Below are 72,089 nucleotides of genomic sequence, written 5' to 3' on the forward strand. Positions count from 1 at the left end.
TCACTCATATTCTCTAGTATGACTGGACTTAACACTCCTTTTTGCTTAATAGACCCCCCCACCCAAAAAAAAAAAAAAAATAGATGTAAAAGGCTCTTTATTCTACCGACACAGAGGGCTTTAAGATTTTTCTTTTTATTTACCAATTATGAAAGAGAAGAGTAGAGTACAAGAGCCCTAGTGAGAAGCAGCAAAGGGGATTCTGACCTTTAAACACCTCCTCTTCATCAACCCCACCTCCCACCTTCCTCCCCTCTCCCTCAACCCCCCTCAACCCCCCTCTCCCACCTTCCTCCCCTCTCCCTCAACCCCCCTCTCCCACCTTCCTCCCCTCTCCCTCATCCCCCTCTCCCTCCTCCCTGGTGCCAGTCACTGGCATCAGACGCGGAGGATCTCCAGGCAGTTGTTGTAGCAGATTGATATCCAGTCTGGCTGTGTGGAGGCCCACTGCACGTTGTTGATCTCCCCCTCTGCTGTGTATGCCAGGATTGGGTCCTCGATGGCACGGGGCATCTGCTGGATATCCCAGATCAGGGCTTGGTGGTCATCCGCTGCAAAGAGGGAAAACACTCAACAACCGTGTTCTGGGAGCTTCTTTTGAGCTCTTCTATCACTCTGTCTAACTGACCTCAAAATGCATTTTCTTCCAATATTAAACTCATACAGTCTCAGTATAACACATACTCTTTCATTACTGAGGTACTTCAATAACTTATTATACTACTATTATTGTGCCAGCATTGCCCACCTATTGAATTCAGCCTAACTCAAAGATCAACACAGTTAAGATGTTATTGAGCTCCCAGCAGACTCACAGATGTTGTGAAGGACATCTTTGTGTTACCTGCAGTACAGATGTGACAGGAGGAGTGAGGAGCCCAGGCGATGCCGTTGACACATGCTCGGTGATTGTTTAACCTGGCGACAGGTGTGCAGGGGACTCGTACGTCCAGTATCACCACCTGCAACACAAACAGGACCCGTCACACCCAGCGCAGAGGCAAAATCTCCAGCAGCAACAACTACAGTAGGGAAGCAATCCACAAACCTGCAGCATTCATCCCATTTAGTTACAGGTTACATTCCTTATTTCTTTTAAACTATATAAATTGTGTAGGTTGCTACCAGAGAAGTTAAACACGGTACAGCTATAACTGGTTTTGTGGGGTGTTGGGGGTGCCTTTTTCATTTGTTTAGCTTCTTTACCTATAATAGTATGAAAGGCAATTTCTAGACATTTTATAATAGGTATACGCTTATTTCTATATAGTTCCACTTTCTAAAGTATCCATGGCTAAACTATGAAAGAATACAATAAACACTGCATAGTTAAAATTGGAACACTGCAGCTTCAGCTGGGCTGGATGCAACAGTCTGTATCCAGATCATTAAAGCCAGTCACCTCCATGCCATCCATGGCCATTGTGGCCAGGTAGTTGGGGTCCTGCTTGTTCCAGCAGAGCCGCAGCAGGGGGTGGTGCTGGGGGTCCTCATAGATAATGGTACTGTGCTCCAGGTGCCGCAGGTCAAACATCCTCACTGAGCCATCAGCCCCCACTGAGGCAAACATGTCCCGCCCGCCACCCGCCCGGCTGAACGCAATGTCATACACCTGGGGAGAAAGTGGGGAGTGCGAGTACAGGGGGAGGAGGAGGAGGAGGAGGAGAAGATTTGAGGTCTACTCATGGAACATATGTGAGCATAACCATCATGTAACATATGGAACCGAGAGACGCTGAATGCTGGCCAATGCTACAGGGGCCATATACACCAATACTGCAGGAACACACACTGCGGGTGCTTTAAGACTATTGGAATGGGAATACAATGAACTACATAAACAGTGTTTGTCTTTTATGGTTAATTGTCTGAGCCACATCCATGCACTCCAGCGACAGTGCTGTGAATTGCTCTATAGAGCCAATGGTTTAAAGGCCAAGGTGAGGAGAAGTGTGCTGGGCAGCGTGAGCCCTACCTCCTTGTCATGAGCGATCAGCTGTGTCTTGACGTGCCCCGATACCAGATTGACTCTCCCCAGCACCTGCCCAGTCTCCAGGCCCCAGATAGTGCAGGTTGTGTCTATGCTGGAAGTGCCTGCAGCAAGGGAAAAGAAAAGCAGGGAAATGGAATACATAGATAACTTGAACTGAGGCAATACATACACTTGTTGCAGACAGTTTTGTCAATGTTCAGAATAAGATTTGCCAAACTACAAATTTCTGAACTTCTGCCACTGATATTTTGTAGTGAGTTCCACAGCAGAAGATGCACAAATACAGCAAATCAAAAACATTTTCAAAAGGTTAAGATTTGTTCACTCCCTTTCCATGAAAGGTTTCTGTCACAGTTCCACTTATTACCAACCTGCACGACAGCATCAGGGGGATAGGAATGGGTAAAGGATCATGCAAGAGCCAAAGGCTCATCAATCTGAATATTTTTTTTCATGAAGGAAAGCAGGAGCAGGCTGTCTGCTTACCCAGTAGGTTGGGGTCCACCTCATTCCAGTCAAAGGAGGTGAGTGGGGCGCAGAAATCAGAGTTCTTGTTGTTGTTTAACAGGCACTCCAGGCGGGTGTCTGTGTCACTCACCTGGGGGGTGGGGAAAGAAGTCATTGAGGGACCAGAGAACAAGCAATGTTGGGGAAACTTAAAGAAGAAAAGCTGTAAAGACAGTAATCAAATGAACAGCAATGAGCCGTATTTAGCTGCTGGCTAAATCATGTGAATTATGAGAAATGTGTTTCTGTAGACAAATGTTTTCACCTTCTTCATTGCAGTGATTACAGACTAGCATGCTTATGAGAAGGCCATCATGACTACCAGCAGCTCACAGTCCAGCCTACTGACACAGGGAAGGAATTTTCAGATTCAGTAACGGACAGACAGTGAGTGTGTGCTTTATCCACTCTGCCAACCCCTCACACCCCTCAGTGCTTCTGTACTCACCCTCCAGATGCGGAGGTAGTCTCCACTGGTGGCCAGCAGGTCTGGATAGACCCCCTTGGTGTCAGGAATCCACATGAGTTTGGTGGTGGGGTAGGGGTGGTCAAAGGTGTTCCTGCAGACAAACTCGGAGCTCTCCTCCTCCAGACCGACCAGCTGCACCTGAAAGTAGAGAAAAACAAATACAAGCCGATCAGAGAGTCAGTGGAACAGTAATCAATACAAGCCGATCAGAGAGCCAGTGGAACAGCAATCAATACAAGCCGGTCAGAGCGCCAGTGGAACAGCAATCAATACAAGCCGATCAGAGAGCCAGTGGAACAGCAATCAATACAAGCCGGTCAGAGCCAGTGGAACAGCAATCAATACAAGCCGGTCAGAGAGCCAGTGGAACAGCAATCAATACAAGCCGGTCAGAGCCAGTGGAACAGCAATCAATACAAGCCGGTCAGAGCCAGTGGAACAGAACCATCTCAATGGAAGCAGTAGTTCCAAACCCTTCTGCAACACTGAGCCACACATATTCTACCATGGAGTGTTTTTATAGACAAAAAGAAATAATTTTTAAAAAAATTGGTTAAAAAAACAAAACAAAACAAAAAAACAGGAGACACATATGTTTTTGTATTGGTACACACATCAAACTTTTGTTTTATGATAAACAGACATAATACATTTTCTGACACCCACATGAATAAAACATATATATTTTTCTTTTTTACCAAATCTGTCATTTTGACTTGATTTCCACCCCTCTATTTTATACTGTTCACTATCTAAAAGCAAGCTGCTTTAACCTTAGATGGACCTAATCTCAATTATAGCTTGGTTCCATATTGAGAACAGTATGAAATATTGTACTAATGGAAAGGTTTTGACAAATTACTACTTTTGAGTCCTGTGGGTATAGGGGTGTGCAGAAACTCCTAGTTGCAATTGCATTTAAGTATTTATCGTCAGGTATTCAATACATATATTCATAAATGTGTTGTTTTCAAAACAAGAACAGCTGTCCTCCCCTCACCTTTACAACCGAGTACCAATCAATGACAGTTAACTTCCACACTGACTGTTTCCGTGACGATGATGTGCTGCTGTATAACTTTTCATCGTCAGTTTACAGCCTCGGCACGTCGGTAAGAATGCACAGTTAAAAGAGGAACAGCTGGGCTGGATGCAACAGTCTGTATCCAGATCATTAAAGCCAGTCACCTCCATGGAAAGGAAATATAATATTCCAAACGGCTGTTAAAACACTCAGTGCAGAAACTGTCCAAAGTTGTGCAGTTATGTATAGTTGTGCAGTTATCTATCTATCTATCTATCTATACTTGTGCAGTTATATATCTATATACAGCTCTGGAAAAAATTAAGAGACCACTGCAAAATTATCAGTTTCTCTGGTTTTACTATTTATAGGTATGTGTTTGGGTAAAATGAACATTTTTGTTTTATTCTATAAACTATTGACAACATTTCTCCCAAATTCCAAATAAAAATATTGTCATTTAGAGCATTTATTTGCAGAAAATGACAACTGGTCAAAATAACAAAAAAGATGCAGTTTTGTCAGACCTCGAATAATGCAAAGAACATAAGTTCATATTCATTTTTAAACAACACAATACTAATGTTTTAACTTAGGAAGAGTTCAGAAATCAATATTTGGTGGAATAACCCTGATTTTCAAGCACAGCTTTCATGCGTCTTGGCATGCTCTCCACCAGTCTTTCACATTGATGTTGGGTGACTTTATGCCACTCCTGGCGCAAAAATTCAAGCAGCTCGGCTTTGTTTGATGGCTTGTGACCATCCATCTTCCTCTTGATCACATTCCAGAGGTTTTCAATGGGGCTCAGGTCTGGAGATTGGGCTGACCATGACAGGGTCTTGATCTGGTGGTCCTCCATCCACACCTTGATTGACCTGGCTGTGTGGCATGGAGCATTGTCCTGCTGGAAAAACCAATCCTCAGAGTTGGGGAACATTGTCAGAGCAGAAGGAAGCAAGTTTTCTTCCAGGACAACCTTGTACTTGGCTTGATTCATGCGTCCTTCACAAAGACAAATCTGCCCGATTCCAGCCTTGCTGAAGCACCCCAAGATGAGTCCAATTTTCAGCTTTGCCCAACACCTGGTCGTCTAATGGTTAGATGGAGACCTGGAGAGGCCTACAAGCCACAGTGTCTCGCACCCACTGTGAAATGTGGTGGAGGATCGGTGATGATCTGGGGGTGCTTCAGCAAGGCTAGAATCGGGCAGCTTTGGCATGAATCAAGCCAAGTACAAGGTTGTCCTGGAAGAAAACTTGCTTCCTTCTGCTCTGACAATGTTCCCCAACTCTGAGGATTGGTTTTTCCTGCAGGACAATGCTCCATGCCACACAGCCAGGTCAATCAAGGTGTGGATGGAGGACCACCAGATCAAGACCCTGTCATGGCCAGCCCAATCTCCAGACCTGAGCCCCATTGAAAACCTCTGGAATGTGATCAAGAGGAAGATGGATGGTCACAAGCCATCAAACAAAGCCGAGCTGCTTGAATTTTTGCGCCAGGAGTGGCATAAAGTCACCCAACATCAATGTGAAAGACTGGTGGAGAGCATGCCAAGACGCATGAAAGCTGTGCTTGAAAATCAGGGTTATTCCACCAAATATTGATTTCTGAACTCTTCCTAAGTTAAAACATTAGTATTGTGTTGTTTAAAAATGAATATGAACTTATTTTCTTTGCATTATTCGAGGTCTGACAACACTGCATCTTTTTTGTTATTTTGACCAGTTGTAATTTTCTGCAAATAAATGCTCTAAATGACAATATTTTTATTTGGAATTTGGGAGAAATGTTGTCAATAGTTTATAGAATAAAACAAAAATGTTCATTTTACCCAAACACATACCTATAAATAGTAAAACCAGAGAAACTGATAATTTTGCAGTGGTCTCTTAATTTTTTCCAGCGCTGTATATACAGTGCCTTGCGAAAGTATTCGGCCCCCTTGAACTTTGCGACCTTTTGCCACATTTCAGGCTTCAAACATAAAGATATGAAACTGTAATTTTTTGTGAAGAATCAACAACAAGTGGGACACAATCATGAAGTGGAACGAAATTTATTGGATATTTCAAACTTTTTTAACAAATAAAAAACTGAAAAATTGGGCGTGCAAAATTATTCAGCCCCTTTACTTTCAGTGCAGCAAACTCTCTCCAGAAGTTCAGTGAGGATCTCTGAATGATCCAATGTTGACCTAAATGACTAATGATGATAAATAGAATCCACCATTGTGTAATCAAGTCTCCGTATAAATGCACCTGCACTGTGATAGTCTCAGAGGTCCGTTTAAAGCGCAGAGAGCATCATGAAGAACAAGGAACACACCAGGCAGGTCCGAGATACTGTTGTGGAGAAGTTTAAAGCCGGATTTGGATACAAAAAGATTTCCCAAGCTTTAAACATCCCAAGGAGCACTGTGCAAGCGATAATATTGAAATGGAAGGAGTATCAGACCACTGCAAATCTACCAAGACCTGGCCGTCCCTCTAAACTTTCAGCTCATACAAGGAGAAGACTGATCAGAGATGCAGCCAAGAGGCCCATGATCACTCTGGATGAACTGCAGAGATCTACAGCTGAGGTGGGAGACTCTGTCCATAGGACAACAATCAGTCGTATACTGCACAAATCTGGCCTTTATGGAAGAGTGGCAAGAAGAAAGCCATTTCTTAAAGATATCCATAAAAAGTGTCATTTACAGTTTGCCACAAGCCACCTGGAAGACACACCAAACATGTGGAAGAAGGTGCTCTGGTCAGATGAAACCAAAATCGAACTTTTTGGCAACAATGCAAAACGTTATGTTTGGCGTAAAAGCAACACAGCTCATCACCCTGAACACACCATCCCCACTGTCAAACATGGTGGTGGCAGCATCATGGTTTGGGCCTGCTTTTCTTCAGCAGGGACAGGGAAGATGGTTAAAATTGATGGGAAGATGGATGGAGCCAAATACAGGACCATTCTGGAAGAAAACCTGATGGAGTCTGCAAAAGACCTGAGACTGGGACGGAGATTTGTCTTCCAACAAGACAATGATCCAAAGCATAAAGCAAAATCTACAATGGAATGGTTCACAAATAAACATATCCAGGTGTTAGAATGGCCAAGTCAAAGTCCAGACCTGAATCCAATCGAGAATCTGTGGAAAGAACTGAAAACTGCTGTTCACAAATGCTCTCCATCCAACCTCACTGAGCTCGAGCTGTTTTGCAAGGAGGAATGGGCAAAAATTTCAGTCTCTCGATGTGCAAAACTGATAGAGACATACCCCAAGCGACTTACAGCTGTAATCGCAGCAAAAGGTGGCGCTACAAAGTATTAACTTAAGGGGGCTGAATAATTTTGCACGCCCAATTTTTCAGTTTTTTATTTGTTAAAAAAGTTTGAAATATCCAATAAATTTCGTTCCACTTCATGATTGTGTCCCACTTGTTGTTGATTCTTCACAAAAAATTACAGTTTCATATCTTTATGTTTGAAGCCTGAAATGTGGCAAAAGGTCGCAAAGTTCAAGGGGGCCGAATACTTTCGCAAGGCACTGTATATCAGTACTGTGCAAAAGTTTTAGGCAGGTGTGAAAAAATGCTGTAAAGTAAGAATGCTTTCAAAAATAGACATGTTAATAGATTATATTTATCAATTAACTAAATGCAAAGTGAGTGAACAGAAGAAAAATCTAAATCAAATCCATATTTGGTGTGACCACCCTTTGCCTTCAAAACAGCATCAATTCTTCTAGGTACACTTGCACAAAGTCAGGGATTTTGTAGGCATATAGTCAGGTGTATGATTAAACAATTATACCAAACAGGTGCGTAATGATCATCAATTCAATATGTAGGTTGAAACACAATCATTAACTGAAACAGAAACAGCTGTGTAGGAGGAATAAAACTGGGTGAGGAACAGCCAAACTCAGCTAACAAGGTGAGGTTGCTGAAGACAGTTTACTGTCAAAAGTCATACACCATGGCAAGACTGAGCACAGCAACAAGACACAAGGTATTTATACTGCATCAGCAAGGTCTCTCCCAGGCAGAAATTTCAAGGCAGACAGGGGTTTCCAGATGTGCTGTCCAAGCTCTTTTGAAGAAGCACAAAGAAACGGGCAACGTTGAGGACCGTAGACGCAGTGGTCGGCCAAGGAAACTTACTGCAGCAGATGAAAGACACATCATGCTTACTTCCCTTCGCAATCGGAAGATGTCCAGCAGTGCCATCAGCTCAGAATTGGCAGAAAACAGTGGGACCCTGGTACACCCATCTACTGTCCGGAGAAGTCTGGTCAGAAGTGGCCTTCATGGAAGACTTGCGGCCAAAAAGCCATACCTCCGACGTGGAAACAAGGCCAAGCGACTCAACTATGCACGAAAACACAGGAACTGGGGTGCAGAAAAATGGCAGCAGGTGCTCTGGACTGATGAGTCAAAATTTGAAATATCTGGCTGTAGCAGAAGGCAGTTTGTTCGCCGAAGGGCTAGAAAGCGGTACACGAATGAGTGTCTGCAGGCAACAGTGAAGCATGGTGGAGGTTCCTTGCAAGTTTGGGGCTGCATTTCTGCAAATGGAGTTGGGGATTTGGTCAGAATTAATGGTCTCCTCAATGCTGAGAAGTACAGGCAGATACTTATCCATCATGCAATACCATCAGGGAGGCATCTGATTGGCCCCAAATTTATTCTGCAGCATGACAACGACCCCAAACATACAGCGAAAGTCATTAAGAACTATCTTCAGCGTAAAGAAGAACAAGGAGTCCTGGAAGTGATGGTACGGCCCCCACAGAGCCCTGATCTCAACATCATCGAGTCTGTCTGGGATTAAATGAAGAGAAAGAAGCAACTGAGGCTGCCTAAATCCACAGAAGAACTGTGGTTAGTTCTCCAAGATGTTTGGGCAAACCTACCTGCCGAGTTCCTTCAAAAACTGTGTGCAAGTGTACCTAGAAGAATTGATGCTGTTTTGAAGGCAAAGGGTGGTCACACCAAATATTGATTTGATGTAGATTTTTCTTCTGTTCACTCACTTTGCATTTTGTTAATTGATAAATATAAACTATTAACATGTCTATTTTTGAAAGCATTCTTACTTTACAGCATTTTTTCACACCTGCCTAAAACTTTTGCACAGTACTGTATATATATACACACTACCGGTCAAAAGTTTTAGAACACCCCCATTTTTCCAGTTTTTATTGAAATTTAAGCAGTTCAAGTCCAGTGAATAACCTGAAATGGTACAAAGATAAGCGGTAAACTGCCAGAGGTTAAAAAAAAAGTTTAGGTTACCAAAAACTGAAAAATAATGTACATTTCAGAGTTATACAAAAAGGCCTTTTTCAGGGAACAAGTAATGGGTTAACAACTTACAGCTGTTCTGCAGCAATGGAAGTAAATTAACCCTTGAAAGTTGATGCTAACAATTCCTACAGGTGTCCCAACTTTTGTTGATTACTTACAAACCCTCTGTCTGTATAAAAGCAGTGTTGGAACAGACTGTGTTACTACACCCTCTTAAGCATTATTTGGACAGTATTGTACTGCAGGAAGTAGTATATTGCTCTCATAATGGAGAGAAAAAGGCAATTAACAAGGGAAGACAGACAGACCATTATAACCCTTAGAAGTGTAGGTCTTTCCTTTAGAGAAATTGCAAAGAAAGCCAAGGTGTCAGAGAGTACAGTTTCCTACACCATCAAAAGGCACTTGGAAACTGGAGGAAACTCTGACAGGAAGAGGTCTGGCAGACCCAAAGCCACAACAGAATCAGAAGACAAGTTTCTGAGAGTCAACAGCTTGCGTGATAGGCGGCTCACAGGACAACAGCTTCAAGCACAGCTTAACACTGGCCGAAGTAAGCAAGTCTCAGTTTCAACTGTGAAGAGAAGACTTCGAGCTGCAGGTTTGACAGGTCGAGTGGCAGTAAGAAAGCCATTGCTAAGATGGCAAAATAAGAAAAAGAGGCTTGCCTGGGCCATGAAGCACCGCCAGTGGACTACTGAAGACTGGAAGAAGGTCTTATGGACCGATGAATCAAAATTTGAAATCTTCGGTTCATCACGCAGGGTTTTTGTACGCCTTCGAGTAGGCGAAAGAATGGTTCCTCGGTGTGTGACACCAACTGTCAAACATGGAGGAGGAAGCGTGATGGTCTGGGGCTCTTTTGCTGGATCCAGAGTCGGCGACTTGCACAGAGTGAGTGGCACCCTGAACCAAAACTGCTACCACAGCATTTTGCAGCGCCATGCATTACCCTCTGGTATACGCCTAGTTGGTCAGGGGTTCATCCTACAGCAAGATACTGACCCAAAACATACCTCCAGGCTATGTCAGAACTACCTTAGAAGAAAAGAACAAAACAGTAGGCTTCAAATCATGGAATGGCCAGCACAGTCTCCAGACTTAAACCCCATCGAGCTGGTTTGGGATGAACTGGACAGAAGGGTGAAAGCAAAGCAACCTACAAGTGCAACACATTTGTGGGAACTTCTGCAACAGTGTTGGGAAGAACTTTCCGAACAATATTTGATTTCCATTGTAGAAAGAATGCCACAAGTGTGTTCGGCTGTTATATCTGCAAAAGGTGGCTACTTTTAGTCAAAAATTTAGATTAAATTTTGTTAAACAAAACGATTCCATGATTTCTTTTTTTATCTCCAATTGTTTATTTGTTCTATGCTTTAATTTCAGAGTACACTGAGACACTAAACTGCGTAAATTTCAATAAAAACTGGAAAAATTGAGGTGTTCTAAAACTTTTGACCGGTAGTGTATGTATATTATTTATTTTATTTCTTAGCAGATGCCCTTATCCAGGGCGACTTACAATTGTTACAAGCTATCACATTATTTCTACATACAATTACCCATTTATACAGTTGGGTTTTTACTGGAGCAATCTAGATAAAGTACCTTGCTCAAGGGTACAGCAGCAGTGTCCCCCACTGGGGATTGAACCCACAACCCTCTGGTCAAGAGTCCAGAGCCCTAACCACTACTCCACACTGCTGCCAAATATATATATAGTTACATTCGGTGCCGTTTACATGCATTTCCTTTGTGTATTTCTGACTGTAATATGTACTATTCTTGGTGCAAGTAACAAGTCACATCTGTATATATCTTTCACTGTGTTTCTCGATACCCAGTAGCACACTTTATTAATATGAGGGTATGCGGGTGCCAGTGATTCCTTTTCATTGTTCAGAATATTGACATGCTCATTTTGCAAACGTAGATCCCAGCCACACTTTAATCTATGCTGCACTTAGATCAGAAATTTATTTGCTTTGATTTCCGTTGCACAATATTACTTTGCATTTTTGTCATGCAAATAAGTAAATGAATAAATACAACTACCAATGTGCTTTTCTATATGAAGCAGCAGGATGCCTCATCTCAGGCAGTAGCTCGGGTATGGTACAGTGGTATGATGTGTGTTTCTATATGAAGCAGCAGGATGCCTCATCTCAGGCAGTAGCTCGGGTATGGTACAGTGGTATGATGTGTGTTTCTATATGAAGCTGGATGCGATCCACCCACCTTGTTGTTATATTCCTCCACGAAGCTTCCCAGGGCTAGTCGAAAACGTTTATCCGGCCGTACGCTCCAGTTCATTGCGTACACCGTCCAAGGAGCCTCGTATTTATAGATCTCCTTTCGCTTGCCGTGGAGAGACATGGTGGTAGGACTGCAGTAGCTAAACGTATCCAAGGAACCTCAAAGAAAACGGTCAAAACCCGCCCGAGCCCTGAGCCACACAGTATCACCGAGTCTGTGTGAGCCCCCCTTTCTGTGAATCGGGACACGAAAACAAAACAAGCGCGGTCGAGATAGCTTCCTGTCGACGCAAAGAAAATGAAAACGGACCGGTTTGTTTCTCGGCAGGACTACGAGAATGACCTTTGGGTTATTGTAATAATATTATTGACGATGAAAGCCAGCCTGATCGCGGTCCCCCGGTAATAGCCACGACTCCCCTTAATGAGAAACCCTCTCGCCTGGCTTCACAAAGAAACACAGCGACGACACTCCTCGGTCTCGACTGGGTTTTCCCGAGCGTTAGGTTTCTGTTAAATTACTCCTTCGGTTTGGGAATTTAATGTAAAATCCGTTTTAATTAAAAATAAAAACAGAATCCCGGAAACCCATTCGACACAAAACAAGACCGAACTCAACATGGACAGGAACCCAAACCGCAGGCTGTGTCGAGCCTAAGCATTGGAAGAGGCAAGTGTCAATCAGAAAAGAGTGCTGGGTATAATATGCGCACGCGATTTGGCAGAAGGCGGGTCAGTGACGCTCATGTCGGGCAGTCTCGCATCAAACAAAGGTAATTGATTCGTTGAGACTCTCAGTTAAAAATATTCTGTTACCGGAGAAAGGGCGGCACATGAGGTCGAGTATGATTTATGGAAATCATACTCGACAAAAAAAATATTTGATGAAATTAATCACAATGGATAGGGGTTGAATTACAGATTGAAAGTCTGTTGTTATTGATACTCTGGAAAGAGACTGCTGTTCAAAAACGAAGAGTTTTATTATAGCGCCAACTAAGGAACATGTACGAGCTACCTGGAAGAAAAAATAAATGAAATAATATTTGACCAATAAATCACACCAAGTAATCAGAAGTAACTTACATAATACCGAATGACATAAGGAATTTACATTATGTACCGTTCTGTACTGCACGTTTACAAATATCCAGTAGATGGCAGTAAACAGTATTCATAAACAGAGAAACGTGTACGTCATGAATAATTAATTGACGTCGTAATCTGACGCAACCTCCGCTCTGAGATTCTGCTCCCGGTGCGAAGGGCAGTGTAGTAATTCGGATTCGGTTAAACCTTTCACCTCACAAACAAAACCAACAGCAAGGTCCGTAGCAAACAGGTAAGGAGGTGTTTTATAACTGATAACTCTCATTTAAAACACCGGTTTGCATTCAAACAAGCCAGTCAGAGGGTAACTGAAGTAGAAGTGGACGACACTACAGCCAGGAAGGGTTTAATGAAACACAGTGCGCTACTGTAACTCTAACTGGCAGTTTGTATTGCATGAGTAAGTCGGCGTTTTAAATTGTATTTGTACACCATGTTTCGTAAAGTTTATCTACAGCAGGTCCTAAGAATATAATTTGATTCTAAGTAATATAAAATGTACAGTGTGTTTTGTAATATTAATGATAACGATAATGCGATTAGAGAGTAAAATGGGTGCTTGTGTTTGTGTATTTAGATATTAGCACTAGTATGATATATATATTGAAGGAGTGCTGATGTTTACTTTCCAATTCATCAAAGAAACGGTGTGTACGCCTCATTTGCACATTGCCTTTATTCAATCATGTACTTAGAGAAATGAAAGAATCTGAGGGTTGGATTTTGCTGAGGGAAGCTTGACTCAGCGTGTAGGCGTCCCTTTACTGCGCAAGCGCAATGTTTGTGTGCGCATGCGTGTGTCGCTTAACTCCCCAACCCCCAAACTGTATCGGGGGAGGCGTGTCTCACTGCGCAGCATGTCGACGTATAATAACCCTATAGGGACAGGCTTACTCCACATTGCTGGAGTTAAAGATCGTGTTTAACCCACAAGGTGGGCGGGTGTAGTATGCTGTATTTATAAGAAACTAAGTTTTTGCTTCTGCCCTGTATATTGTGAGAGATTTAAAAGGTAATTTCAAACAAAGCATAGATTGCACAAGGTAGTAAAATGAGACGAGAGTTCATTTAAAAAAATAATCTGTAGATCAATCAATCAATCAATATTTATTTTATATAGCACCTTTCATAGTGGACCACCATCACAAAGCACTTTACAAGATAGTGAGGATATTCACAGCCTGTTACAGGTTTGAGAAAGGCGGCCATGAGATCACAATAGGATTAAAGGAGTGGTTTTAAGAGAGACAGATTTGAGGATCAGGTCAATTAAATCAACGTTACATCTGTCAGGGGGAGTGTTGATGGGGATTTACACTCATTTCCACCCCGTCCATACCAGTTACAGGTAGTTCTCCTCGGGTGTGTTCACTGAATGGGAGCGCACTGTTTCACATTGTGAGGAGGCACCACCATCCCTTTGTCAACCAGGGTTAAGAAAGATTCACTAGCATTGCACAATCCGGATGCGTTGGAAATAACTATAATGTAGATTCACTAGCATTGCACAATCTGGATGCGTTGGAAATAACTAAGGAACAATAGACTGAATTCAGATTGAGGGAAAAAGCACTTAGCAAATTATAAACCAAGCATGTGTTCAACAGCATGTGTTCAATAATAACTCTAGTCTGCATGGACTTTATATTGTGCTAAGAACTCTAGTCTGTGGTGACTTTATACAGTGTAGCTTCTGCCTTATGCCCTCACAGATTCAATAATGGACTTGTTTGGTATTTCCCCATGTTGGTCTGTCCTGTAACTTGTCATTAGGAGGGTTCAGCACTTGTGGTAACCTCAGAATTTCCCTGCAGCCAAAAATACGTGGCAGTGCAGGTCCAAATTGAAAATCAAACCCTCTCTCTAATCCGGGTGTCTCTCAGTAAATGAATGTTGTTCGATGTGACTCTTCTCATTTTACTGAGTTCTCGTGCAGCTTTGGGGGAATGCATGTTCTCATTCAGTCCAGTCTCACCAGTCCATTTCAATTAATTGTGGGTGAAGTTCCTTCACTTGGATCATTGTTTTCATTGATGTGTAAGCAGTGGCATAGCAGTGGGACAGACTGACTCTGTTTCTCTGTCAGCTGCCATGCGGAGCTTGTTCCTGTTCCCGCTGCTCGTGCTCCTGCTCTCCGGCGCCTCTGCGCGCTTCGATGACTTTGACGAAGGTGATGACCTGGTGGAGTTCGACGATAATGACTTTGCCGAGTTCGAGGATGTGAGCGAGGACCCGCCAACCGAGCCGCCGGCACGAACCGTCACCACAGAGGATGATGAGGACGAAGCCACTGTAGAGGTGGAGGACAACCAGGAGGACTTTGAGGACTCTGAGACACCGGTGAGGGGGGGGTGGGGGGGGGAGGCTGAAGGGGGGACCATCAGTATCAGTCAATGGTGAGAATGACTGATTTTTAAACGTTTTTGATGATTAATTTTTTACAATGATTTTACCTCTGTCTGTCTGTTCTGCTTTCCAGGATGAAGACATCTATAAGTACGATGCAGAGGAGTTTGAAGGTTTTGAGAAATCAAACCCTTCATTCAATGACCCCATCAACATCCTCACGGTGGGTACTCCCAGCACTCCTCCAGATATTCAGAAGCCTGTTTGACCAAACATTTTAAATGATTGTTCCTGCTTTAATTTCACTACACGCCTTGTCATGTTTTAGATTAACTTTTCAAGGGACGTCCTCATTACAAGTCGTCTTCATGTTAGTTCTTAAGCGCTGTCTTTGCTGGACAGTCTCCCTTTCAAAGGAAACCCTTAACTCTGCCCTTCCTGCCCCACAAGACAAGCCCACCATGTGTTTGCAGAGTACTGGGCTGTACAAAGAGGTAGAGATGCACAGTCTGATTATTCAAATTGAGCTCGCCTCAGCAAGCCGGCGAGGGTCAGTACTGTTTATTGGGCTTGTTTACTATTCCAGTTGAAACAATTGAAGAAACAGCCGTACAAAGACACTCAGATATACTGACATAATAAGAGCCGCGGCAGAAACCCTTTGGATGACACTGTGTGTCTGTGTGCCAGGTGGGTGACGCTGTGTGTCTGTGTGCCAGGTGGGTGACGCTGTGTGTCTGTGTGCCAGGTGGGTGACGCTGTGTGTCTGTGTGCCAGGTGGGTGACGCTGTGTGTCTGTGTGCCAGGTGGGTGACGCTGTGTGTCTGTGTGCCAGGTGGGTGACGCTGTGTGTCTGTGTGCCAGGTGGGTGACGCTGTGTGTCTGTGTGCCAGGTGGGTGACGCTGTGTGTCTGTGTGCCAGGTGGGTGACGCTGTGTGTCTGTGTGCCAGGTGGGTGACGCTGTGTGTCTGTGTGCCAGGTGGGTGACGCTGTGTGTCTGTGTGCCAGGTGGGTGACGCTGTGTATCTGTGTGCCAGGTGGGTGACGCTGTGTGTCTGTGTGCCAGGTGGGTGATGCTGTGTGTCTGTGTGCCAGGTGGGTGATGCTGTGTATCTGTGTACCAGGTGGGTGATGCTGCGTGTCTGTGCTCCTGGTGGGTGACACTGCTGTGTTTGACTGGCTGTGTGTCTGTGTTCCAGGTGCCCTCTCATCTGCAGAACACCTGGGAGAGCTACTACATGGAGATCCTGATGGTGACCGGGCTGCTGGCTTACATCATGAACTACATCATTGGCAAGAACAAGAACAGCCGGCTGGCCCAGGCCTGGTACAACTCGCACAAGGAGCTGCTGGAGAGCAACTTCGCTCTCGTGGGTGAGGAAGAGCTGCTTCTGCATGGGGCAGGGCTAACGCTGCAGGGGCTGGGCAGGGAAACGGAGCAGGGCAGGGCATGTGTGGAATTAAATACCTGTCAAAAATGCTTGTGTGCCTAAAAGAAACGTGTAAAATACATTTGTACAGTCGTAAAAAAGATTGTGTAGTCTAAAATAAATTAATTGTAATACAAATACATTAATTGTAATAACCACCAATTAACTAGATACAAATATAATACATTTTGTTTGAATACACACTGAGGAAGGCAACTAGCTGCAACACATCTGTTCTTGTGTGTCTGCTGTTTTTTTTAAAATAAATAAATAAATAAATAAATGAAATGAAGAAATAAATAAAATTATCTTTTTAAATCATGTAGTGTAAGGTATGAGATTTCAGTATGCAGGGTATGAGGTTTCAGTATGCAGGGTATGAGGTTTCAGTATGCAGGGTATGAGGTTTCAGTATGCAGGGTATGAGGTTTCAGTATGCAGGGTATGAGGTGTCAAGCGGTGCCTCATACATAGTGTTCCGCGTTTCTGGTTTATTCTGCATTTTACCGAAAAATTACAGGATTTTGCTGCTTTATTACCGATTTGTTCAAAAACTAAATTGAAATACTTACACAAACGTAATATTTGTAGAGGATGAAGAATGGGGAGAAAATGTAAATCACTTTATGAATATTCAAAAGAAAACAAGTGTTTTGAAGTATGCAAAAATAGCAGAAGTGGGTCAGATGAGGCAGAGGATGCATTGCGCTGCAAATACTGCTGCATTGAGGTACGTGTTCACGCTGACAATAAAAGAAAATACTGAAAAATACATGACACATTAAACTAAAACAAGAAAGTGAACTGAGAGACCAACAATCCATTTCTGCAGCTTTTACACACGCTTTAATAAAAGAGAGCGCAGAATGACTGTTTGAGTTTGTCAGAGCTCTGTGCTGGACAGCCACTGTTTTTACAAAATGACTCAATTACTTTTTTGTTTGACTACTTTTGTAACATTTAACAGTTCTGATGCTTAAAACACCTATATTTACATACAACGGGCCATAAAAGTAATAATAAACTATTAAAATGCGTCAATTTTGCTCGGATAGAAATTCAAAGAAACGATAATAGTTTAATGATAAAAGATTCAGAGATTTTTATTTCATTTTTAAGGTAGTCATATTTGAAATTAATTGATTGAGTAACTAATGATGATGAGGATTAATACGAATTTGCATATTATTATTATTAGTAGTAGTAGTATACTGTACTGACTTTTGAATATGCTAACTTTGATATGGTTACTGTAGGCTGTATTTGAAATGAGAAGTTCAGAAAAACGAGAACACAACTACATATACTGCATGCATGCTTCATAAATATGGTGTACAGCCAGGGTTTTTTTTTTTTTTAAAGTTCTTAAGCCACCTGGCGGTTCTGCAGGGTTTTTTTTCATAAATGTGCATGATTTAAAAAAGAGTTTCTATGGCAACTGACAGGTAACCCGCGGTGCACTGCAGTATCACATACTATGCCTATTGCAGTAGCTAGGAAGCTTTCCATGGAGCCCCCTGTTTAGAGATGTTCTGGAGTCAGGCTGCGGGGATGGAGGTGCAGTGGGGAGGGGACCTGTTCAGCACTACAGTAACAGTGTGTGCATCTGTGTTGCAGGGGACGATGGGACGAGCAAGGAAGCGCTAAGCACCGGGAAGCTGAACCAGGAGAATGAGCACATCTACAACCTGTGGTGCTCCGGGCGGGTGTGCTGTGAGGGCATGCTCCTCCAGCTCAAGGTATCACATCTACAACCTGTGCTGTGAGGCATGCTCCTCCAGCTCAAGGTATCACATCTACAACCTGTGGTGCTGTGAGGCATGCTCCTCCAGCTCAAGGTATCACATCTACAACCTGTGGTGCTGTGAGGGCTTGCTCCTGCAGCTCAAGGTATCACATCTACAACCTGTGGTGCTCCGGGCGGGTGTGCTGTGAGGGCATGCTCCTCCAGCTCAAGGTATCACATCTACAACCTGTGCTGTGAGGCATGCTCCTCCAGCTCAAGGTATCACATCTACAACCTGTGGTGCTGTGAGGCATGCTCCTCCAGCTCAAGGTATCACATCTACAACCTGTGGTGCTGTGAGGGCTTGCTCCTGCAGCTCAAGGTATCACATCTACAACCTGTGGTGCTGTGAGGCATGCTCCTCCAGCTCAAGGTATCACATCTACAACCTGTGGTGCTGTGAGGCATGCTCCTCCAGCTCAAGATATCACATCTACAACCTATGCTGTGAGGCATGCTCCTCCAGCTCAAGGTATCACATCCACAACCTGTGGTGCTGTGAGGCATGTTCCTCCAGCTCAAGGTATCACATCTACAACCTGTGCTGTGAGGCATGCTCCTCCAGCTCAAGGTATCACATCTACAACCTGTGGTGCTGTGAGGCATGCTCCTCCAGCTCAAGGTATCACATCTACAACCTGTGCTGTGAGGCATGCTCCTCCAGCTCAAGGTATCACATCTACAACCTGTGCTGTGAGGCATGCTTCTCCGGTTCAAGGTATCACATCTACAACCTGTGGTGCTGTGAGGCATGCTCCTCCAGCTCAAGGTATCACATCTACAACCTGTGGTGCTGTGAGGCATGCTCCTCCAGCTCAAGGTATCACATCTACAACCTGTGGTGCTGTGAGGCATGCTCCTCCAGCTCAAGGTATCACATCTACAACCTGTGCTGTGAGGCATGCTCCTCCAGCTCAAGGTATCACATCTACAACCTGTGGTGCTGTGAGGCATGCTCCTCCAGCTCAAGGTATCACATCTACAACCTGTGCTGTGAGGGCATGCTCCTCCAGCTCAAGGTATCACATCTACAACCTGTGCTGTGAGGCATGCTTCTCCAGCTCAAGGTATCACATCTACAACCTGTGCTGTGAGGCATGCTTCTCCGGTTCAAGGTATCACATCTACAACCTGTGGTGCTGTGAGGCATGCTCCTCCAGCTCAAGGTATCACATCTACAACCTGTGCTGTGAGGCATGCTCCTCCAGCTCAAGGTATCACATCTACAACCTGTGGTGCTGTGAGGCATGCTCCTCCAGCTCAAGGTATCACATCTACAACCTGTGCTGTGAGGCATGCTCCTCCAGCTCAAGGTATCACATCTACAACCTGTGGTGCTGTGAGGCATGCTTCTCCAGCTCAAGGTATCACATCTACAACCTGTGGTGCTGTGAGGCATGCTCCTCCAGCTCAAGGTATCACATCTACAACCTGTGCTGTGAGGCATGCTTCTCCAGCTCACTGCTTTGCCAGGGCAGGACCCTCAAATCTCACAGCAGACCTGACTGGTTAAGAATCCATTCTTCCTAGGCATGAGCAATGCTATCACAGCAGGCTATATGTTTTATACCTTTCTTATACCTTTGCTGGAATCTAGAGAATTGAAAGCCCAGAGGAGATGAAGTGGAGGATTAAAAATGAAGCAGTAATATGGAGGAAAGAAACTGAAACTGTGATATCGGCATGTATGATAAATGAAGTACATTCAGAGTTGGATCAGGAAAGCATTAGGTGTGTGTTCAGTGTACAGTATTACCACATTGAATTTCCTCTCTGAACTGTGTGTTGCAGTTTCTGAAGCGCCAGGACTTGTTGAATGTACTTGCCAGAATGATGAAGCCAGCGTGTGACCAAGTGGTACGTACCTCTCACTGGAATTGATTATCTATTATTGATATTGATTGGTTTCACAGACCCTAGTGTAAGAACAATTGCTAAAATGTAGCTGGCTTAATTAGAAAAGGAAAGGGCAAGTCCCAGTGAAGGTGTGATTGCCCACTATTTCAATCACAAATATACAAGCTCGGACGCAGTACATGTTAAAATATACAAAACCCAAATATGAGTCAGACTAGTCTTTTTATGTTTTTTTTTTATTAGGAGCAAAAATAAAAGATGGTTAAATGAATTAATAACAAGGAGATAATAACAACAAAGCAAGTTTCTTTTACAGAAAGTCCAAAACTGTACGGTAGAGCCTCTTCTTCCTTTCTAGGGAGATTTCCAGTAGTTTTCCACAGAAACGTGGCATCAGTACCCCTGCTCACTAGACATCACACCATGGGTCTCGTCGCCTCGCATGTCCCTTACATGGTTATTTATTACTACTTTGTACCATTTAAATCCTTTGTATTCTACTGAGGAGCTTTGGAACCTCAAGGCTATACATTAACTCAAAGTTCTCAGATTCCAGTTTCACATACACAGTTGAAATATTGCTGGTTACCTTGTCTTAAATGACGAGATGGTTTCATAAATTAATGTTAATTTGTCAGTGAGATGTTACTACACTGGTGAGGACTAATCTTGGAATAGACAATGTAAATTTAGGTAAATGTCCCAAACATAGTGTTAGTCGTGGTCAGTGAAACAGCACATGGTTAAGGTTGCACAATGCGGTTCAAATTAACTGTCATTTTTCTTTCTTTTCCAAGCAAATCAAAGTAACACTGAATGATGAAGATATGGACACGTTTGTGTTCGCTGTTGGCACGAAGAAGGCAATGGCCCGGATGCAGAAGGAGATGCAGGACCTGGTAGGTGGAGTGAGGGAGGGACAGAAGACGCTTTCCCAGAAACCTCTGTGTGTGTGTGTTTGTGTGTGTGTGTGTGTTATAAATGTACATATCCTCTGCATCAGCCAGTCCTCACCTGACATGCTGCACAATCTGAAGTTGTAATTTTTACATCTTTTATTGCACCATATATATATATATATATATATATATATATATATATATAGTAACACGATTGCCACTCACACGGGTTCGTGCCCCTTTAAAAATACGACCCAGCACACAGAAATGGATTTTCTTGCGCGGTTGCGCCAATTTTTTAATAAAGACAAAAATAAAACAAACACAAAATAAACACCTAGCTCCTCTTGGAGCGCTAACTATACAGGTTATTCCCTGACTAACTTGCAGGACGGCTAAGCCGTTTACCTGACACCACAAACTGAAACACACTGGTTTGACACCGCACTTACTTTTTCTCTGGCTACTCGGAGACAGAGCACCTCTTCTGCCTCCTTCTACTCAGCAGCCCCCAGCAGAAAGTCAATTTTCGCCCTCTTCCACGGGCGAACTCGAGGGTGGATCGGTCCACATCCCGGCTCAGCCAGGTAGGGACCACACACCGGCGACGAGGGACCCCACCGGTTTGTCAGGGGCGACCGGAACGACAACCGGAGCACTGGAGGCTGCAGTAGCGGGCAGAGGTCTGCAGCTGGGACCCAGTGCAGCGACGTCCGGTCAGCAAGGGGGAGCGAAGTAGTGACCAGGGGGAGCGTATGTGACGTCTGGGAGCAGCACAGCGACGTCTTAATGTCCGGGAGGAGCGGAGCAGGGGACCAGGTGGAGAACTGTGCCCGATCCTGCCGACTCCTGGGCTCCAGGTCAAGTGAAGGGAGGTCCAGGCTAACCGACAGGGTGTCCAGGAGCAAGGGGTGAGGGACTGAACGCAGCGACGCCGGACTGGACCGTAGGGGTGGTGGTCGGGGCTGTGGTGGAGGTACGCTTGTCACCTCCTCCCTAGGCTCCGGAAGCGGCAGCTCCTCCCCTCTGGGCTCTGGCAGCGGCAGCTCCTCCCCTCTGGGCTCTGGCAGCGGCAGCTCCTCCCCTCTGGGCTCTGGCAGCGGCAGCTCCTCCCCTCTGGGCTCTGGCAGCGGCAGCTCCTCCCCTCTGGGCTCTGGCAGCGGCAGCTCCTCCCCTCTGGGCTCTGGCAGCGGCAGCTCCTCCCCTCTGGGCTCTGGCAGCGGCAGCTCCTCCCCTCTGGGCTCTGGCAGCGGCAGCTCCTCCCCTCTGGGCTCTGGCAGCGGCAGCTCCTCCCCTCTGGGCTCTGGCAGCGGCAGCTCCTCCCCTCTGGGCTCTGGCAGCGGCAGCTCCTCCCCTCTGGGCTCTGGCAGCGGCAGCTCCTCCCCTCTGGGCTCCGGCAGCGGCAGCTCCTCCCCTCTGGCTCGGGAGATTGCGGAGCTGCGCTAGCCTGCTCCCATCTCTGGAGCAACAGCTCCAACTCTGTTGGCTCCCTTTTCTTCAGTGGTGCCAACCCCCACTCGCTCATCTGTCTCTCCATTCTCGCAGTCTGCTCTCTTTGAGCAGCAGTATTGCGATTGATTCGCGCAAATAACTCCTCGATGCTCTCCATTTCTCGGGTCGTAGGGGCGCCCACACACTCTGCCACCATATGTAACACGATTGCCACTCACACGGGTTCGTGCCCCTTTAAAAATACGACCCAGCACACAGAAATGGATTTTCTTGCGCGGTTGCGCCAATTTTTTAATAAAGACAAAAATAAAACAAACACAAAATAAACACCTAGCTCCTCTTGGAGCGCTAACTATACAGGTTATTCCCTGACTAACTTGCAGGACGGCTAAGCCGTTTACCTGACACCACAAACTGAAACACACTGGTTTGACACCGCACTTACTTTTTCTCTGGCTACTCGGAGACAGAGCACCTCTTCTGCCTCCTTCTACTCAGCAGCCCCCAGCAGACTGCCTGCTCTCCTTTTAAATCCCCTAATAAAGCCCAGGTGTGGATAATCATTAATAATAAAACAATTAACAAATCAATTAGAAAATTAAATAAAACAATAAAGCAATACAAAACGGTGCATTCTCACATGTTTCTTTTTTTTTTTTTCTTTGCAGGGAGGTTTTAACCCCCTCCCTGCCGTCTCTCACAACCCGCTATATTACAATATATATATATATATATATATATATATATATATATATATATATATATATATATATATATATATATATATATATATATATATATATGTATATATATGTATGTACACACAGTTAGTCAAAAGTTTACATAACCCAATGGAAATGTATAATTTCTAGAAATTTCACAAAAACAAGAATTTTAGGAAAAATCTTTTGTAGCAAAAGTTTTGCTTTTGTGGATGAGGGAAAAAAGTTACAAGAAATAATCTACAATTATTTATTTCAGCAATTTGTTTGCAAAACTCCAAAAATGCTGATTCAAAAGTATTCATACCCTTTGATACTATGATAGTATTGTCTACAAGGTGCTAGAAATTTCAATATGATAATGCAGAACCTAATTCTAGAAAATGCTGGATTGTAGGTGAACATTCTTAGAGAGTATAAAAGGGTTAGGCATAGGGTGATTGCTGTCATTACCAATAAGTCAATATGGGAGAGTAAAGAGCTATCTGAAGACCTTAGGCAGAAAATTATTTATTGTCATAAAGCTGGAGGAGGATACAAGAAGATTTCCAAGCATTTGAGTATCCCAATTTCAACTATTGTTTCTATTATCAAGAAGTACAAGACTCCGGTACTGTCACAACGCTCCCTCGGTCTGGAAGAAAGAAGGTTCTTTCACCAAGAACTAGTAGAAGAATTGTGAGGAAGGTTAATAACAATCCGAGATTGACTGCCAAAGATATTCAAAGTGAATTGACTGCAAGTGGGACTGGGGTTTCCATTTCAACCACAGGTTGAGTATTGCATGGTGAAAGCCACTCTTAGGAAAACGTCGCAAAGACAATCGCTTAAAGTTTCCAGAACAGATTTTGAATGAGTTCTGGTCAAATGTTGGTCACGCTAATAGTCGTTATGTTTGGAGGAAGTCTGGTGAGACGTACAAAGAAAAGAACACCATACCTACTGTCAAGTATGGAGGTGATATCCTTCTAGGGGGCTGTTTTTCCTCTAATCGCACAGGAAATTTAGTTCCAATACACGGTAAAATGGATTACATAGCATACCAAAAGATATTGGCCAATCATCTGAAACCCTCCGCTACAAAACTTGGTTTAAAGCGCAACTGGACGTTCTATAAATGTATTTGCTTACAATTGTAAGTCGCCCTGGATAAGGGCGTCTGCTAAGAAATAAATAAATAAATAATAATAATAATAATAATATAACAACAATCAAAAGCACACATCAAAATCTACTTCAGAATGGTCAAAGAACAAAATCAAGGTTCTGGCCTAGTCAAAGTCCCAATCTAAATCCGATTGAGAATCTGGTATGAGTTGAAGAAGGCTGTGCACCAGAGAAGTCCTTGGAATTTGAATGAAATGGAACCATTTTGAATTGAAGAATGGTCAAAAATCACTAAAGAATCATGCCAAAAGGTCATTGCCAAATATTCTGATCATTTAAAAGAGGTTATTATTGCTAAAGGTGCCTCAACTAGCAATGAATACTTTTTGAATTAGCGTTTTTGGAATTTTGCAAAAAAAATGCTGAAATAAATATTTGTAGATCTATTTCTTGTAACATGTTTTCCTCATCCACAAATGCAAAACTTGCTGCAATAGAGTTTTCCTATATTGTTTCGAAAAATTTCTAGAAATTATAAATTTCCACTGGGGTATGTAAACTTTTGATTACAACTGTGTGTGTATATATATATATATATATATATATATATATATATATATATATATATATATATATAATATATATATATATATATATATATATATATATATATATATATATATCTCAGTACTGTGCAAAAGTTTTAGGCAGGTGTGAAAAAATGCTGTCAAAAATAGGCATGTTAGACATGTTAATAGATTATATTTATCAATTAACAAATTGCAAAGTGAGTGAACAGAAGAAAAATCTAAATCAAATCCATATTTGGTGTGACCACCCTTTGCCTTCAAAACAGCATCAATTCTTCTAGGTAAGTAGTGTGTTTGATTTTACAGAGTAAGTAGTGTGTTTGATATGATTTGCGTATGAAACTTTAAACATGAAATGGAAATAAATCGGTGAAGCATGGTGAGAGTGGTCTCCTGTAACAGCCACCCCTAATCCGTGTCCCTGTCTGGCTGTTCTCTCCCCAGAGTGAGTTCTGCAGTGACAAGCCCAAATCAGGGGCGAAGTATGGGCTTCCAGAGTCTCTAGCGATCTTGTCTGAGTTGGGAGAGGCAACTGAAGGAGTTATGGACAACAAGGTGAGGCTAAAACACAGTGAAGGGGGGCACAAACAGCTAATATAATACAATCACAGTTTATCTGTTCTTCACCAGATAACAAACGCATCTTTTATCTTTCAGATGGTGCATTTCCTCACCAACCATGCCGACAAAATCGAGTCCATCCATTTCTCAGACCAATTCTCTGGTCCAAAAATTATGCAAGAGTACGTGAGTTTGCTCTCTCTCCTCAGCTCAGTATATTGCCAGACCGGTTTCAGACTGTGGCTCCTGCAGAGATTGTGGGTGCTGTATCTCAGGGTCCAGAACTTTCACTTTTGTGACTGCACATCCCTGACAGTGGAGGCACTTGCTCTTAATGTCACACACACTTATCTGGTGTACTGGTCACCCGATTGCAGCGCTCTTGGTCACCTGCTTGTGAATGAGTTCTGGTTTGTGTTTTGGATTTTGAGTGCTCAGTTAAACAGAACCCGTGTTTTATATAGTTTGATCAGCAACACCTGTTGAACAGCTTGGCACTGTTACTTCTTGGATAGCAGTAAACATGGAGCTCACAATGCAGTCCCCTCCACATCCTGAAGGGGTGGTGTTTGATCTTGTGCACAATGCAGTACCCTCCACATCCTGAAGGGGTGGTGTTTGATCTTGTGCACAATGCAGTACCCTCCACATCCTGAAGGGGTGGTGTTTGTTCTTGTGCACAATGCAGTACCCTCCACATCCTGAAGGGGTGGTGTTTGATCTTGTGCACAATGCAGTACCCTCCACATCCTGAAGGGGTGGTGTTTGATCTTGTGCACAATGCAGTACCCTCCACATCCTGAAGGGGTGGTGTTTGATCTTGTGCACAATGCAGTACCCTCCACATCCTGAAGGGGTGGTGTTTGATCTTGTGCACAATGCAGTACCCTCCACATCCTGAAGGGTGGTGTTTGATCTTGTGCACAATGAAGTACCCTCCACATCCTGAAGGGTGGTGTTTGATCTTGTGCACAATGCAGCCCCCTCCACAACCTTTTTTTCTCTCGGCTCCTGTTGGTTTCAAGGGTTAAAGCATGGTGTGCTAACTGCTTTTGTACTTGATTTTCTTTTTTCTTTTCTCATTTTCAAAGGGAGGGTCAGCCTTTAAAGCTGCCAGAAACTAAGAAGACCCTTTTGTTTACATTTAATGGTAAGACATTGATCGATCGATCGATTGATTAGTGAAGCTCATATTTCATATCTATTGGGATCACTGTATACAGGATATGTGTTTTACACAACATTTTTACAGATATGTAGTTATTTGTGTTATTGATGATTTCACAGTCTAGGGAAGACCTATCTGTCTGTCTGTCTGTTGCACATATCATGTGAAGTGCTGATTACATTGTGAAGAAACTTGGTTTGGACATTGTTAAGCATAAGTGATAAGGGGGAGGGGGGACGGGACATCTGGATTAAAATGGCCTAATGCTAATGGTACTCATTTTGTATTTACTGTTGCAGGAGTGTATGTCTTTGACAGTTGGTTTTATTCTACCATTTTTTGCAAACCTTTGCATGGGTTACATGGATATCATTGGGGGTGGGCAGTTATTATTTGCATTAGATTTTCATTCAGATATGATAGACTTCTTGTCAAAAGTTTATGTAAAATGTGTATCGATTTACTAGGCTTTTATATAAATGTGTCTGTTGGAAGCCCTGACTCCGTCCAGCTGCTTACCCCTGTGTGTGTGTGTGTGTGTGTGTGTGTGTGTGTGTGTGTGCTGCTTCAGTGCCAGGGATGGGAAACACGTCTCCCAAGGACATGGAGGCCTTGCTGCCCCTGATGAACATGGTCATCTTCAGCATCGACAAGGTCAAGAAGCTGCACCTCAACAGAGAGGTAAGACTTGCAGGCTCAGACACACTGCAGTAAACAGCCTCCTCGCAACCTGCCTTGATTTGTACTTCACACTTTAGTCTCTAACCAAGCATTCTGTTGGTCTTTTAAAACTGATTTTAGAGACTCAGGACAGCAATTTAAATAGTGTGTAGTAGATGGCAGATGGAAAGTGTGTCTGGGGTGTTGTCACATCTGGTTGTGGGCTGGTTGGGACCTGGGAGAATGCTCTGTGGTGGAAGAGCTGGCCAGATGAGGCTGACTGTCCCTCTTAATTTGGTCCAGGGAAAGCAGAAGGCTGAGAAGAACAGGGCTCGAGTGGAGGAGAACTTCCTGAAGCAAACCCACGGTCAGAGACAAGAGGCAGCACAGTCCCGCCGTGAAGAGAAGAAGAGAGCTGAGAAAGAGAGGATCATGAGCGAGGAGGACCCTGAGCGACAACGCCGCCTAGAGGTAGGGGGACTCCTTGCATTGAGGGGGTCGAACAGGGTAAAATGCTTGAGTGGAAAGGAGCAGGACCATGACTTTCTGTGAAAGCTGGAGTGTACATAAGTTATGATAAATCCTGTGCCTACTTCCTTCTGTCAGTAGGGGCACTGTGCTGTCCTGAGACCTGATATCTTTTTTTTATTTTCAGTGGAAAAAATGTACATTTTCTTAAAAAAAAAAAAAAAAACACAATCAATAACTTTTTGTAATAATCAGCTATTAAATGATCACTCTGATTTTAGTTTAGTTTTGGGTTCTTATAATCTGTTGCTGGGGACACACATCCCCACTTACTGGGCATTGAGATGACACTTGATAAGGACATTCTTCATAGCAGATGTTACTAAGTGTGTCTGAACCTGCGGGAATATAGAAACATCTGTTTGTATGTCCATCTTACATTTGTCCATCTGCATGTCTTTCTGTTCTGCAGGAGGCAGCGCAGCGCCGGGAACAGAAGAAGATTGAAAAGAAACAGATGAAGATGAAGCAGATTAAAGTGAAGGCCATGTAGCCCGAGCCAGCTGCACGTTGCAGCCCTCTTTGTGTCCCTGGGTCCCTGGGACTGCCTCCACTCCCATTGAGACGTCACTAGAGCTTCTGCAACTGGCCTCACTAACCCTGCTTTACTCTACTGTTTCAGAAGTTTAGAATGGAGTCCTGGGACAACTCCACCACAGGGTATGCTTCTCTCTGTCTCTTTCTGTCTGTGTCACTCAGTATCACACTTCAGTGTCTGTACATCGCAGGTAATGTTTTTTCACAGATAAGAGTGGGATTATTTTGATAAACTGGGGAGGGTTGGTATAAGATTTCCAAAGCTTTATTTCTGTTTTATTTTTTATTTGTTATTATGCCCTCTGGACAAGATGTGTATATATAACTATGGTGGTTCTCACACAATAGTGACCTTTGGTTTTATATAACCCACATGTTAAGCTATTTGTGTACCTGCTTAAAACTTAAATAAAACACTTGAGTATGTTTGTACATGTGTGCATGTATACTGATTTCAGGGGAGGTATGTGCTAATAATTACAGTAGAATTGGAAGCTGCTGTTTATGCATTGTGATTTAGCTGCCTGTTCATTTCTATCTTGGCTGGTTTGAGGCTGTGCATTTTAAATACACAAGCTTGATTAGTTCCTGGATGATGGATAGTTGCATTCTGTATAGACAGTACAAAGGGCAGTGAAGAATGTAAGCCATTACAACATTTATGATTTTTGCTGCCTAATTTATACAGAAGTTAATGAACACGAGTGTGTGTGTGGAAGTGGAAGCGCTGTGTGGCATTCCTGGGATTCTCTTCCAGAGGGGCAGGCTCTCGGCTTCATATGCTCTTTCTGTGTTGCAGCCAAAAAGATGATTTGGAATGAAATGTTAATGAATCTGTAGTCACATTGGAAATGCAAAACCTATAACTGATTAAAGCAATTGTAATAGTTGGAATTTTAATTAAAGTTTTTTTTTTTCTGAATAGATTGCCGTTTGTTGTGATTTTAAGCAGACACTACAAATAAACCCTCACGATACTCCTGCACATTGCACATGGATTCTCTAGAACAACAAAAACAAAAACAGTCCAAAACATACCTCCATTGCACAAAGTATCCAGAATCAAAAAAGTTCTGACCAGAATGCATGGATTGCAGGGCACCTTAATCCTGAACAGACATCCACTAGCCAGTCCCGGGCCTCCCTGGATTGTTTTAGGTTTGAGCACTTTGTAAGTGAGAAGGAAATATAAATACAGTCTTGTAGGTTATTTAGTTTGAAGCACAGGAACTGGCCACTGACACTAAACCTGTAGTGCATACAGTGTCTCTCCACACTGGAAATGGCTGATACTCTATACTTTGCAGCTCTTTACATTCCCCACTCTTCTCTTCACAAGGTAGAGAGACACTCAGGGATGCTCACACAAGGTGATACAATTGACAGTAAATCACAAAAGAGGATTATACCTGCCAGTGGAATGAGCGAGACGGGTGCAATTAAGAAACCCAGTTTGCTCTGCACTAACAGCATCTGCAAAAGCATAACAGAGGGCAGTGAATAAGGGATGCTGAGAGACAAGGGGTGACAGTAAATGGGAATCAAAAAGTTATATTAGGAAATAAAGTTTGAGAATAAATGCAATACCTGATTCTGGGGCCCCTACCAGGGCAGGGCTACCAGACCACTATACAGTATTTGAAACAATTCCAAGATGTGTAGAATAACAGTCAATTGTGGTTATAAGAAATAAACACACTGTTTATTAGGTATATGAAAGCTTGTGTTGCATACTGCATCTGGTTATTTTGAGTAAATGAACAAACAACTGGTTTTAAACTTTGAACAAAGGAAGTTTGTTTATTGCAGCTTTCAACTCACTTTAAAACAGCGTCTGTCGCAAATCTCCCCCACCTTGAATCTTAGCAATAATAAGCATGATGATAACTCCACACTACCCGATAACTGGCAAACACAGGTACATTGATTGCACTCATGATTTGTGTAATAGTTATGCATACAACATAACAGCATCCATACAAATAAGACATGCGTATCTGCTTATAAAACACACTACAAAATCTACCATGTCATCGTGTATGATTTATTATTATTATTATTATTATTATTATGCATTTATTTGATGTATTTAGGATTTCCAAGCATCAAAATGCAATGATTAAGAAAGTTTCTGCTTTGTGAATCATGCAGATTCATTGTAGGCCCACGTTCTGTCAAGTGACAAACAATGTTACAAGTCCAGTCAGAACAGATTTCCAGTATTATTATTTATTTCTTAGCAGACGCCCTTATCCAGGGCGACTTACAATTGTTACAATATATCACATTATTTTTTACATACAATTACCCATTTATACAGTTGGGTTGTTTACTGGAGCAATCTAGGTAAAGTACCTTGCTCAAGGGTACAGCAGCAGCGTCCCCCAGCTGGGATTGAACCCACGACCCTCCAGTCAAGAGTCCAGAACCCTAACCACTACTCCACACTGCTGCCCTGTACTTCTCCACAGTACTTCTGTTCCAGCTAAATGAATTCCATTTTGTCATAATCAGTAGTAGTACTAGTGCTCATTCCTACCTGTAGGTCGCGCCATGTTCCCATGTTCTGTGCGTGTGGCTTTGAATGTTCATGTTCTTTAATAGTACGTGAAAGGCACCTTGGAAATCGGCGTGCAACCGCTGCTGCATCATTCTGTGGAAATCCCATTTGCATAATCTGCTTCGGACCTCTTTTTACAATTTCACCTTTTTACAATTTTACATCGTTAATCATTGCTAATATGATCTGGCCAAAGCGCTGGGTCATTAGATAACATGCTGATGTCTGCAGTGCTAGCCACAGCATGATGTGAGAGGGTCCTCCTCGGTTTCAACATGATCTGCAGGTATTTCAGCTCGTGGTCCGATAACATTCTCAGTAGCTGCAGCCAATGACATACTACTACTAGCACTAGAAGAGGGGTTAATCTTCTGTGATGTATTTGTAAGGGTCTTTTAATAGACCCTGTTATTAGAAATAGTGTATTAGCAGTAGTACTAGAAAAAAAAAATAATAATAATAACTATGTGCCCAGCAAGTACATAAAGGGGAATTATCCGACTACAACATTTTAATTTCAAACAACAAAAGCGAACTCGCTCTGGATAAAATTGTCATGCTAGAAAGAAAACAGTGGGTTCAGTAGGGATACGACAGGGCAGAGAAGCAAGGGCAACAATATAAAGTTAAACTCTTTATTTAAAAAACAAATCTGTACAAAATATACATTAAAAGAAAAATCCAAACACATCATGTCCTTGTATCGGTCCGCAATCCCAGATGTCCTGTGGAGGAGTAATCATATACAAATATATACAGCTCTGGAAAAAATTAAGAGACCACTGCAAAATTATCAGTTTCTCTGGTTTTACTATTTATAGGTATGTGTTTGGGTAAAATGAACATTTTTGTTTTAGTCTATAAACTACTGACAACATTTCTTCCAAATTCCAAATAAAAATATTGTCATTTAGAGCATTTATTTGCAGAAAATGACAACTGGTCAAAATAACAAAAAAGATGCAGTGTTGTCAGACCTCGAATAATGCAAAGAAAATAAGTTCATATTCATTTTTAAACAACACAATACTAATGTTTTAACTTAGGAAGAGTTCAGAAATCAATATTTGGTGGAATAACCCTGATTTTCAAGCACAGCTTTCATGCGTCTTGGCATGCTCTCCACCAGTCTTTCACATTGATGTTGGGTGACTTTATGCCACTCCTGGCGCAAAAATTCAAGCAGCTCGGCTTTGTTTGATGGCTTGTGACTATCCATCTTCCTCTTGATCACATTCCAGAGGTTTTCAATGGGGCTCAGGTCTGGAGATTGGGCTGGCCATGACAGGGTCTTGATCTGGTGGTCCTCCATCCACACCTTGATTGACCTGGCTGTGTGGCATGGAGCATTGTCCTGCTGGAAAAACCAATCCTCAGAGTTGGGGAACATTGTCAGAGCAGAAGGAAGCAAGTTTTCTTCCAGGACAACCTTGTACTTGGCTTGATTCATGCGTCCTTCGCAAAGACAAATCTGCCAGATTCCAGCCTTGCTGAAGCACCCCCAGATGAGTCCAATTTTCAGCTTTGCCCAACACCTGGTCGTCTAATGGTTAGACGGAGACCTGGAGAGGCCTACAAGCCACAGTGTCTCGCACCCACTGTGAAATGTGGTGGAGGATCGGTGATGATCTGGGGGTGCTTCAGCAAGGCTGGAATCGGGCAGCTTTGGCATGAATCAAGCCAAGTACAAGGTTGTCCTGGAAGAAAACTTGCTTCCTTCTGCTCTGACAATGTTCCCCAACTCTGAGGATTGGTTTTTCCAGCAGGACAATGCTCCATGCCACACAGTCAGGTCAATCAAGGTGTGGATGGAGGACCACCAGATCAAGACCCTGTCATGGCCAGCCCAATCTCCAGACCTGAGCCCCATTGAAAACCTCTGGAATGTGATCAAGAGGAAGATGGATGGTCACAAGCCATCAAACAAAGCCGAGCTGCTTGAATTTTTGCGCCAGGAGTGGCATAAAGTCACCCAACATCAATGTGAAAGACTGGTGGAGAGCATGCCAAGACGCATGAGTGCTTGAAAATCAGGGTTATTCCACCAAATATTGATTTCTGAACTCTTCCTAAGTTAAAACATTAGTATTGTGTTGTTTAAAAATGAATATGAACTTATGTTCTTTGCATTATTCGAGGTCTGACAAAACTGCATCTTTTTTGTTATTTTGACCAGTTGTCATTTTCTGCAAATAAATGCTCTAAATCACAATATTTTTATTTGGAATTTGGGAGAAATGTTGTCAATAGTTTATAGAATAAAACAAAAATGTTCATTTTACCCAAACACATACCTATAAATAGTAAAACCAGAGAAACTGATAATTTTGCAGTGGTCTCTTAATTTTTTCCAGAGCTGTATATCAAAACACGTACTGAATATCATTCTGCAACAAGTGAAAAACAAACAAAAAAAATGATATGCAGCGCAACTACATAAAAAATGCTCGTAGAAACATGGTTTTATTGCATGTAGGTTTTACTTGTCGTATTTACTAGTCTAGTTATGATGCAGCTGTATGAGAACAGTGAAAAAAAAAAAACTACTTGTCTGCAATCAAGTCGGTCTCCATCTCTGCTCAGTCGACTGTGCTGGGAAACCTCCCACAGCTGTCCTAGCTCCGTCTACGCAGACCATGACGTCAGGCGCAGACTCCTGACTGAAACGCAGACTTTTCAGGAGTAACGCGAACGCAGCCACCAGCACTCATCGCCGTTTACAACGTTTATCATGAATAGTTCTCCAATACAAATGCATGACAGCTGCGTCCTTTTACGAGGCTGGTGAGTTGACTGTGGTGAACCCCGCTCTGACTGCGTCGTGTGTCCGAGTTCCTGGTAAGTGACCTTCGCACAGTCTACTGGGAATTGTAGTTCAGTGCGGTAATGTCGTGGCGCTGTTATGGGCAGTCGCTGTAATGGCCGGCGCGGTAATGGCCCCGGCGGTGATATTACCGCGCTCTTGGACTCATTGTTATGTCATGTAACCCTGCAGGATGAATCTACTGAATAATCATTTAAAACATTGAAAAATATCAAATTGAAAGCCACAGTTTGCCTTGCCAGACGGCTTTGACAGATTATTTGAGATATACTATAACGTTCCCCAGTGTTCTAAAAACAAGGACACCAATTCCAAGATGCGACTGTAAACAAATTGATTTTTAGTGCATTGCTATAGGAAGAGAATGAAATACAGCCAGAAAACGCTTGGTCCTTAAAGGGTTTAACAAACGGATGGTTGCTTGAGGCCACCCTAGAAAAGTGGTTGTTATTTGATTTTTTATATATTTAATTGAAAGCCACAGCTTGCCTTGCCAGACGGCTTTGACAGATTATGTAAGAAACACCCTGCTTTGCATTCTTACAACAGTCATCATTTGTATGTTACACTTGGTGGACAGTAAGGTTATTTTGTTTTGACAGCGTTCCTCAATTTTTCTGACATCTCCCGGTGCTCCATGTGGTGCACTTGTTTTGTGTGTGGTACTTGTATGACAGGATGCTGCAGTTGTAAGTTGGAGGCTCCCCGGGACCCTTGCTTTGTGCAACTGGCCCCTTTGATTTCCAGGGCAAGCTGTGTTCTTTGCGTTCCATCCTGAAATGTGTTTTTTTTTTTTTTTTTTTTTTTTTATGTGATTGCTGCATGGAGGACGAGGTGGCCGAGTGGCAAAGGCGATGTCATATATATATATATATATATATATATATATATATATATATATATATATATATATATATATATAATTATAAATCAAAAGATAGATAGAATGAATGAAACCAGAAAGGGCTGGGTGATGGAAGAGTGTTTTTAATAAACAACAAAGTGATTTCATGGAAGGCATGGTAAAGAAATACCACCTGGAGATGCCGGAGTTAAAAAAATATTTTTTAGAAATATATCAAAATATAGAGAAAAAAAAAAAAAAGCCCCCTTTATATATATATATATATATATATATATATATATATATATATATATATATATATATATATATATAGGGGTCAGCAGTGTGGAGTAGTGGTTAGGGCTCTGGACTCCTGACCAGAGGGTTGTGGGCTCAATCCCAGGTGGGGGACACTGCTGCTGTACCCTTGAGCAGGTACTTTACCTAGATTACTCCAGTAAAATGTGTATGTGTGAAGGGTGAAATCCGGTGCTCTGGTGAATCTAGACTCGCCCGGGCCAATCTAGTCTCAGCATGGGGGCAAATCCCAAATACACAATGTTTTGTCGGCATCCGCCCACGTCCATCAGGCAAAACTGAATTGGCCCGGAAGTTTAAAAAGTCGATTGGGCGAAACCCTTTTTTTGCCCGGGCAAATCTAGTCTCGCCCAACCCCTCGAAATCGATACTGGGCGAATCTATTATACTATGGTTTTGTATTTTGTACCTTGTACACCTGGGTGTTTTATCGGTCTTAACCACACTTAAGTATTTAAATCGTGTGTGGATCTGTAAGGGACAGACACACTCACTCTAACCTTTGGTGTGGGTTTATTTCTGTGTGTTTGAGTTTGCTGTGATGTATAGATGTTGTTTATCTTGTTTGCTATTAGCAGTTAGTTGATTTGACTACTTGTGGTTCATTGAGCCACTTTGTTGTGGTTTGTGTATTGTTACTTATTATGATTTACGATTACACTGAGATTTAAGTTCATTAATGATTTATTGTTTATTGAGTTATTTTCTTACCCTGCAAGGGTCTGTAGTGGGTGTGTCTGCCCCTTCTCTTACCCATTGCACAGAGAATTATTATCGTAACTTAATTAGTCTATTCTATTGGTATGGTTCTAAGATCGCTAACTGCCCAGTTTTAATTAATTGTGTATCAATAAGCCATTTGCCCTAAGTTGCTGTTCCTGGTGTCTTTGTGATGTGACTTCACACACTCTCCTCCTTTATACTAAAAAGATATCAAAAACTACTATCCCCCCGGTTAAACACAGGTGGTGTCGGCGGCGGCGTGCTATCGTAGAATTAATCCATGCCATGAATAAGAAGGGCATTACACTGATGCCCTGCTAACCAGCCCAGTTCCGGGTGCCAAAGAGAGCCTTTCGCCTGACTGAGGAGATCCATGCGCAGTGGAATCTCCCAGGGCTGGTCATGTAATACAGGGTTGAAAACCAGATTCTCCTGGGCCACTTGGGGGCCACTAGGAGAACTGACGCTTCCTCTAACCAGACCTTTTCGATAAAGGCCCGGGAGCAGCGGTATAGGCGGGAAAGCGTACAGTAGGGAGTACCATAGGGGGCAATGTGTTGTCTCTGCCGAGGCAAAGAGATCGACCTGCGCCTTCCCGAACCGTTCCCAAATGCGCTCCACTATCTGAGGGTGGAGTTGCCACTCTGATGGATGCGGGCCGTTCCTGGAATGTGCATCGCCCGTAGGGACAGCAAGTTCCTCTGAGCCCATGTCAATAGCCTGAAGGCCATGCGATGCAACCCCGGGGACCATAGGCCACCCTGGTGGTTGACATACGCCACCACTGTCGTGTTGTCCGTCCGGATCAACACATGTGTACCGCTCAGCACTGGGAGAAAGTGGTGGAGCAAGGTACCGCTTGCAGCTCCAGCATGTTTATGTGCAGGGATGTCCAGCGGTCCGGCCAGGATCCGTGTACTCCTCTGCCTTCCCAAACCCTCCCCCAACCCAAGTTGGAGGCGTCTGTCGTCACCACTTGGCGGTTCAACACTACTCCCATTCGCACACCTTCGCGCAGGTGAGAGGTCATCCTCCACCAGGGTAGGGCTGCAGAGCATGTATGAGACACAGTCAGCCGACGGTGTCTGTCGCATTTGGTGTTGAGGTGGAACGCATTGAGCCACGCTTGTAGCGGGCGCATGTGTAGCAGACCCAGCTGAATGGTCGATATGGCTGTGGCCATCAGACCCAATAGTTTCTGGCACAATAGGAGGGTGACCTGCAATCCCTGTTGAAACAGGGAGAGGCAACCCTGGATAGCTGCAACTCTGTCGCCTGACAGGTATGCGCGCATCGTATTGGAGTCCAGCCGGAGCCCCAAGTACATCGTGTGTAAGCCGACTCTTTGCATCGTTGATGTTGAGGCCCAGCCTCACCAGAGGCTCTGTCACGACCGCCGTGTGAGCCACTGCTCCCTCTCGTGACTGGGAACAGATCAACCAGTTGTCGAGATCTCCTGCAGCCATAGGGGAGCCAGGATAGTGTCCACACACTTTGAAAATGTACGTGTTAGACAGGCGAGTTGCCTGTGCCTCTGCTGCATACGCCCGCTTGAGATGTGTTTCCGTCACCTTGCATTGAGGGTTCGGGCACGCTGGTTCTCTAGCCAACCCACCCACTGGCGGGGCCTTAACCAGGGCTGCGATAGTGGAGTCTTGACTGCTAGGCCAAGCTTTTCAGCGCCTTCTAGAGAGGCAAACGGTGCGGCCTGCTTTAGCACGCTAGGACCTAAGGCCGGACTATCCCAGGAGGAGCGTAAGATGTGTGTATGTGACAACAACCGTTGTCGAGCGAACCGTGTGTGTGTACCAGGTCTTGGAGCGCTAACTAAAACAACGGAGGATCTAACTATCAAGCAGGGACAGCTACTTGCCCCACTGTAACAAAGTTACAATGCAGCCTCGCAGGGTTACACAGACTGGCAACAAATAAATCACAGATACAAAGTTTCCCCGTCTCATAGAATGCTGCTTACTTTCTTACTTTCACTCTTGCAGTTGACTTCCATGATAACCACATGTCAGCTACCTGAACTCCTATACTCAATGAGGCAAACCCACTAACAACCTTTATACTAGAGGGTCATTCATTAATTGATTCATTATTTGATCAAACACACCTGTTTGGCAATTTACTAGTTTGGGAGAGCGATGGAGAGAAAAGAACGTAAGTATGCACAGCATTGACACCCAGTGGTTGAAATTAAGAATTCCATATATATATATATATAAACATTGTTAGCATTTTAATAAATAGTTGGAAATTCATTATGCATTTAACAGTATAACTTATGTTGATTGTTGATATAAAAAGTTTCAATAGTAAAGATAAGACCAGTTCCTCCTCAGTATAAAGAACAACCACTTGATGGCGCTATTATTTTCTGGTGTATAATAATGTAATGACATCAGATTGACAGTCCCAGTAGTGTGCTCGTCACGCATGTCTTACATACCTGACCAGTGTAGAGTAAAACTAACAACAACACTGCTCTTTTATTTTTACTTGATATTGCTGCAGTTAGTGTACAAAAGGAACCCTGTGCACCCACAAACAATAGTGAACATATTCATATTTATTACATTTTATAGGGTCGGGTTTGCACGTTTTATTTGATAGACAAATCTGTCACGTGCCGTCCACATTTTAAGCTTCCATTGTTTGTTGTTTCTTCCTGTCTATTGTGATATATACTATGGCAAGAGTGCATGGCAATGTGTAGTGAAAGCATGGTAAAGCTGCGTGTGAAAAGCATGGCAAACTGCACTTCGTTGTGATGAACTTGTGTATGGGGTTCTTTTAAAATCCTAGTTGCCCAAGGACTGTATCTGCTAAAAGCAAAGCTTAACAGAAGCATGGACACTGAAAATGTATAAACTGGCCTGGAGGTTTTTGGCATTGGCTTATCAACTACTGTTTATAATGAGTTGTTTTTTTTTGCCAAATGATGAGGTTTAGTTACACTATCTTTTTGCAATAAAAGCATTAACCTTTTTCTAACAAGAACATTAAGTAGTACAGTACTCCGCCAAGTTAGTCATTCGTAATATGCATGTCTCATGGTCTTATAGGATACAATATACCACACAGCTCCTCATTGTACTTAGTAGTTTCCAATAAATAGTACATGTACATCCTCATTCCTGAATGTGCAGGAGTTTACAGAACAAACTTCAATCTATAAAAGAGGTCCAGACATTTCTTACAGATGTAAATGTATGGACTGTGTACATTAACATCAGTGGGAGGCTGTTTTTCTATTGATCACAATCAATAAGAACATAAGAAAGTTTACAAACGAGAGGAGGCCATTCAGCCCATCTTGCTCGTTTGGTTGTTAGTAGCTTATTGATCCCAGAATCTCATCAAGCAGCTTCTTGAAGGATCCCAGGGTGTTAGCTTTAACAACATTACTGGGGAGTTGGTTCCAGACCCTCACAATTCTCTGTGTAAAAAAGTGCCTCCTATTTTCTGTTCTGAATGCCCCTTTATCTAATCTCCATTTGTGACCCCTGGTCCTTGTTTCTTTTTTCAGGTCAAAGAAGTCACCTGGGTCGACATTGTCTATACCTTTTAGGATTTTGAATGTTTGAATCAGATCGCCGCGTAGTCTTCTTTGTTCAAGACTGAATAGATTCAATTCTTTTAGCCTGTCTGCATACAACATGCCTTTTAAACCCGGGATAATTCTGGTTGCTCTTCTTTGCACTCTGCCTAGAGCAGCAATATCCTTTTTTTAACGAGGTGACCAGAACTGAACACAATATTCGAGGTGAGTTTTAACATTACTTCCCTTGATTTAAATTCAACACTTCTCAAAATATATCCAAGCATCTTGTTGGCCTTTTTTATAGCTTCCCCACATTCTAGATGAAGACATTTCTGAGTCAACATAAACTCCTAGGTTTTTTTCATAGTTCCCTTCTTCAATTTCAGTATCTCCCATATGATATGTATAATGCACATTTTTTTGCCTGCATGCAATACTTTACACCTTTCTCTATTAAATGTCATTTGCCGTGTGTCTGCCCAGTTCTGAATGCTGTCTAGATCATTTTGAATGACCTTTGTTGCTGCAGCAGTGTTTTCCACTCCTCCTATTTTTGTGTCGTCTGCAAATTTAACAAGTTTGCTTACTATACCAGAATCTAAATCATTAATGTAGATTAGGAATAGCAGATGATTAACTATACATTGTAAAATTTCAAATTAAATTACTGTATGCTTGAAATTGTTTTTTTGTTTTTTTTACTGTTAACAGCATTGGTGGTAAATTCCACCCGAATTCCTCTGAACTGCCTTATTGAGTCTGTGTAATATTAGCAGGTACCTTGGCTTGGCACTTACTTTTACCTTCACAATCAGGAGCTGTCTTTCTTGACTAGAACAACAGATTTTTCTTCCCAAGGTCCCTGCCCTCTGCTTTCCAGGAGCCAGGCTTGTTACAATGTCAGGAAATATTAAGTGACTGATGGTGTAATAGCCTAAAGGGCTTATATGAATTATTCCCACTAGATAACGCCAGAGCAGCAAGGTCCAATCAGACATTTCACGAATGGATAAGCACTGCACCAGAGCAGGCATTGCTCTCAGTTTTGATCAGTGAAAAATTGTTAGAATTGAACAGTGTATTATTTTTTTTCCTTTGATATTTGCATTGAAAACAGTGCCACCAGGTGGCCAAGTACCAGTGCAGCCCGTTTCACAAAGCAGTAATAAAGCTGAGCTGTTATACAGTCACAACCATGAAGCCACTTATTTGAGTTCTTAACTTATTAATATAACCTGATTATCCCATTGTACGTACTGCAAATACAATATGTATTTTTTTTTTCCCTTTTTTTTTTTTTTTTAATTTAGTCGTTGCTAATCAGTTTTTATTATTTTCTCCCCAATTTGAAATGCCCAATTATTTTTAGGCTCAGCTCACCGCTACCACCCCTGCGCTGACTCGGGAGGGGCGAAGATGAACACACGCTGTCCTCCGAAGCGTGTGCTGTCAGCCGTCCGCTTCTTTACACTCTGCAGACTCACCGTGCAGCCGCCTCAGAGCTACAGCATCGGAGGACAACGCAGCTCTGGGCAGCTTACAGGCAAGCCCGCAGGCGCCCGGCCAGATTACAGGGGTCGCTGGTGCGCGGTGAGCCGAGGACACCCTGGCCAACCTAACCCTCCCTCCCCCCGGACGACACTTGGCCGATTGAGCGCCGCCCCCTCGGAGCTCCTGTCCACGTTAGGCTGTGGAATAGCCTGGACTTGAACCGGCGACGTCCAGGCTATAGAGCGCATCCTGCACTCTAGCGAGTGCTTTTACTGGATGCGCCACTCGGGAGCCCCAGACAATATGTATTTTTAAAGTAGTGTTCTGAAAACCAAGTGAATCTGTCATCCAAGGTGAACAGCCAACCCTTGCTTAAGTCATCTTTAACTGAAATGCACCTCATTACACTTGCATGTACTGCACTTAAATAAATAAATAAATAAATAAAACACCACTTTGCATTTTATTTGAATGATTATGAAGTTAAAAAAAAATTGAAATCCAGTTTATCTTGTTCAGTGTGTGCGTGTGTGTGTGCGTGGGCATTGGTCGAGTGCATAATTTTAGGAGTTTGGATGCTCTTCATTGTATTTATTTATCCTTTTCATAGCACTGATGTCCATGTCACCTGTTTGGAGGGGGGAGGTAGGGATGGAATTCTCATGTAAAGACTCACATTGTCTCTTTCTCTGCCCAATTTTTCAGTTTTTTATTTGTTAAAAAAGTTTGAAATATCCAATAAATTTCGTTCCACTTCATGATTGTGTCCCACTTGTTGTTGATTCTTCACAAAAAATTACAGTTTCATATCTTTATGTTTGAAGCCTGAAATGTGGCAAAAGGTCGCAAAGTTCAAGGGGGCCGAATACTTTCGCAAAGGCACTGTATAGCGTCACAATCCTCACCAGAAGTGGAGTAAAGAATGGATGGACTCATGAATATGTGTGTGTGTGTGTGTGTGTGTCATGTTCTAAGCAAATTACCTAAGTGTGTGACAAGAACTAAACAAGTACACCGCGGTAATCCCGTTTGGGGAGAAGAGCCAGCCGATTCAGATCAAGCTGCAGATTATTTTGAATCAAGTGAACATCATCAAGGAGGTTGTATTTGGGAGTGTGACAACACAGTAAGTAATCCTTAGTTAATCTATGTTTTGTTTTTTTTTGTTTTTTTTTTTTAAATACCCACTTGTTTGTGTAAATATCTTCAATTACAGAGTTAAATTCTCTTATTTTAACACGGAGGCCTCTGATGCAAAGCTTAATTACGGGGCCCATGCCAGGGCTACCAGACCAGTGTATTTAAAACACTGCCAGGATGTAGAATAACAATAATGAACTGTTATTACAAATAAACACAGGTTTTTATATTAGGCATATGAAAGCTGCTTTGTATACTGCACTGCTTATTTTAAATAAGTGGACAGACAACAGATTTTAAACTTTGAACAAATAGCTTGTTTATTGCAGCTGAAACAATAGATCTGTGCAACATTAATTGGTCACCTTTTAGGAGTTGTTTAGGTAGCTACAGGGGAGCAACGGTTCATGAATCAAGTTGAGAACAGACTGAACAGAGCTCTGTCTTTCTATTGTCTTGACAATAATGCACCTAAACGGGTTATTCTGAAAACAGTTCAAAACTATATGATTAAGAAAACAATCAGATTGTATCACATCTTGATGAACTACTTAAATTTCACAGGATTTAAAAATGATTATTATTATTATTATTATTATTATTATTATTATTATTATTATTATTATTATTATTATTATTATTATTATTCTGCCAATAATAGGCTACTCCAGATTAGGGGTTTTCAATCCTGGTCCTGGGGTACCCCTGTGTGTATTCCGGTTTTTGTTTCAGCTAAGGTCTTATTTACTTAACTGAACCCTTCATTTCACTAATACTGTAATTTACTTTAAAATTGTTTTCAGCTCTTGACTACTTTAGTACTGGCTTAAATTTTGCGTAGGACTTCTTTGGCTAATTTTCTACTATAACTGTTATTCTTCCTGTGAGTGGTCATCCAGCCCAACAGAAACCTGTAAAAGTCTGTCCAGGCGTAGACAAACATTGCACGCCACTCGCTTTCTATTATTATTTATTATTTGTTTATTTAGCAGACGCCTTTATCCAAGGCGACTTACAGAGACTAGGGTGTGTGAACTATGCATCAGCTGCAGAGTCACTTACAATAACGTCTCACCTGAAAGACGGAGCACAAGGAGGTGAAGTGACTTGCTCAGGGTCACACAATGAGTCAGTGGCTGAGGTGGGATTTGAACCGGGGACCTCCTGGTTGCAAGCCCACTTCTTTAACAACTGGACCACACAGCCTCCTAACTTAGCTTTCTAACTCCGCAAAATTCACCTCTCCATCAACGGCTGCTTTCAGCTCTAAAATAATGATCCAGTAACCCCGGCACCAGCCTTTCGCATTCCCTCTCCTGCATGCAGCTTCCCAGAAAATAAGCCACATCTTTCATCCCACAGCTGCCTCCAACGTACTGAAAGTCAACCGCAGCAACGACGGGGAGATGTCCCGAGAAGCAAAAATTGGCCAGCTTGGCGTCGCTGTGGACAATGGTCTTGAACCAACAGCCGCTGAGAATGCCGTCGATTTTCTGGGCGGACGATTTTAGTTCTTTGTCCTCCATGGCTTCCAGCTCCTCGGGCCGGGTTTCCAGGTGCTAGTAAGTCCCGGTTTGCCACAGTCCCTGCGGTTCGGCTCCCATGAAGCAGCCATGGAAATTAGCCAGCCATCTGAGGCATGACTCCATTCCGGTCATGTCGACTTGAGTTTTTGCGGAGGTCAAAGCCGGCCAGGTCAAGATCTTCCAGCACGATCAGCTGCTCGTTTCCGAAACTGCCTGCGGCTAAGCATTCCGGGATCCGGCATCTGTCATTGGTGCAGTAATTTTTATACCAGGTCATCTCCCCTGGTAGGACTTCACCTTCCGCTGGTGAGACAGGGTGGTGTTCCGGGGCTCCTGTGGGAGAACGATGTGCTTTAAAACAGCCGTGGAACGCTTGCTGCCCTGCAAGTGAACACGGACGATTTCTCCATAGCGTCTGGATTTTGGCTCCAGTGTGAAGGGCTTCAGCTCCAGTCACCTTTAAAATTAGATCTTCATATTCCTCTTTCATTTTGTTTTATTTTTTATAGAATGCTGTGACTAAAAACTGATTAACAGCTCAAATTGGTGCTTGGTGGATGCTGTTTTTTCCTTGTTTAAATTGTCACTTAAATATCCACACTGTTACTTAGTTACAATTTACTTTATTTCCCTAGTTTATTATTATTATTATTATTATGATGATGATGATGATGATGATGATGATGATGATGATGATGATGATGATGATGATGATGATGATGATGATGATGATGATGATGAATTCCACGTGTACACTTAACTTATTACCTTAATTTCGCTTCAATGTTCACGTGAATAAATAAAACAGGTTGATTTGTAAACGCTACTCTACTGTTCTCTTCAACACTGCAGTACTGGCCAGGGTTAAACGCTGTTTATGCAGCTGCAGACCTTCCGAGAACCAGAAGACTGAGCAGACAGAGCTCGGAGGTACGGCCGCCTTCCGTATCAACTGTAAGTGGTGCTACCGGATTCCTTTCGAAAAAAATGTTCAGCGGTGTTTTCTTTTTTTAATAACTGTCTCTGTCTCTGATTCTTAACCTCAACTGGAAAAGCATAACGCACGCCAGTCTTCATGTCACTGTGACTTGTTTGTTGAGTCTGGCGTAGAGATCTTCAGACTGCTGGTTTAAAAAAGAGACTTCCTGGTGCTGTGGCACAGCATTCTGGGAAGTGTAGTTCGGGAGCAGCTAGAAAGACTACGGCTTCGATATTCAAAGCAAAGTGAAATCTCGCAAAATCTGTGCCAACAAAATAAATAAATAAATAAATAAATTAAAATAAAAAAGCACACGGCACAAAGCAGTTGGAAAATAGCAGTTTTTGCTCAATTCGCAACAGTGACCTGCAGAGCATTAAAAGGGCAGGGGCTTGTTGAGAAAAAAGGGCACTTTTCAACCATTGCAAGGCAAACCTTTTTAGCATTGTACTGTTACAGTGAAACGTAAAGAATTATAACATATCCTTGTTAAAATAGAACACAATTATTTACTATGCAAATTGCTTTTTATATACTCTTAATATCTCTAATCTTTCAGAAATACTGTAGTTGCTTTCATGGATCTGACAGAAAACAATCCGCTCTGTTATACAAGTGTTAAACTGTTTAACACACGGGGCTGTTTAGGTAGTAATTCAAAATATACTTTTATTTTTATGCAATAAATCTTTAATACAGTTATATGAAACCCTAATGCCTACTGTGGCATAACACTTACCATTGCATTGAAAACTGCATTTACCATTGTAATAAATCATCTTTATATAGCACCTTTCATAGTGGACCACCATTACAAAGTGCTGTACAAGATACAAGACTAGGGTGTGTGAACTATGCATCAGCTGCAGAGTCACTTACAACAACGTCTCACCCGAAAGACGGAGCACAAGGAGGTTAAATGACTTGTTCAGGATCACACAATGAGTCAGTGGCTGAGCTGGGATTTGAACCGGGGACCTCCTGGTTATAAACCCATTTCTTTAACCACTATACCACACAACCTCCTATGATATAATAATTAATAAGCATCAAATATTACATCATAATTATTAAGCATCAAATATTACATGTATGCCATTAAAAAGGTGTTGCACTGTGCAAGGTATAGTATAACAGGTTGGTATAAACTGGACTTAACACAGAGTTGTGGTTCGCAGACCTCATGAATCACCCCAACACAGAAAAAGAGCTTGTATAAATTACAACTATAGTGAATGACAAATACCGGAACATTCTATATTATGCTTTTGTATTTAAGTTTCAAACAGGACTAGTAAAACTGGTGTAGCGGAACATAACTTTAATTGCTTAAACAGCTTCATAATAATTGATTTGCCATTATAGTGATGATGGAACTGTATGGGACCAGAGAAAAAACAAATATAGATGAATTTCCAAAACAACTGGCAGATAAGCAGGGCGCATTGCTGTTTATTTATTTATCTATTTTTAAATGATGTCTAGTGTTCCAGAATCTGTTGGTTTATAAAATGCACTTTTGAAAATATACTTCATGGCTGTTTTTTATTGTTTTCTTTTCTGGCCTGGGCCTGATTTAATCTGTTATTGTTACCCTCGGAGATCGTGAAGGGAACTTAAATTGCTTCTATTTGTTCTGCTGTCAGAAAGTCAACCAAGTCAACTGCACATTTTGCTCTGTCTGCTTTGCTACGACATCTCCCAAAACTGAATCTCGAACACACCCAACCTCTGTGTTGGTGCCTCCTTTTCTGAAGGCACATCTTATTACCTCATTAGTGGGCGGGGAACCAGACCAGGAAACTGAGTCAAAGAGAACCTTGTAAACAAGCGTCAACTAATCGTAGGAATTGAATTGCTATATATAGTATGTTTTATTATTTTAACTAAGCATACTGAACCGGAACAATATGCTATATTGTATATTGTGTGTATCCTTCAGAAGGCATTTTTCTTTCTTCACTCAACTGAGAGCTCAGTTGGAACAAAATCCAGTAGAGACAGTTTGTCCAGGAATCCTCGCAGTTTACATATGCTAAATATTCCAGTATGCTAACAGCAGAGGGAACAGAGACAGTATCCCTCTTTGAATTATTATTATTATTATTATTATTATTATTATTATTATTATTATTATTTATTTCTTAGCAGACGAATAAGAGACCTATAACTGTACACTAATTCTGTTTCATTGCACAGTACTTGAGATACCGCAAGGACTCAAAGCATTCTTTTGTTTTTTGTTTTGCACCTAGACTTTCCTATTGCAAAATCCCATTCCCTGGAATCTAACTACAGAGGAAGCTGATTACTTCATGCCCATAGTGTCTGTCTTTCCTGGTTCTTGTTCCACCCCAGCCTAAATGTATTTTGATTGCGACACTTATTTGCTAAATTAGTGGTGATATTATTATTATTATTATTATTATTATTATTATTATTATTATTATTATTATTATTATTATTATTATTATTTATTTCTTAGCAGACACCCTTATCCAGGGCAATTTACAATTGTTACAAGATATCACATTATTTTTACATGTAATTACCCATTTATACAGTTGGGTCTTTACTGGAGCAATCTAGGTAAAGTACCTTGCTCAAGGGTACAGCAGCAGTGACCCCCACCTGGGATTGAACCCACGACCCTCCATGGTCCAGAGCCATAACCACTGCTCCACACTGCTGCCCACATCTACCAGGGTCTACAGTCATTTAGTACGTTTACATGACAAAGCGTTAGTTTTCGGAAAACTGAATCAGAAAACCCATTTTCTTAAAACATAACTTTTCTGCGTTTACATGATTAATTATAGAAAATCTAAACTCTATACATGGATTGAAGTTTTCGGGAAGTGAAGGGTTGTGCATGCAGTTGGAACAGACTGCACATTTCTGAGATAGAACCTAGACCAATCATTTACAAGCTGGAACACATTTGCTGCTTCAGTATGGGCTATTAACAATAATACCTGTGGGGAGGAGAAGCTCCAAGACCAGGATTGAGAACCACTGGAATAGAACTCCGGTCTATCTTGTTACCGTAGGAAACGCAAAGGAATAAGTTTTCCTAAAAGTGTGTTTACAGGATATACATTTTGTTAGTTTTCAGAATATAATCAGACATTTCTAGGTGCTGTTTTCCAAAAATTGACTTTTTCAATATTCTGATACATTTTCCAAAAACCGTGTTTACATGACACTTGATATCGGAATTACTTTTCGGAAAACATACTTTTCCGAAAACTATCGGAATTCTCATGCCCATGTAAACGCACTTATTGATCATAGGAGTCCTGACTTTGAGCCTCATCCACAAGCAGTTATTTCCAGTTTTATAGCCATACACACAAATAGCACATGAGGAAATAAGAGTAATGACCTCCTTTTGCCCAATACCCACACTTCACCCCACAACAGTCACTGCTGCCTAACTCTGTCTTTTTCCAAACACGACTCCAGGTCTCTAGAGTCTCTGGCAGCCCAGGAATCAGAGGAAGGCCTGCAGGAAGAGATGTCTTCCTCTCAGACGGTGTGGGCGGGGGAATTGAATGGTGTCCCCATCATAGGTTCCAGCAAAGCATCCGTGGAACTAGCTTGGGCACTGGCCAAGGGGAACTTAGAACTCGTGAAGAAGATCCAAAATGAGATGATAATGCAGGCTACCGGCATGATAACACCTTTATCCTCAGCGAGCAGTGAAGCCAGTCAGTGTGTAGGTATGTCACTCTGAAGAACAGGATGAATGATACACTGTAAACACTAACAAGTCTAGATTACTGATTTTAAAAAAAATGCCTTAAAGAAAATGATTTCCATTACACGAGAGTAGATGTTAAAACTTCATGCTGATTTGAACTCGGCTCTTGCCAAGATAAGCACCAACTAAGACGTAGCTTTACAGTAAACTAATGTGATCCATATGTGTCTCCATCCATTTACGTTTCCTTCCATATGATGATGAAGATATCCTTCTGTCTGGTGTTAATGGCTGAAGTGTAATGCTGGCTCCAGGGATCAGCTTATTTTGCCTCCCTGGCGCATCAGCACACACAACGGCTGCGATGCTGGCTCCGGGGATCAACCACAGTGCGGTCTCCCCAGTGCATCAGCATGACAACCGTCTGGATTGAGCTAAGTAGGGTACATCTATGGGGTCTCCAAGTGGGCATCTTCCATCCTCAGTGTTTCGTCGACTAGCCCACGACACCTCAAGAGAGCTTGACGGTGGTTCTGGCGTCCCAGCATCACCCCCCTCCGTCCCCCACTCAACTCAGCCCAGCTTACTTACCTGTACATCAGTGTTTCTTTCTATTGTGCTTGAGATCCTGTGGCAAAGTGGTAATGACGTGCAGGTGAGTGCAGTGCAGAAGAATCACACAGACAACGTTGGTACAGGTGCAAGGGTGTTTATTTAATTTAATAAATGTCCAGAGCCTTAAGGCAAAACCTGCAAATAATAACAGTGCTGGAAGTGATACAGCGGCGTGTATCACTTCTATTTGTAAATCCTACGGGTTTGACCCGCAACCCCAAAGTCCCGTCCAGACACCCACACTAAACACAAACACAAAGACAGTGCGTGATTAAAGTGCTAAAGGTGCAAACAAAAGACAGTTCCTGTAGTGCAAAGGTGCGTGGTGAAGTCCGGGTTTTTCGCTGGCCGGCGGCTGCAGCTCCGGATCGTGCTCAGTAATCTTTGTGAGAAACGACACACAAGACAAACAGTGTAAATACACAGACAAGCAATCACTCACGGTTTTTAGCACAAACAAGACGGGCTCCTTCTAGGTTATTTGGTTTAACCATCTGCAAAGGAACAGATCACTCAAGCCATGCCCCCTATTTATACCCTCGCCCATGACCCCGAGGTTAACGAGCGCATCCGCTCCTCCAGTCCTCAGATGCCACGCCGCTTACCGTCTGGGTCACTGAGCTCGGGTGCCATGGCTCCGCCCCCTTCCGAACTGACCGACTTCCATCTACCCTACGGAATAAATTGTCGTGCCATTTCATTAAGGGTACTCTGTTCCTCGTATACCGTGCTCTCACAGATCGAGAGGGAGATCTAACACTAAGACTCATTCGATCTCTGTCACATATCCCACCGCTCAGAGTGGAGCCGAAGGAACACTCTAAACCTACCTTTCCCATTACTCCCCCCTCCCGGGAAAAATAATCCGCATTTTGGTGGTCTTTCCCTGCACGGTGTACCATATGGTACATGAAGGGCTGCAATGCCAGATACCACCGAGTTATCCGGGCATTGCTGTCCTTCATTGTGCTTAACCACTTGAGTGGGGCGTGGTCAGTGACAAGATCAAATGAGTGTCCCAGCAGGTAGTATCTTAAAGAGTGAGTAGCCCATTTAATGGCCAAACACTCTTTTTCGACGACGGAGTAGTTGCGCTCCCGAGGGAGCATTTTTTTACTTATATACAGAACAGGATGTTCTACTCCGCCTACCATTTGAGACAGGACTGCACCCAACCCGACATCCGAAGCATCGGTGTGGAGGATGAATCTCTTAGTGAAGTCTGGCGTGATGAGAGCAGGGGCCTGGCAAAGTCTCTGCTTAACAGTATTAAACGCCCCCTCACATTCTTCTGACCATTTAATTAAATTTGGTGCGCTCTTTTTGGTGAGGTCAACTAAGGGATTAACCACTGTGGCATACTCGGGGATAAAGCGGCGGTATTAACCGGCTAACCCCAGTAGCGACCGCACTTGAGCCTTGGTTTTGGGGATTGCCGCGTCTACCAAGGCCTGGACCTTGGAGACAACGGGTTTCACCCTGCCATTCCCCATTACAAATCCCAAATATTGTGTTTCTCTTTTGGCAAACGCACATTTTCGCAAGTTAGCTGTCAGCCGGGCTGCCCTTAGAGACTGAAGGACGGCTGTGATCCTAGCCAAATGCTCTCGCCAGGTGGAGCTGTAAATGACCACATCATCAATATACGCTGCCGCATATTCACGATGTGGGTGTAAAACCTGGTCCATCAGTCTCTGGAAGGCAGCAGGCGCACCATGTAACCCAAACGGCATGGTTGTAAAATGAAACAGCCCCTCTGGTGTTGAAAATGCGGTTTTCTCTCTAGAACTACGAGTTAACGGGATCTGCCAATATCCCTTCGTCAGATCCAGAGTGGAGATGAACCTCGTCATCCCCAGTCTATCTAGGAGTTCGTCGACCCGAGGCATGGGATACGCATCAAACTTGGCAATAGCGTTTACCTTGCGGAAATCAACGCAGAAGCGGTTGGTGCCGTCCTTTTTGGCCACTATCACAATTGGGCTGCACCACTCGCTCCTGGAAGGCTCAATCACCCCAAGTTCGAGCATGTCCCATACCTCTTTGCGAACGCCACTCCGTCGACTTTCCGGGATCCGGTAAGGTCTCTCTCGCACTGTGACACCTGGGGGAGAGATAATGTCATATTCAGCGAGGTTAGTTCTACCGGGCGTGTTAGAAAAAACATCGCTAAATTCCTCAATTAACCTACGTAGTTCACGTTGCTGATCAGGAAGTAACTGTTCCCCCATCGAAATGTTCTTTGTGCTAGAGGGTTCTAGCTCGGGCCCTAAATCATCCTCTATATTGCCTGGGGCTATGAATAACACCTCTCTTGCCTGCCAGGGCTTTAATAAATTTATGTGATAAATTTCTTTTTTGTTACGGCGATCGGGCTGTTTAATTTCGTAATTCACCTTTCCTATAGCCCGAATCACCTCATATGGCCCTTGCCATTTAGCACATAGTTTGGATTCCGATGAGGGAAGTAGCAGCATTACCTTGTCTCCAGGTCGAAAAGTTCGGATTAAGGCATTTTGATTGTAATGCTGCTGTTGTCGATGCTGAGCCGATCTGAGATTGTCTTGGGCCAAACGACCGACCAAATCTAGGCGATCTCTCAGTAGGAGCACATGCTGCACTAGATTTTTGGACGAGCCTTTGTGCTCCTCCCACCCCTCTCTCAACAGATCGAGAATGCCGCGAGGCTGTCGGCCGTACAAGAGCTCGAAGGGGGAGAACCCTGTCGAACTCTGCGGCACCTCTCTCACTGCAAAAAGGAGGTAGGGAAGAAGCGATGCCCAATGTTTTTGCTCTTGATTCACAAATCGTCTCAGCATCGCCTTTAGAGTCTGATTAAAATGTTCCACCAAACCGTCCGTCTGTGGATGATAAACCGACGTTCTGATGGGACGTATTTTTAGTAATTTATATACCTGCTGTAGCGTATTTGACAAGAAATTAGTTCCATGATCAGTCAATATCTCGTTGGGGATCCCTACTCTTGCCATAATCTGCACTAGTTCTTTGGCTATCGCAGCAGCACTAGTGGACCTCAATGGAACTGCCTCTGGGTATCGCGTTGCGTAATCTACCACCACTAATATATGCGTATACCTGGAGTCAGAAGGTAGCAAATGGCCGACTATGTCCACTGCGATGCGTTCAAAGGGGGTGGAAATAATCGGCAGTGGGACCAAAGGGGCGGGGCGCACTCGACCCGGCGCTACTCTCTGGCAGTCTGGGCATGTGGCTACATATTTCGACACTTCCTTATAAAGACCTGGCCAAAAGAATCGAGCCAATATCCGTTCCCTTGTCTTGTCAACTCCGAGGTGCCCCGCAAAAGGGATATCATGCGCCAGCCTCATGACCTCCAGCCGACAAGACGGGGGGACCAATAATTGTGTTACAGGATTTCCTGTGCCCGCGGCCAGGTTTACCCTATATAGTAATTGCCCCTTGATAATGAAGTGTGGAAATACTAGTGCCCCAGCGCCTTCAACATCCTTACCTTCAATGGACCGGACCTGTCCCCGAATGTGCACCAGTGATGGGTCATTGTCCTGCTCCCACACTAGGTTCACATTCGAGTGCCACGTGTCCGGTATATTGAGCGGGGCGGGAGTAACATCTGCCCTTGATGGCCCAGTAACCTCGCCCTCTCGGTCACACTGCGTTCCGACCCCCTTCGACTGACGTTTTTCACCGTTATAACAGGCTCCCACCAGCCCCCAGCCTTGTCTCATTAACGCTCCCTCCCATTTCCGCAGCCTTCTCTCTTTGTTTGTTTTTTTCGGCCGGAACAGAGGAGAGAACATTTCCGCTTGAAAGGGAAAAACATTACCAATCATTTCCCCTTTTACTTTTTCTGCCACATTTGCGTGTATGGCCGGGACTGCCCTTAATTTCAATAAATCTTTATAGTTGGGCCAGTCCCGACCCAGAATAATGGGATGTGGTAACCTTTCCGCTACCCCAACTACCAGGGAACGTTTAATCGGACCGACCGATAAATATGCTTTTACTGTGGGGTATGTTGCCGTGTCTCCATGGATACAGGAGATCGCCACCTGACCTTGTGGCTGCCACACCATACCGCCCAAGAGAGATGCTCTAATTAAGGTCTGACCACACCCTGTGTCCACTAATGCATGGGTCTTCACATTTCCAAAAATCACCTTAACAATACAAGGCCCCTCCCGACCATTTTTCCCTCGCTTACCCGCTTCAGATGCCAGATTACAGACGGCCACGTCACACTCCATCGCAGATGGGCATGACCTAGCCTGATGTCCCGGCTGGCGGCACCTAAAACAGGTAGGGGGAAAGGAGGGCACAGTATTAAATGGTCTGTCCCGCTGCTGGTATGGCAACGGGGCAGGGGCAGCACCTCTACCCCAGCTGGGGGCCAACCTTGGTCTCCATGAAGAGGAGGCAAGGTCGCCCATTGGGGTTGGTGCTCTCGGAGGTCGTTGACCCGGTCCTGGTGGTGGGGCTGATGGAGCAGAGAGAGGAGGTGGGGCTCGGCTGCTCCGTTGAGGTAGCGGGGTGAGTAGCCCGGTCTGGCCGGATACCAGGGAGTCCTCGAAGACCTCAGCGAGCTTGACTGCCTGTTCCAGGGTGTCAGGGTTGTGGCGCCGTATCCATCCTTGGGTCTCGGCGCCGACCACATGACAAAACTGCTCAATAACGATGGCCTCCCCCATCTGGGCAGTTGTTTTTAGCGCCGGGGTGAGCCAGTGTATCATGTGGTCACAGAGCTTCTGCGCGACCACCCTGGGGCGTACGTTCGGGGACCTCCTGTACTCCCTGAACCTCACTCTGTGCGTTTCCTCCGTAATATTCAGACGGCGGAGAATAGCCAGTTTTACCAGGTCATATTGAGCGGCGTCGTCATCCCCCATCGCCTGGTAGGCTGCCTGCGCTTCCCCAATCAGGCAGGGTCCCAGCTGGCTTGCCCAGAACTGTCGGGGCCATGACGCGGTGGTAGCCAGCCGCTCAAATGCCACCAGGTATGCTTCTGGATCATCATCCGCCGTCATTTTATGCGTCCTTGCTTTGGGCGCTATGAAGCCGCGTTCCGCTGCTGCTGTGGGAGGTATTGCCAGCCCGACCCTCTCGATCAGCGCGGTGTACCTCTCCTCTCTCCGTCTTTCCTCCACCTCCCGTCTGCTGTCCAGCTGCTCCAGCAGCGCCGACAGTGTTGCGTAGTCCATCCTCACTTCTGACAACCACGTGTGGCAAAGTGGTAATGACGTGCAGGTGAGTGCAGTGCAGAAGAATCACACAGACAACGTTGGTACAGGTGCAAGGGTGTTTATTTAATTTAATAAATGTCCAGAGCCTTAAGGCAAAACCTGCAAATAATAACAGTGCTGGAAGTGATACAGCGGCGTGTATCACTTCTATTTGTAAATCCTACGGGTTTGACCCGCAACCCCAAAGTCCCGTCCAGACACCCACACTAAACACAAACACAAAGACAGTGCGTGATTAAAGTGCTAAAGGTGCAAACAAAAGACAGTTCCTGTAGTGCAAAGGTGCGTGGTGAAGTCCGGGTTTTTCGCTGGCCGGCGGCTGCAGCTCCGGATCGTGCTCAGTAATCTTTGTGAGAAACGACACACAAGACAAACAGTGTAAATACACAGACAAGCAATCACTCACGGTTTTTAGCACAAACAAGACGGGCTCCTTCTAGGTTATTTGGTTTAACCATCTGCAAAGGAACAGATCACTCAAGCCATGCCCCCTATTTATACCCTCGCCCATGACCCCGAGGTTAACGAGCGCATCCGCTCCTCCAGTCCTCGGATGCCACGCCGCTTACCGTCTGGGTCACTGAGCTCGGGTGCCATGGCTCCACCCCCTTCCGAACTGACCGACTTCCATCTACCCTACGGAATAAATTGTCGTGCCATTTCATTAAGGGTACTCTGTTCCTCGTATACCGTGCTCTCACAGATCGAGAGGGAGATCTAACACTAAGACTCATTCGATCTCTGTCACAGATCCCCAGCCAGAATCTTTCCGTCTCAACCACAGTCAGTTGCTGCTCCTCTCTGCTGCTTCAGATAAGTTCTTCCCTGTGCGATGCAACTCTTTGTCACTGAATCCGATGTCTCTGAGAAACCGAGTTGTAGAGTGTGCCACAAATCCTCGACAACCCACCTCCACTGGGTAAACCCGGACTCTCCATCCTAGCTGTTCCGCTTCAGTGGCTAGCTGAGCATACCGCAGTTTCTTCCTCTTATACACCTCATCTACAGCATCCTCCCATGGCACTGTTAACTCTACCAGGTGAACAAGACGTGCTGATCCAGACCACAAGACAATATCTGGTCGAAGGTTAGTGGTGGCAATCTCAGGTGGAAAAATAAGCCGTTGACCAACATCTGCAAGCATTTTCCAGTCTCTAGCAGCTTCCAGTTGTCCTGGGCGAGGATTGGTTTTAACACCTTTTCTTGGTGGTTGCTCTCCTGGGCGGAGGAATGTTGCCTTTTGTGTGTAATGTTTTGATGGAACGGGTGGCAACTTATTGGTCATGTTACGCTTGTCTTCCAATGCTAAGGCCAAACATCACAGCACCTGGTCATGGCGCCAAGTAAACCGTCCTTGGCTAAGAGCCACCTTACTGTCAAAATGTGCCTTAGTGTTGCAGGTGATGAACACAAAGGACATGAGGGATCCTCTCCTACCCAGAGGTTTAGGTTCTGTGGTGATGGGAGAACATCATATGTTGACCTGATGAGGAAACTGATCCTGCTCTGTTCCATTGTCCATAGGTCTTGCCAGCCAATCTTGCATTGTTCCACACTCTCCCATCTCATCCATTCTCCCTGCTTGGCCTGGGAAATGGCCTTTATACACCTCATCCTCTCCTCCTGCTTTTGCACCTTGTTGACTACCAGTTTCCTCCTTTGAGCTGGGGCTGCCTTGTGCTATGTAGGAGGAGCTGAACTGAGACCAAGACCCCCCCTTCCATGCTGAACTTGCCCCATGATATCACCAATTTCGAAGGGCAGCCTTTGCATCTTCCACAGCTTTCTTTGCCGCCCACTTTCTTCCAGTTTTCAACACAGGTGCTGCCTCCCTTACGCATTTGTCGCGTGACTCTACTAATGTCATTTCCGTCTGACCTTGTCGCACTTAAACTCCTCGGTTAGAGCGGAGACTGGTAGCTGCAGTATTCCTTTACCATAAAGTCCCACTCTGCTGAGGCAGTGTGGAACTTCCAACCATTTCCTGATGAATGAACTGATTAAAGCTTCCAGCTTCTCTACTGTTGTCAAAGAAACCTCGTACACAGTCAGTGGCCACAGCAACCTCGGCAGTAGACCAAACTGAAAGCACCAGAGTTTTAGTTTGCCTGGTAGAGCGCTGCTCTCTATGCTCTTCAACCCTTCCACTGCTTGTTGTCTAACTTCTCCCACACGAACTGTGTCCTTTAGATCCCTGTCATACCATCTCCCAAGACTCTTCACTGGCTTCTCAGACACTGTTGGTATTGCCTCACCATTAATGAAAAATGTTTTATCAACTACTTTACCTTTAATTATAGAGATGCTCCTTGATTTAGTGGGCTTGAATTGCATTCGTGCCCATTCAATGTTATTGGTTAATTTGCCCAATAACCGATTAGTGCAGGCTACTGTTGTAGTCATGGTTGTCATGTCATCCATGTATGCTCGAATTGGTGGTAGTCGCATTCCAGAAGCCAAGCGCTCTCCTCCTACTACCCATTTTGATGCCCTAATGATTACTTCCATTGCCATGGTAAAAGCCAGTGGAGAAATGGTGCATCCTGCCATTATTCCAACCTCTAGGCATTGCCATGTAGTGCTGAATTCTGAAGTTGAAAAACTAAATTGCAAATCTCCAAAGTAGGCTTTCACTAAATTTGTTATTGTCATCGGTACACTGAAAAAATCAAATGCTGCCCAAAGAAGTTTATGTGGCAATGAACCATATGCATTAGCCAAATCCAGGAATGTCACATGGCGCTCCTTCCTCTCCTTTTTAGCTGATTGAATATGTTGCCAGGTCACATTGATGTGTTCTAAGCATCCTGGGAAACCTGGAATGCCCGCTTTTTGTATTGAAGTGTCAATGAAGCAGTTCTTTAATAGTTAAGTTGACAATCTCTGAGCAATAATGCTGAAGAAAATCTTGCCTTCTCCGTTTAATAGGGAAATAGGACGAAACTGACTGATGCTTGTAGAATCATTTTCTTTAGGTACAAAGACTCCACCTGCTCGGTGCCTTTCTCTTGGTACAACCTGTTTTTCCCATGCCACTTTCATCAATTTCCACAGAATTCGTAGAACTCCTGAAGCACTCTTGTACACTCTGTATGGAACTCCATTAGGCCCTGGAGATGATGAAGCCCTTGCTTTTTTCACAGCTTGCTCTATTTCTTTCCACTTAGGTGCACAGTCCTCCATTTGGTATTCTGGTGGATTGATAGGTGGGATGTCTGAAGGAATTGACATAGGCTCCTGCCTTTTTGAATCTGTATGTGTTTCCTCCAAATATCTCTCCAGCTCAAACTTAGATGCTTTTAGTGTGCCATTCTTCTCACTGGTGAATAACTTCTTTACAAATTTGAATGGGTCTTTACAAAAGTTAGTTCTCGCACGCTCCTTCTTTTTGTAGCATTTCCGTAGGTGCTCAGCTCTGCGCAATGTTGCAAGATTATCTTTTAACCCTTTGTAAGAGATTGAGTCCTTCCTTCTGACTTTGTTCTGCTCTTCTTCATTGCTTCCTCAGCTGTCTCCTTTCTCTAACTAAGCGTTCAATCTCCTGCTGCTGTCTAGGCTTTCCAGTCTATTGCCACTCAATTCTAGTTAAGCCAACTTTGCAATTCTGTGATATTAATGGACAAAAGTTCAACTTTTGCTTTGACATGAATCATCATTATTTCATTACACACTACCAGTGCACTGAGTAGCAAACTATGTTAAAGAATTATAAGTAATTTAGCTAAGACCAACCCAACTACACGTTCAAGCAGCTAACCCCTTCACGCTCTAAAACAAACTCCCAGGGATTGCAGTCAGCATATACATTGTTTAGAAAATACACATTTAGTTCTGAAGTTCTTCTGAAGGGTACATGTGAAGCCATTGGAAACAGAACACAGTCAACTGCAATTTAATAGTGTAAAAAAGTGGTCAGGGTGTCAAAAAAGTAATAAAAACAATACAGAATCCTTACTTAAATAGTTGTAGCAACCTATGGGAATGTTGATTGGTGTGTTCTGATGAAGATCTCTTGCAGATTGAAACGTTAATCTTGGGTATAATAAAATATAAACACTTTGGAGCATAATATATAAGTGTGCAGATACTATGTTTAACATGTAACGCACACAAAAAAACAACTACTTAAGTTCCCCTTTAAGAATGCGAGAAAATTACACAAGAACACAGAAAAGTAAATTTTATGAGATGCTTGATACGTTGGTGAAGATGTCTAAAATCTCTTGAAAAAGTAAGTATTTATTATTATTATTATTATTATTATTATTATTATTATTATTATTATTTATTTCTTGGCAGACGTCCTTATCCAGGGCCACAAAATATACATATTTCAAGAATCAAAACAGAATTAAGAGCAAATCAATATACGACAATCAGTTATAATAAGAGCATTTTAACTAAGAGCAAAACAAAATACCAAACATGATGCAATTTAGAGGCAGATCAAGTGAGTGCCGATAATACGGGTGATAGTTTAAATATAAACGCTAAGATATAATAAGGAGCAGTAATACGGAATAGATAAGTGCAAGTAAGGTAAGTGCCAAATAGTCCAAAATGTGTCCTTCAGGTACATTCATTGGTAGAGTTATTTGTGTTTATATTCAGTATCAAATGTCAGCAAACCTGGTCCTGCAGTCTCGCAGTCCTGCAAATTACATGCAGCCTTCAGTCCAGTGCCAAGGCACCCAGTATCTTTCTTTTTTTTAATTTCTTGTCCTTTTTTGATTTGTAAGTGGTTAATAACAACAATCTCACAAATAGTCAAATAAGACGTAATAAGTTGTTAGGTTTATCCAGTTGTCTGTGAGGTGGAATCTCAAGAGAAGGTATACAATACAAATAGATGACCACGCACTTGAATAGGACCAAAGTTTAAACTTGAGAAATCTTTTCAAGAAATTCCAATTATCAAATAAATAGTTTCCAATGTAAAAATGTGATATTTATATCAATACAAAACATTTACCATCACAGTAATCACAAATAATAAGGTTTCACAAAGCCAATAAATATAATTCAATAATCAAAAGTCATAAATCATAATTTAGTGATGAATTCTATTGACATGGGTTTCTATAATGTAGCTGTAGTGAAATATAAATTAGATGAATTGTGATTAATGATTAATTTCCCTGGTCACTATTTGCAGAACTTCAGGAACAGTGCTGGTCACTCCTAATGTATATCCTTGTGTTGTTGTTTTTAATGGAAAGTAGATTAATGAAATGATCAGCTCAATCCCTCGGCAGGTAAACGTGTAGCAGAAGAGATTCCAGAAGCCTGTGTGCTGCAGTTTGTCAGTGAAGCCCCCATCAACAAGCAAGGGCCCAGTGAAGGAGCGGCGAGCGAGGGATGATAGTGGAGATGGAAAAGGGACTGGAGATATTAAACAGCACCATTCTCGAGGGGGATGACATTTTGCAGACCATAACATTTATATGCAGTCCTCAATAAAATAACTATTTGTGAGTGTGTGTGTTTGTGTAAAATATGATTTTGCTGTAGTTGCATCCTAACTCTGGAATTTGTACAAATAAAAAAAACTTAACTGCATTTTGTCATTCAGTGTGATTATTATTATAGTGTATGAGTATCTATAACAAAAACGTACATTGTCAATGTAAAAAAAAACAAGTTAGAAAAACGCACCAGGTGATATCAAACACAAAAGCCCAAGTTAGGAGAAGCAATTGGGGCAACCTTGTCAAGCATCAAGCAAATAGGCACAATGGGAAAGGTGCTGGGGTCCAACATTCACACAATTGTTCTAACTTGGCTTCTTTTTTGATTGCTCCACTTTACATTGAAATGCTCATTCCCTTATCAGCTGGGTTGTAACCAGAATAAAGATGCTGAGACACATATGTGCCAAGAAAAGTGCTCAACACAGACTGAAGTGTTCTTGGTTATCCTTACAAGCACTACTACAGAGAGAAAGACAGACGGAATGGGAGAGGTGTCATAACAGGCGCAGGCAGGTATGCTTTGGGAAGACACACGGACAACATGCAGGTAAGGCACGGGTAGATCAGGGCACACATGGACAGACATTTAGCCTATGCATACAAGAATACGTGAAAGAGCATGAAGCAATATATTTCCAACAATGAAGATGATGAACAAGACCAATAATGGCAACGAGTGCAAGGGATAATGAGAATGTAAGGTAAGTGTATGGGAAGTGACAGTTGCTGGGGCAGGCATTGCAGAGCCAGGGCTGGGGTGTTGGAGTATTGTTTTTGGTTGTGCATTGTCAATGTGTTTTGTTGCAGATGTGACTTTTGAGCTGATAAGGGAATGGTCACAATCCCCTTGAAGTTGTACAAAGAGTATATCACTGTAAAGTGGAGCGATGAAAAAAAGAAGCCAAGGTAGAAGCAACAATTGTGTGAATGCTGGGCCCCAGCACCTTTCCCATTGTGCCTATTTGCTTGATGCTTGACAAGGTTGCCCCAATTGCTTCTCCTAACTTGGGCTTTTGTGTTTGATATCACCACTTTAAACGGCTGTTTCGTTTTTCTAACTTGTTTTTTTACATTGACAATGTTTTTGTTATAGATATCACTTCTTTTTTTACTTTATCAAATAATGAATAAAGCGAGGGAAAGATTCGAGAATGTGTATGGTAAATAGACAGACAATACAAGAGAGTAATAAGTAGATTAATATAAGAGAAATGCGAAAAGATTTGAAAGTAAAATAATGGTAGAAGGGACTTTTGGACAGTATTGAAAGTGTAAACATTGTATTCTTATGTTGCATCAGTGGTGAAAACAACTTTTGGTAGGTATTGATATATTGCTATTTACGTAGGTACAAAACTACAATATTATGAATGGTTCAAAAGGTACATATGCATGTCAGTGCTAAAGTGTAGTATACTAACACATTTTAATGCTGGAAAAAACTTTATTCTCCATAATATAGTGGTGTTATGAACTTAAGCTAATGTAAGGCATTTGTAAAGCATTAGATCTCTTCATAAAAGGCCATATACATGTCCTCTGCATTTCTTGGCCATGGTTTGACTTCAATAAGTGCATCACTTGCATGCACCCATTTTCCAGTAGCACCCACAGTAAGAACAGACACATAGTGTCCTGAAGTAACATCCTGTCCTTGGTGTATGATAATGAAAGCTAATCGGTAATTCCTGTTGTCCATAGTAATTGTGCTTTTCTGCACAGCAGTAAACTTAGCATTATGTCACTTTGTAATGGTTCCGTCTGGTTTTGTTTCCCAAAGCATAAGTTGGACTGCAATCATTCTTCCTGCCGAGTGAATAAGTTCACGTTTCTCGATTGGAGAAGTTTTGTAGTGCCTACATTTGCTACCAGGAATCATTGCCCATTTGTCATTTCTATAAATTAGTTCTTGCAAACACATGGAATCTGTACCAGCAGGTACATGTAGAGGATAAACATGCAACACCTCTTGGTTTGATACTTTCCCATACAACAAATGTTAATTTATTAACATGAATTTGGCCTTTATCCGAGGTGACATACAAGGAAAACAGTTTATATAATAACAATGTTATGTACCAATATAGGAAGCAAGTTACATAAAACAGTGTTTCCCAATCTTGGTCCTAAATTACTGAATTGAACCCTCAGTTGAATGAATAATGTGTCTAATCAGAGCATTTGAATTATTTGTAGCTCTTAAATGGCTGGCTGTACAGGCCTCAATTAGCACTAATCTAGGACTACCTAATGTTAACTCAGGTAAGGTAGTCCAAGATTTGTGCTGATCAGGGTTTGTGAAAGCAGCCAAGAGTTGGATATTTTAAGTTATTTCTAACATTGCACTAAGTCACTAATTGTTAGTTCAATTGGGGGATCAACTTAATAATTGAGAACTCAGTTATTATTATTATTATTATTATTATTATTATTATTATTATTATTATTATTATTATTATTATTTGTTTACTTAGCAGACGCCTTTATCCAAGGCGATTTAGAGAGTCTAGGGTGTGTGAACTATGCATCAGCTGCAGAGTCAAACGGAGCACAAGGAGGTTAAGTGACTTGCTCAGGGTCACACAATGAGTCAGTGGCTGAGGTGGGATTTGAACCGGGGACCACCTGGTTACAAGCCCTTTTCTTTAACCACTGGACCACACAGCCTCCTAGTTGGAACACAAACAGCAGACACAGTGGGTCCGCAGGACCAGGTTTGTGAAAAACGGACAAATGATGAGATATATGTATATATTTATATATGTGTGCATTGTACAATTATTTTTTTTACTTGTTTTGATTGTTATGTTTAATAAAGATGAAGTTCTCAAGTATCCTTTAGTTTGCATCTTTCAGGTTGATCAACTTTACCAGCAATACTGAAAAGTCTCTACTTTATTGGAGCATTATTATTGAAAAGTATTTAAATGCATTTGAAATTGAAATGTTTTTGAAGCTTTCCCATGATTTTAAATTCAAATGCAAATTCTTATATTTCAGAATATACAAATACCAAGTCAAATGCAAATAGTTCAGCAGATTGCATTTAAATTATTATTATTTATTTTTTAGCCTTATCCAGGGCAACTTACAATTGTCACAATTTGTGACCGAGCTGTTGAGTGGTGTGTGGGTGGTGACGTTACGGACCAGGAACAGAAACCAAAGCAATGAATGGTGGGTGAAACTGAAGCGCTACGGTGCTCAGCGTTTTATTAAATAATAAACAAACAAAAGATTTAAACAAACAACACACTACAAACAAAAGGGCACATTGGCCAAACAAACAGAAATAAACAAATAAGTGTCGTGCTGGGGTAAAACCAGCACCCTTAGCAGTTGTTTAGGTTTTTAAATCACTCTCCCACCTTGCTCGCTCTCCCGTGCTCTCCTCTGTACACTCTACCTTGAGCGCAGATAGCTGCAGGCTTTTATATTCTCAATCTGTTGGGGAATTTACCATATTCCTTCGAATTTACAACACACTTTTTAAACCATATTCATCTTATAAAAATTGCCCTGTGAGAGCCAGAACAACAGCCAGGGAGAATTTATTATTATTATTATTATTATTATTATTATTTATTTCTTAGCTGACGCCCTTATCCAGGGCGACTTACAATTGTTACAAGATATCACATTATTTCTACATACAATTACCCATTTATACAGTTGGGTTTTTACTGGAGCAATCTAGGTAAAGTACCTTGCTCAAGGGTACAGCAGCAGTGTCCCCACCGGGATTTGAACCCACGACCCTCCGGTCAAGAGTCCAGAGCCCTAACCACTACTCCACACTGCTCCCCACGTTTACAAGGCAGTGAGATCGGGTTTGAAAAGCAGGCAGGCATATGGTACTAGGTGCTGTGTGTGGAGAACATACTGTAACTAGATGGAGCACAAAGAATTCATAAGGAGATCTGATCACTTCCTGTAAGTGTATAGTTAATCATTATCCCACTAAACTGCATCAATTACAAAAGACACAGTTCTGCTATTATTCAAATACATTTACTTGAATTGCTTCCGGGTATATGCAAACGCTTTATTGTGTAACGGTAATACTTTTCTTTGTAACTGTACAGTAGGCTGCTACGATAGCATTGTGATTCTTCTTTTCTTTCTCAAAATGAGAGTCATGAATTAAAAAGTCATGAATTATATTTGAGGGTCCTAAATTCAGGCACAGAAAGTGAGCACCATTTTTTTCAAAGGAACCACTAACTCAAATCTCTGTTTCCCGGGGTGCTTTTTAAATGCAATCCGGAAGTTTGTCATCCGAGTAGATGGAGAATTAGTTGCTTAAGTCATAGAAGAATACATTTGTATTTTTTAATCTTTAAATTTGAGCTCCAGAATGTGAGAAAACAAACAAACGATACAGGGTCTTAATGCTAATAAGGAAATAAAGTGGTAAGTATTAATATTTATAGTTTGATAATCTGCTGTTAATTGGACCTTTAAAAGAAGAGAGCTGTTTTGGTTGTTTAGCAGCAAGTGTTTGCTAGTCAAAGATGATTTTAAACAATTTCACGAGGCGGTTGCCGGGACTAGTGTAGTACATACAAGGCAGAAAGGAGGTGTTAGTGCGACAGTAACGGGTGAAGGAACCCGACTTTAGAGAAGTGGACTGCGGCCCGAACTTCTGAACAGACTGTGGTCTGGATAGAAGAGAGATCCCCCACCAGAGAGCAGTCCTCTGCAGAGGAGAGGGCTTGGTCTTGAAGGCTGCGGCCCTGGGGATCTGAAAACATGAGAAAAACTCTTCTGCGACAGAGCCGTCTTGCGGAGACCTGAAAGGAAGTAACAGTAAAAGGGGTTCCCTGACCGATGCGGTGCTGCCCTCTGATGAGGTGAGACTGCGGCCTCCGAAGCCGGGAGCAGAGGAGCGTCCCGCAGGGAACCTGTAAAGAACAAGAATAGGTGGGTTAGTTGGGACTCGAGCCCTGAGAGATTAAAGCGGGCCACGTCCCGAAATGTAACATATAGGAAAGAGCCTCACTGCGATGAGGTAAGAAAAGCGCATGAGCTGCGAAAGGATAGTGTGGCCGGGGTTCCCCTTTGACTCACGCGGTGAGAATCTCCCTTAAATAAGGTTGAGGAAGCGCAGCTTGCCTAAGGTCGGGGAAGTGAGGCTCCCATTCGCCCCAAAGAATGGACCCCCGGCTCCCCGCAGAACCTCACCGTGAGACATACAACAGAGCACGTGCCAATGCATAATATAAATTTGAGGATGAAAAAGACATACGAGAAAAACAGAGAGGGGTTAGAAGGGTTAGTGTGTAATGATTTATGCGTTCACCTGCCGCTCAGTGTAGAGGAAAACAACCCCTTCTAAAAGGGGAAAACCTCTGGTAGCCCCGGCGGTCAGGTGGCCCCTACTCCGGGCATGCTAACGATTTTCTGATGGGCCATGGCAATGTCGGTGGGAGATGGCGAATGTATGTATCCACTGCTGATGAAGTACAGCGCCCCATACTTGATTAGGTGGACATTGATGATCGCGCAGGCTGCTGAGGTTGCTGCTCCTATCTACAATGATGAACCGATCTGAAAATGGAGCCAAGATCTGCTGTAGTGGGAAGCAATTAGCAGTAGAGGACAGGATCTGCAGAACAGTGCAGTGATCTGAGGAAGTAAGCGATGGAGTGCGGTCAGAGTGTGCAGTGGCCTGCTGTAGAGAGCCGCCAGCTTCGAATATGTATAACTTGTGGCGTTATACTGCCGTCTAGAGGTTGCAGTTGGAATTAAAACCATTGGCTTCAGTGAAGCAGGGTAGAATATATTTGGGTATTGTGATTAAAATCCTTGTTTACGTATAAAACATTTGCGTATTCTTTAGATTTGAATAATAAATACATTAGATGCATTTTGGAATAGTTAGTCATGTATATAAAAAGGAGTTAACGTAGGTCTACAAGACGGGCCTGCAGTATTTAGATGTCCCAATTCGATGACTTGGACTTGCTCTCGCCGGTTGTGAAAAGCAGCACGAAGCCAGACGATTGCAGTACTGAGGCTCAGGCTCGCAGTGCCTGATGAAGATTTCTGGTCGCCATACAACTTACCACTCCCAGTAGTAACTCGATGAGGTGTTGCCATGGTAACTATGGTGTGTGAGGCGCCGGTGGAAGAGAGTTGCAGTACGGCAGTGTTGTTGGTGCATGATCCGTCGCAATCAAGAGCTGCTGCTTGTCGAAATAGTTTGTAATGGGCTGGATAGATCTTTAAAACATTGGACATACCTGATGGAGGTCCATGACAGAATCTTCTGATGGAACGGTAAATTGTGCTGGCTCTGTGGGAGCGGTGCTGAGCGGGGGAGGGGCGCCTGGTTGCAGACGAGGAGTGAAGACGAATTCGGCGGGCAGTCTGTTTTTAACAACCCATTCCTTTCTAATACAGCCGTACTGCTGCAGAACACTGGACAGAGCTTCGTGGCAGATATGAATAGATCGAAGGCCAGGCAATCGCTGACAACGGGGATGTCAATGTCTTGTCAACGGAGCTTTAAAAGTTTTAACGGAGGTCCAGTCTGTTTAATGGAGACGCGGATAAAGTTGATGGAGCTGCGCTTTGAACGGCGCTGTTGCTGGGCTGGATACTGGACAGAGCAGGAAAGACTAACGTTGGAGCTCCTGCAGCAAAATAGAGAAACTGAATGATAAACATTACCTGAGTAGGGAGGAAATAGTTGATAATATCTTGGCAGCGCTGTGCAAAGAAGTGACCTGCAGAGAAAGGAGCAAGAGTTTAGATATTAGCGAAAATGTTAAGCTGAAGCTTGAATGACAGGGTCTGAGCGTTTGCTAAAAACAAAAAACACTAGACAGGGAAGGTGTGTGTAATTAGGGTTTAAATAGGAGATTGGTAATGATAGGCAGCAATTAAGGGTCCCGGCATGCCCCCTCCCGAATCTCGCCGAAAGGCTAACATATATATCGTATAGCACGGCTTGAAAAATAATGAGCCGCTTCACACTGAATAAATCACAACGCACCACTACATTCTAAATTCCATGACAAACTACCATTTTATTTGTTATTAGTTACAAAACCACAGCCAAAAATGAGTGGCATTTCACCTATTAACTGGTACAACACCATCTTTCTGAGTGAACTGAGTGAAGACAGCAGTCATCTGAAAAAAATAAAAAAATAAGATAAGTGCACCAGCAAGAGAAGACACATAACAGCAGATGAGGAACAGCTAAATGAAATAGAAGAAAACAAAGATTGAAAAAAACTACAGCATGGGCTGGTTAATGTACTTAAAGAAAAAAATCAACAACATGAAGGGAATTTTATGCCAGTGCAAGAAGTTCAACTGGGGACCAGTATTCAGTCTCCAGTTATAACGCTGAGCTGGACTAAATACATATTTTAACAGTAGAAGTTTTAACATCTCTGTGACAGTGAGTTTAAAACCAGCAACAATTTATTCCTGTCAGTCATGAAAACTGTTAGAAAAGCAGGTAAAGACAAGGCCAGACACCACCCCCTGAATTACCGGCCTGGATTTAAAGCGTCTGCGGGAAACAGAGGTACTGTCCCCTGACACCGCAGTCGGATTGGTGCGTAAAGTCTGGTTCAATCATCAACTTAATCTGGCATGACCTGGACGCGAGGGTGTCCGACAACTAACAAAAACATCTTTTGAGATCCAAAAGGATGAAAACGTACAAAAATGTGTGTGTGCCTCGCTGTGGCAAAGTGCCCCCCCTGTGTATGTTATATGTTACGTGTTATGTGTAAATGTTGGTGTATAAGCATTGGTACACGGGATATAAGCGGGTCTGTGTTTCACGTGTGTGTAAATTGTATATTTGTATTTAGGCACGGGGATGGCACATCACATCACGTGCAAGTAAAAAGTAATAATATGTGAGTACGGGGAATTGCACTTTAATTAATTCACGTGCAGTTGTACCGAGATTCCAATTGAATGATTGACTAGCAATCGAGTCTCGGTAAAACTGCATAAAAGCTGCATGTTTTCACTCACTGGTAGTAGGTGTTCGGTGAGTGGAGAACGAGTGTGGAGAAGGAGAAAGTAAAAAGTAAAAAGTAAGAACATAAATATAAAGTGAATAACTGTCTCACTCACCGTGTTTCGTTTGTCTGTCTGTGCACTGTCTGTTTACTGTCTAGTCCGTTTTGTTTACCTGTTTATTTTGGCGCAAGTGCCGTGTCCTGTTTTTGTTACAACCGTTTATTTTCTGTATGTTTATTCATTAAAACTCCACCTCTCTCTGTCGTTTGTGTTCCTGTTTCTGCCGTGACGTCACCACTTAGTCATTCCTGTCACACTCGCATATAACGAGTTCACAAACTCACTTCAAGATCCGGCTTCAGTCTCCATCACAGCTGCTCCCCTTACTTCCTCAGTGTCATTTGAAACACCGCCCATCATCACAGCTTGTGCTCAGTCCTCTAGTTTCTAGTGAGATGGCACTTCGATGCAGAAATTCACAATAAACGAACATGTGCAATTTATTTTTAATAAGCAAATAAATTAAATTAAAATGTGGGACTATATTACACTGCGGATGTATACATTATTATATTACACTGCGGATGTATACATTAGGAAAGGGAGATCATGTCTAACTAACCTGCTTGACTTTTTTGAGGATGCAACATTGAAAATGGATAACTGCAAAGCATACGACATGGTTTATTTAGATTTCCAGAAAGCTTTTGACAAAGTCCCGCATAAAAGATTAATTCTCAAATTGAACGCAGTAGGGATTCAAGGAAATGCATGCACATGGATTAGGGAGTGGTTAACAGGTAGAAAACAGAAAGTACTGATTAGAGGAGAAACCTCAAAATGGAGTGAGGTAACCAGTGGTGTACCACAGGGATCAGTATTAGGTCCTCTGCTATTCCTAATCTACATTAATGATTTAGACTCTGATATAGTAAGCAAACTCGTTAAATTTGCAGACGACACAAAAATAGGAGGAGTGGCAGACACTGTTGAAGCAGCAAAGGTCATTCAAAATGATCTAGACAGCATTCAAAATTGGGCAGACACATGGCAAATTAAATTTAATAGAGAAAAGTGTAAAGTATTGCATGCGGGCAGTAAAAATGTGCATTATAAATATCATATGGGAGATAGTGAAATTGAAGAAGGGAACTATGAAAAAGACCTAGGAGTTTATGTTGACTCAGAAATGTCTTCATCTAGACAATGTGGGGAAGCTATAAAAAAGGCTAACAAGATGCTTGGATATATTGTGAGAAGTGTTGAATTTAAATCAAGGGAAGTAATGTTAAAACTCTACAATGCATTAGTAAGACCTCACCTAGAATATTGTGTTCAGTTCTGGTCACCTCGTTACAAAAAGGATATTGCTGCTCTAGAAAGAGTGCAAAGAAGAGCAACCAGAATTATCCCAGGTTTAAAAGGCATGTCGTATGCAGACAGGCTAAAAGAATTGAATCTATATAGTCTTGAACAAAGAAGACTACGCGGCGATCTGATTCAAACATTCAAAATCCTAAAAGGTATAGACAATGTCAACCCGGGGGACTTCTTTGACTTGAAAAAAGAAAAAAGGACCAGGGGTCATAAATGGAGATTAGATAAAGGGGCATTCAGAACAGAAAATAGGAGGCACTTTTTTACACAGAGAATTGTGAGGGTCTGGAACCAACTCCCCAGTAATGTTGTTGAAGCTGACACCCTGGGATCCTTCAAGAAACTGCTTGATGAGATTCAGGGATCAATAAGCTACTAACAACCAAACAAGCAAGATGGGCCGAATGGCCTCCTCTCGTTTGTAAATGTTCTTATGTTCTTATTTTATTACAGTTTTTCATGTTTATGTATATGTGGTCTTTTTGAAAAAAAGAAAAAAGTTTAATTTAATGTAAATATGGTGTTTCTGCTCTGAAAATGTTATGTATGCTGTTCATAAATAAAAATATTAAGTTGTATCCGATTGATTGTTTTTCATTTTCATATCGAAGCCATTTTAAAATGGAGCCGCACATTTTGCGGGTGCGGCGGTTGCATGTAGTCAGAAATCTTGGCGGTTCAGTGTTAAACACCTACCGATTTGATGCGGAATAAAGCATTGCAATATCGAATGTATTGGATGGTGAGTTTCTGTAGAAACATCACATCCGGGCATGTGTGGCTTCTTTGGAAAGCCCAAAGCCTGCGCTTTCGAATGAAGTTTTGAAGCCACTGAGTAATAGGCAAGAATGATCTTAGAGATCTGACATGTCACACGACTCAAGCCTGAGTTGCGCTTTGCTGTAGTTTCACTTTGGAACGTCTGATATGGACATGTTATACATATCGGAAAGCTGTAAAACTTCCCAGCAAGCCTTGAACCATTCAGGTATCTATTATGGTTTCCGGAGATATTCTCCCGAGAATGTCGGGCCCAGTATAATATTATGAAAATTACAAAAAATTACAAAATTCTATAATATATACATTTTACATTATTTATAATTTACATGTCAATGATTTTTCTTACCTTATAATTCCAGTGAAGAAGCAGAATGATCAATCTGTCCCTCGGGCAGCGGCTTCCTCTTGAGTGGAAGACAGTGAAGACGTTGCGCGAGGACAGAAACGCTGGGCTAAGTTAAGACCCCCCAGAAAATTGTTTCGTGAAATGGACTTAAGACTCAGTCATAACAAAGTTAGCGAAAGCGACTTCAGCTTTTTTTTTGGTTTTAAGACTTAAGTCAGCTTTGTGAATACAGCCCCTGAGTATTGCAGGCGGAGCTTATTATTCCAATAAAAAGGGAATTGCTTTTCATTAAAAGTCTATTATTAATTCATATTCTTGACTCGATTCTGAATTTATTGTTATTATACTGCTGGGTTTTCTTAAATGAGTTTCTTGGAGAGCATTCTTGGGCGTGGTGTGCACAGCCTTTCCAAGTGGAGGCACCTTGCATGTATGAACAATTGAAGAGTAAACCAAGTAGGAGAAGTAACCTGGTGGACCACAAGACCTGCCACCATGAACTCAGGAAACATCTTCTAGAACCCCCCGTGTTATCAGTGGTTGTGCTGCAGAAGGTAGGCACATATTCAATTGGATAGCTCGGATAAGTGTTGCAAATAACCCCTTGTTAAAAAAAAAATACAAAGAATTTATTTAGACTTAAAGAAATTAGAAGGGCCTTAATAAAGTCATAAAAATCATAAAAGGAGTTGACAAAGGCTTGGTTACAGTAAATGCAGTTCAAAATCTCCAAATTCACTCTCCATTGTCATGAGAATATGACATAGCATGTACTGTACCATGCATTCCTGATAATGTAGGAAGTGTTAAAAGGATGGATAAATGACCTTCTCACAATTAAAGGCTGCACATTATTATTTCCAAAACCGTACCATATGTTCACAAGGCTGCAGTGAAGATTTTGTTTGTGACGTAACCTTGTGCAACGGTCTTCTTAAAAAAAAAAAGTCATTAAAAGTCATTAGAGGCCATTAAAAGTAATTTTTAGCAACTGATAAGCACTGGGAAGTATACACTGGCAAGCAGCTTTGGCCAAATAAGAATTATTAAGCAGTGGTGATCTTGTTTGTGACATAACGTCAAGCAACTTTGTTTAAAAAAAAGGATGTACCAAGCAGTTCTTTCTTAACTATCGAGAAGTACACCCTGGCAAGCTTATATGACTAAATAGAATAAGCATACGAAGGGGCATGAGGTTTAGAGACCTCTTATTAAAAATCGGAATGTTTTTCTTGTTTCATGCAATATAATGTATACAACCTTTTATCTATTGCCATTTACAAAGTTAAGTTGCAGGTGACTCCTAAAATACCCATGATGGATTAAGCATCTCTTCAGAGAATTGTTAAACTTGTGTAATTTACTGAAGCCCCAATAATAATAATAATATCTTTATATAGCACCTTTTATAGTGGACCACCATCACAAAGCACTTTACAAGATACGAGACTAGGGTGTGTGAACTATGCATCAGCTGCAGAATCACTTACAACAACATCTCACCTGAGAGACGGAGCACAAGTGACTTGCTCAGGGTCACACAGCGAGTCAGTGGCTGAGCTTATTTTCATTGGGATCCATCAATAGCTGTCTGGATGCCGTACGAGGATGAATTTGCTATTAGTAATTTGATATAAAACTGGTTAAAAAAACAGGAAGCAGAGATTCATTCTTAATGGGGTACCACAAGGGTCTGTACTGGGTTTCTGATTGCGTCTCATTCATATAGATGACCAAGATCCACACTGCAATATTAGGTCATAGTGGTGGACTCATTATTAAAAGTTGTGGTGAGACAATTAAAAAAGGCAAATAGAATATTAGCTATATTGCAAAACGAGTGTAATACAAGTCTGTAGCGGTTATGGTAAGATTATGCAATGCCCTAGTTAGACCCTGTAACAGGGGAGATCTGTGCTGACTCGTCTGGCGTGTTCATAGTGCTGCAGGGAGAGGGCAGCAGCTCGTCAATATCCGCCTGTCAGGCATGGCGGTGACACGGAGAGGGGGGAGAGTGGGTGTGCGAACTTTCCTTCTCTCCGAGTGGCTGGGAGGCGGGTCTTGGGAGAATTGCTGACCCTATAAGTTTTATTCTGCTGTTCCCTCAGGTCTGCCCACGGAGATGTAACCGGCGTGCGGAAGCGCTGGAGGACAATTAGCCGGGAGGAAAAATCCCAGCAAGAAAAAGAAATAATAAAAGACAGAAACCAAAGCACTAGCGGTAGCGGGGAGAACTCTTGGGCAGACCCCGATAAAGTGTATAGCAGGCTGAGGGAGCTGCTAGAGTAGGACG

General features: G+C 42.8%; 2 protein-coding genes across 3 annotated transcripts; one reads left to right on the forward strand and one right to left on the reverse strand.

Annotated features, from left to right (window-relative positions):
• Positions 1–332: 332 nt before the first annotated feature.
• Positions 333–12,250, reverse strand: LOC117435051 (DDB1- and CUL4-associated factor 7). The gene is made up of 7 exons (XM_034057940.3): positions 11,544–12,250; positions 2,949–3,107; positions 2,480–2,591; positions 1,976–2,094; positions 1,403–1,612; positions 845–962; positions 333–551 (listed from the first exon to the last, which is right to left on the reverse strand). Exons 1-7 carry the CDS (start codon positions 11,679–11,681, stop codon positions 379–381), a joined length of 1,029 nt encoding a protein of 342 aa, XP_033913831.1. The 5' UTR covers positions 11,682–12,250; the 3' UTR covers positions 333–378.
• A 507-nt stretch (positions 12,251–12,757) lies between these two features.
• ccdc47 (coiled-coil domain containing 47) lies at positions 12,758–29,236 on the forward strand. Of its 2 annotated transcripts, none has more exons than XM_034057939.3 (13): positions 12,758–12,902; positions 14,757–15,010; positions 15,150–15,239; positions 16,217–16,391; positions 18,065–18,186; positions 20,025–20,090; positions 20,888–20,989; positions 25,305–25,415; positions 25,518–25,603; positions 26,513–26,571; positions 27,161–27,270; positions 27,553–27,720; positions 28,190–29,236. In XM_034057939.3, the coding sequence occupies exons 2-13, from the start codon at positions 14,762–14,764 to the stop codon at positions 28,268–28,270; spliced, it is 1,419 nt and encodes a 472-aa protein (XP_033913830.2). In that variant the 5' UTR covers positions 12,758–12,902; positions 14,757–14,761; the 3' UTR covers positions 28,271–29,236. The 2 variants fall into 2 exon arrangements, with proteins under 2 accessions (XP_033913830.2, XP_033913829.2); XM_034057938.3 differs by lacking the exon at positions 12,758–12,902 and adding an exon at positions 12,947–13,070.
• The last annotated feature ends 42,853 nt before the right edge of the window (positions 29,237–72,089 follow it).

The sequence above is a fragment of the Acipenser ruthenus genome, chromosome 28 (assembly GCF_902713425.1).
Source record: "Acipenser ruthenus chromosome 28, fAciRut3.2 maternal haplotype, whole genome shotgun sequence".
Lineage (NCBI taxonomy): Eukaryota > Metazoa > Chordata > Actinopteri > Acipenseriformes > Acipenseridae > Acipenser > Acipenser ruthenus.

Coding starts and splice junctions, on each gene's coding strand:
- LOC117435051 (XM_034057940.3), bottom strand. CDS start 11,681: ATGTCTCTCCACGGCAAGCGAAAGGAGATCTATAAATACGAGGCTCCT. Junction 3,108..11,543: donor TGGAGGAATATAACAACAAG/GTGGGTGGATCG, acceptor CTCTACTTTCAG/GTGCAGCTGGTCGGTCTGGA. Junction 1,613..1,975: donor TGATCGCTCATGACAAGGAG/GTAGGGCTCACG, acceptor CTTTCTCCCCAG/GTGTATGACATTGCGTTCAG.
- ccdc47 (XM_034057938.3), top strand. Junction 15,240..16,216: donor ACCCCATCAACATCCTCACG/GTGGGTACTCCC, acceptor TCTGTGTTCCAG/GTGCCCTCTCATCTGCAGAA. Junction 25,604..26,512: donor GGTCCAAAAATTATGCAAGA/GTACGTGAGTTT, acceptor TCATTTTCAAAG/GGAGGGTCAGCCTTTAAAGC.